The 71152-nt window shown below is 37.0% G+C and overlaps 7 protein-coding genes and 1 long non-coding RNA gene across 8 annotated transcripts; 3 read left to right on the top strand and 5 right to left on the bottom strand.

Annotated features, from left to right (window-relative positions):
- Positions 1-2090: 2090 nt before the first annotated feature.
- LOC130623182 (uncharacterized) lies at positions 2091-4683 on the top strand. Its single transcript, XM_057438667.1, has 3 exons — positions 2091-2130; positions 3243-3407; positions 3492-4683. The coding sequence occupies exons 1-3, from the start codon at positions 2091-2093 to the stop codon at positions 4055-4057; spliced, it is 771 nt and encodes a 256-aa protein (XP_057294650.1). The 3' UTR covers positions 4058-4683.
- LOC130623181 (uncharacterized) lies at positions 4634-5638 on the bottom strand. The gene is made up of 2 exons (XM_057438666.1): positions 5412-5638; positions 4634-5332 (listed from the first exon to the last, which is right to left on the bottom strand). Exon 2 carries the CDS (start codon positions 5234-5236, stop codon positions 4634-4636), a length of 603 nt encoding a protein of 200 aa, XP_057294649.1. The 5' UTR covers positions 5237-5332; positions 5412-5638.
- A 12596-nt stretch (positions 5639-18234) lies between these two features.
- LOC130623180 (serine/threonine-protein kinase MARK2-like) lies at positions 18235-42894 on the top strand. The gene is made up of 12 exons (XM_057438665.1): positions 18235-18502; positions 18872-18979; positions 19191-19387; positions 20391-20449; positions 20939-21074; positions 21522-21643; positions 39986-40095; positions 40760-40886; positions 41012-41287; positions 41560-41685; positions 42307-42537; positions 42638-42894. Exons 1-12 carry the CDS (start codon positions 18275-18277, stop codon positions 42892-42894), a joined length of 1977 nt encoding a protein of 658 aa, XP_057294648.1. The 5' UTR covers positions 18235-18274.
- A 503-nt stretch (positions 42895-43397) lies between these two features.
- On the bottom strand, positions 43398-43884 carry LOC130624318 (uncharacterized). The gene is made up of 2 exons (XR_008981199.1): positions 43754-43884; positions 43398-43666 (listed from the first exon to the last, which is right to left on the bottom strand). It is a non-coding gene; the product is annotated as an uncharacterized LOC130624318 (long non-coding RNA).
- Positions 43883-44412, bottom strand: LOC130623179 (uncharacterized). The gene is made up of 2 exons (XM_057438664.1): positions 43990-44412; positions 43883-43914 (listed from the first exon to the last, which is right to left on the bottom strand). The coding sequence occupies exons 1-2, from the start codon at positions 44360-44362 to the stop codon at positions 43883-43885; spliced, it is 405 nt and encodes a 134-aa protein (XP_057294647.1). The 5' UTR covers positions 44363-44412.
- Positions 44413-44464: 52 nt separating this feature from the next.
- LOC130624214 (uncharacterized) lies at positions 44465-46021 on the bottom strand. Its single transcript, XM_057439786.1, has 2 exons — positions 45504-46021; positions 44465-45310 (listed from the first exon to the last, which is right to left on the bottom strand). The coding sequence occupies exons 1-2, from the start codon at positions 45869-45871 to the stop codon at positions 44746-44748; spliced, it is 933 nt and encodes a 310-aa protein (XP_057295769.1). The 5' UTR covers positions 45872-46021; the 3' UTR covers positions 44465-44745.
- LOC130623178 (uncharacterized) lies at positions 45944-51273 on the bottom strand. Its single transcript, XM_057438663.1, has 10 exons — positions 51073-51273; positions 49337-49361; positions 48928-48985; positions 48497-48519; positions 48307-48455; positions 47967-48156; positions 47841-47885; positions 47684-47751; positions 47465-47576; positions 45944-47382 (listed from the first exon to the last, which is right to left on the bottom strand). Exons 1-10 carry the CDS (start codon positions 51271-51273, stop codon positions 46085-46087), a joined length of 2169 nt encoding a protein of 722 aa, XP_057294646.1. The 3' UTR covers positions 45944-46084.
- A 5986-nt stretch (positions 51274-57259) lies between these two features.
- On the top strand, positions 57260-60609 carry LOC130623177 (uncharacterized). Its single transcript, XM_057438662.1, has 6 exons — positions 57260-57632; positions 57704-59107; positions 59261-59353; positions 59524-59862; positions 59962-60284; positions 60508-60609. Exons 1-6 carry the CDS (start codon positions 57260-57262, stop codon positions 60607-60609), a joined length of 2634 nt encoding a protein of 877 aa, XP_057294645.1.
- The last annotated feature ends 10543 nt before the right edge of the window (positions 60610-71152 follow it).

Raw genomic sequence — 71152 nt, 5'->3', positions numbered from 1 at the left:
CAGCTGCTGTCATTCTCAGCAAATAATTGCTGAACATCCTCGACTGCGTCGTGGTGATCTTCCTCGGCTTCGATTTCATCGTGCAGCGTTGCCTTTCCAGCAATTTGCTCCCTCGCCCTGTTATAATAATGCCTAACAGTGTCTCGTACACTCTTCAGGCGATCGGCAAGAGCATCGCGAGTTGCTGCTACTGGCGCTGAGACAGCGCTGTATAATTTACTGATTGCATTCTTGAACCAACTCATTTCTCTTTATTATAAGTACATTCAAACTTCAACTAACACCAGTCGTAATTTGCGTAGGGAATTTCCCTTTTCTAATCAAACAGATTTACGCATGCGCGTTTGTTGATGTCAGCAGTTTTGTCGAGTGCCGTCATTTTTGATGATGTCAGCAAATTTGTTGAATATCACGTGACTTGTTTACTCATTTGGGGTATAATGAAATCTGTGACGTCACAGATTTTTTTAGGGGTCTAAAAGCAGCGTTTTTTAATGAGGGTTTGACCGTGGAAAACCTAAACGTACTTTAATTACCTCCCTACTCTAGCTGTAACAGTCTGCTTGAAACTGGCGTTAGTTCATTATAACTATGTTCACAAACAATGTTATTGTCTTTCAAGCACAGAACAGAAGCCCTACTATCAGATGCTGATACAAGTTCACTCCAATTAATAGTTGCGTGTTGCTCTTTAGGTGGACGAGGATCGAACATGTTTCGCCGACATTTTATTGGCAGGTCGTTGTGTTCGGGATGAGGTCTTTTAAAGTTTAATACGTTTAAGGGCACAGGCTGGTGTACAAGTTTTGTTCAGCCCTACTTATCTTTATTTTTAACAAAATATAATAGGGAGATAGTATGCTTGCACGACTCACTGTATCATGCAATACAGCTACACCCTACAGTCACAATTTCACAACTGTCGTAGTTTATACACACCCAGACTTTATAACACATTTCGCTAACTCTGGTTTGAGGCACTACATTACCTGAAATGATACAATACTTTAAACAACTTGAGATATTGTTAAAATTTAACATTCCTAACAAGATCTGCAAACATCAGATTATGGCCTTTTTTGTATACTTTTTCTGAAATACTCTTTTTGGCATAGTCCTTGGGACATTTGATGGTTTATGTCTGGGAAGTACACGAAGGACTTCATCCAGCCTAATTTTAACCCTGCAGAAAAAGGAATATTAATATAACCAACAGTTAGTTTCGCAGCTCTTCGATCGAGTATCTCCTTCCTCTTTTCCTCCAAAATCAGTATCTCTTTTTCACCGCGCAGGTAAGTACAGACAAATTGGGATCACATTGGTTAATTTTCCCAAGCCTGGGTCCCTGAATCCGTTCCGGAATGAACGGGATGACGTCATCAATTTCATCAATTTTGTGATTAAGTAGTTAATCACATAAGGCAAGCCAGCCGGGATGGCTCGCTTTGTTGAGATACTTTCTTTTAAAATCTCTATAATAATAGCCGTATTTTGTGTGTTCAAAAGGGTTACCGATATTCCTTTGATCTTTTCGCGAATTTTTAGAAGCCAGGGGGTTGTTTATTTGGAAATCTTATGATTTATCAAAATAAATCACAGAAATTAATTTATTTCCTTACATAATTTAATTAATTTAATTAATAAATCTCTAATTTAAAAAACAAATTATTTAAATGCACCATTTTTAATAATAATTTACCCCCGTGACGTTAACCGCCGATTCCGCTCAGGAGCAACAGAAAACAAATAGGATGGTTTTACTGACAGTTTAACTGACTTTGTTTTGACCGCTCGCACGTGTGTATACCAATCAAAACGCCTGATTCTTTGAAAAACCAATCAAGACTTTCGCGGCCTTGACATGCCCAACGAAGAAACATGATGGCCATTTTAGTTTTTAAAAAGTAATGGTGGTCAGTGTTGTTTCTAAGTCTGTTTCACCTTTTTGTCTTCTGTAAGCTTTTTATATTTGTAATACTTGTTTTTTTTATGTTCTAAAATGTGAAGATAAATATATTGTCACGTGTTTTAGCTACGTGCAGATCTTAAACGCCCCAGTTTTAGGATTTTTGGCTATTCTTGCGGTCGGCATGACGTCACACCCGTGTGATTTTAAAGCTACCATTATGGGTTAGGGAAAACAAACAACGCGGAACAGAGCAGATAAGGGAAAGACAAGTATGCCTCGAAGCTGTTGTGTGTATTCCTGTACAAACAATAATAATAATAATAATAAATATTTAAAGTGGCTAGCCCAGAGAATCACAAAAACCTATAGTTAGTGGATTGTTTCCACTGGGGGCCACTAGAACAAAAAAGAAACAAAAAATGATAAACCTTAGACTGCCTCAGCTCAATCAAACATAGTAACATTTATAATCTGTGAAAATTGAAAAGAAAAAGAATAAAAAACAAAATATAAAAAGTTAAAAAGTGATCTCCATTAGAATTTGCCGAATACATTAGAGATGGAAGTCTTAAACGAAAGCAGACTTCCATCACAGGTCACTTGGTCTGGAAGATTATTCCACACTTTTGCAGCTCTAAATGGGAAGGCTTTTTTGCCAAATTCCGTGTTGACCAAGGGAAGTGTGAACCTGTTTTTTGAAGCTCCTCTTGTTTGATGATTATGACAGTTTTTTGTCAAAAGGAATTTTGAGCGCATGTAATCAGGAGCAATGTGATTCATGGCTTTGAAAACTAATATGGCATCGTTTTTGATGAGTAAATTATTCATTGAATATTCCCCCTCTTTCCCAAGAAAGGTACGGACACATTTTAATCGTTTTTCTAGTTTTCCCAATCTATCTTGGGTGGCACAAGCCCATGCCGAGGAGCAGTAGTTGAAATATGGCATGACAAGTGCATTAATTAAAAGGTTTTTTGTGTGAGGTGTTAAACAGGATGCAATGGTTCTAATTTTAGAATATTTAATTAGTATTTTTCTATTTATGTCATTAATGTGCTTTTCCCATTGCATTTTTTGATTAACTGTCAGAATCACCCTGAATTGAAATTCTATATTATTCCACATGATAAACTTAGAAGAAAATCATGGCTGAGGGCAATAAATAGGAGCGATATCATAGATAAGAATAAGACGTGGTCACCCAAGTCCAGATATCATTATGTTTGTTCACAACATTATATATCAGGTAGCTACATAGTAACAAGATAACTATTTTACATCTGTCTTAACCCTTTCTTGTTTTTTATTTCAGTTTTCGTGGCAAAGTAAATAGTTCTAAGTATTTTTTTAGGGCAAAAAAGCAACAATGCAAACGACCCTGACTACATTCCATCGATTTTCCCTCACAAGCAGAGACCAGCTAGCTTATTTACTCCTAAACGAAAGTTATCAGGATTTGATCGACATCAAAGGAGGCAAAGAAAATTGGCCTTGAAAGGTTATTTTTTATTACCGCTTTCACTATTGTAGAAAATAAAGTTTGAAACAACTGTTTTTTATGTTTATACTTTTTTTCTTTCAGTGTCTACAGAAACAACGAAATTAAAATTAACAACACCTGAAAATGATACAAATTCTCCAGATGTTCAGGTGCCTACCCCAGCAAGCTCACCACCATTATCATTGATGTCTCCAATTAACTTGACTGAAAGGGAAAGTATTTACAAGGAAATGGACAACTTAAGGATGGAGAGAAATAGTCTTCAGATCAAATTGAATGCCTCTCTTTCATCAAATCAAAATCCATTTAGCATGCAACATCTCATGCAACACACCGAAAAAAGTGTCATGTTGACTGGTTTAACTTATCCAGTTTTACTCGTTCTGATCAAATATGTGACCCGTATTTGCACAAGTGACAAACTTAAACCTACGAAATTGTCGTTAGAAGATCAAATTTTGTTGACATTAGTTAAGTTGAAACATAATATGAGTTTTGACCTTCTTTCTCATGTGTCTGGTATTAGCAAAACAACTGCTATAGAGTACTTTTGGAAATGGTTGGACGTTATGTATATCTGGCTGAAGTTTTTTGTTAAAATGAGTGACAGAGATAACATATTTAAAATGATTCCTCCGGTTTTTTAAAAAAAATATCCTCGATTGACATCAATAATTGATTGTTTTGAAATTTTTATTGAGGCACCGACATCTCTACTTGCAAGAGCCCAATGTTACAGCACTTACAAGAAACATTGTACTATAAAAGTCATGATTTCATGTACACCTCTGGGAACTATTGCGTTGCTGGGGAGAAAGAGCATCAGACATCCAAATTGTCAGGGACTCACAATTTTTCTCTTCGAGGTACCACCTTCCTGGGGATCAGATATTGGCAGACAGAGGTTTTACCTTGGTAGACGACTTTGCTGCTGGCTCTGGATCTGAATTAATCATTCCTGCCTTTACAAGGGGTAAAAATCAGCTCTCTGCTCAAGAAGTTGAAAACACAAGGAAAATAGCATCTGTTAGAATTCATATTGAACGTGTCATAGGATTGCTAAAAAACAGATACACTATTTTAAAAGGTATAATGCCTATACAAACAGTTAAGAAGATCTCAGATGAAAACTTAAACGACACACTAGCCAGTTGTGATAAAATAGTAACTGTTTGTTCAGCACTAGTAAATATGAATAAAAGCATTGTACAAAAACCAGAGGTTTAATGTTGAAAAATGTATATTATAAAATATATACAAAAATAAAAATATACATTTAGTGGCGGAGTATTAATTACATTATAACCAGGATTGGTAATGCTAAGTATCAAGGATTTCGATGGGCAATCCAAACTGGTGCATCTAACTTTATGAATTATCGAGCCAGTAATTCGACCTGTTCTTTGTTCGTGCCAAATTATGCTGGCAGATTGATTTCTCGTAACCTGCTCGACATATTCCATTTCTTCAACTGTTATATTCAATGACAAAAATACCTTTTTACAGTGCTCATTCAATGCAATGTTGTCCATTAAGGCAAGTTTTGGGTCAAATAGCTCTCTAAATTGTCTTGGTAATTTAGAAGCATCGACAACATCACTATCCTGTTGAATGAAAGGCTCCTGAAAGTCACTGAATAAAGATAAACCTATAGCGTATTTATCAGCATCTTTTAATGCATTTAGGAAGTCTTTTTTTTCTAATTCAGTCGGATTTCGTGGCAATTCTTTTTGTCGATATGGTGCCTTGAATTTGGGTGAATACATTTGAATGGAAGCAACTGGAGAAGGATTAACATCTTTTGTAAAATTTGATTCCATTGGCATGGCACGTCAGTTGGGGTCTGGGTTGTTAGACCAAGACGCACAGCTGCTTCTATCTTATAAAGTGTTGCAGCTACATGTGAGCATGTTTCCCCAAGCCTAAAAGTTCAACGAAAAATAATTATTAAGAGACATCAGAATCTCCATTGACAAAACTTGTAGTATAAGTTTGACTCACCCTGCCATGCATGAACAATGGGCAGCTAACACAGATCCTGATTGATTCAGAGCAACCCAAGGTTAATTGGGTTTGTCATTCGTTCTATACGATGGCTTAACTTCACATTTAGCTAAGAAGTATCCAGGCTTCAACCACATATGAAACAATGTCTGTACCCATCCAGAGACAAAAAATTTATGAGTTTCCAAAGATTTGTAGTTTTCCATCGCCTCTGGACTGAGAACACCTAAAATTGACCAAAAAAATAACAAAAAGTTAGTTTAAGCTTTATAAAGTAAAAAATATATTGTCAGCAGGTAATAGCTCTTCTCTAGCTATAGTAAAAAATACATACGTGGAGATTTTATTAGGTAGTGATAAAGATCATGGTATTGGAGAGGTGGCCACTCTTTAATATTGTCTCTCCACTGATCAGCAGGTAATTTGTATGGGCACTGATTAAGTCCTAAATATGAAAAATAAAGACCACAAGTTTACAGTTGTGCTAAGCTAACAGCCATAATATCTTTGTAGTAATTCTTTAAAATCAACAAAAAAATTCCTAGAAACACACCGATTATATATAACCTCTTCTTATATCGTTCAGCAGCTTCTTTATCTAGCGATTCTGCATATAGACATTCTTTACAAAACAATCTTCCTCGCCAGCTTTTATAAGTAAAAGAGCGACTTTGTTTTCCCTCATCCATAATGGTAGCATTTTAGCTATCCCATATATTTACCTAAAAAGTGAGAGTATAAAAATTCAGTTTGGCTATCAATATCGCAATATTCTCAGCAATTAATCTTATGCTAAATGCAGTTTAGCTTAGGTAGCTACATCTTTAATTATTTTCCTTAAAATTCTTTTTGCAAATTAAATGGCTGAGTAATTGCTTTAGCTGGAGGGGTAACGACAGGCTGTTTCCTGTGTTGTCATTTAAACCAAAGTTGTGATAAAGTTTTTTTGGAGAAGGGTACTTTTCACATCTGTTTAACTGTACTAAGCGGTCAGCTCAGTGTTAACAATAGCCTGTTCTTTGGAAAAGGCTGTTACGCCTATGCGGGTCAGCCCACTGTGACAATTAATTTTTAAACATTCTTGGGAATCACGCCTGCACGCCTGCATGTTTACCTGGACTAACCGCTTATCCCTGTGCAAGAAGCGAAGGACTGTTTTTTGTGTTTTCATTTTAATTAGAGTCTGCAAGAAAGTTTTTTTCAAAAGGGTATTATCCTTATACACCTGTGTAACACCGGTTAACTGTACTAAGCGCTCAGTCCGGTGTCACGATTAATTTTTTAACTTTTACAAAAACTTATTCCGCAAAATAAAATAATATTGACTGATTGTTTTTGCTATAACAGAGTCACAACATTGGTAAACTGTGTTTTTATTTCAGCCTTTGTTGCGGGAAAGTTATTTTTTGAAAAATATGTTACAGTCGCAACACTATAATGGTGTGTGCGCTTCACTTGATTTACGACATACTGCATACCTGTACTAAAGCGCTCCACCTGCCTGTGTCGCACAGTTTGCAGTTCTTTTTAAATGCGATATTTTAAGGACGGGCGACCCTGTGAATTTATCCACGGTCTACTGGCTAGTTTCTAATAAAAATCTAATTCGCCTAATGTAACCAGCTCAAAGTATTTGTTAGAATTTAATTTTTTAAGTTTTTTAACGTACAGCACTTGAATTTCCAAGTCCTTAAACTTACTCTGTCAAGATTTTTGGAAATGATTGACGATGTCTGACCTAAAATACACGACAAATTAATGTAACTAAAACATTGAGAAGCAGAAATAAACTGAGCATATTACGTCATTGAATTAGTGCCAAGTCCTTATTTAATTACTGCTTTTTTGTGTACTTTGCTAATGGAGATCTAACACGCAATTTTTTATATTTTACTTAAAATATGGCAGGCATTAAAATGGAAGTAAAAAAACATCCATCATTCCAGAAAAATATTTGATGAAAAGATCATGTGACTTTAACCAAACACATTTTAACCAAACACATTATAACCAAACACATTTTAAGCAAACACATTTTAACCAAACACATTTTAACCAAACACACTTTAAGCAAACACACTTTAGGCATTTCTTAAATGGTATAAGTAAACCTGCAGATTATCTTCTCAAGGAAAGATAATTTGCATGTAATGTAAGGAGGTAGTATCCTCACCTAGCCTACTACATGTGCTAGCGAGATAGCATCGGATCGAAAGCGCGATCCATAGAGCAATCGCCGGCAAGCGGAGATCGTGGGTTCAAGTCCCACTTGATCCATCATATTTGCAACACTTGGGAAAATAATATAATAACAAAAGATATTCCTACTGTTAGAAATCATGTTTTTATGGTTTCTCAAAAAATGTCTTCTCACTCACATTACGTGTTTCGTTACCGACTTTCAGACAGCGCAGTCTGGGCACGAGTAAAGCGCTTGTAGGGACAAATTTGTCATAATGGTAGCGCAACAAGAAGAAAACAACATCAACATTAACAGAAAATTTAACTTGTGGCTTACCCATGGAGGTATAAAAGAACTTTTATACCTCCCTGTTTTACTATTATAACACTAAAATTAAAGAAGGGTATTCTTTAATGGTTTATGGACCGTATTCTATCCAAAAGACACAAAATTCAAGGTTATTAAATGACTATAAGGTTAGCCTAGCTAAAAGTAAGTGTCCAACGTGTTAAACCAGAAAGAAATGTTGTTGTTGGCATCACATTGCCAATTTTTATTGTTACCTTTAAAAAGAATTGTCCCCAATAATTTACCATTATATTTCAAAACAAAGCAAGTGCAGTTAGCTAACTAGCTAGGTAAATAGCTGATGAAAGGTGTGGTGAAAGGTGTAGTTTAAGCCAGTTAGCTTTAGTTAGCCTGGCCAGTGCGCAGAGCAAGGAAAACATCACTGTAAATACTTTTCTTATATTATCATTATGTTAGCTGTTAGTTACATCTACCTTAACCCTAAATTTACAAAAAAAAAATAAACTCCAACATCCACAAATTTCTACCACAAAGTTTTTCATTTTTTATCCACAATAAAGTTTTCATTATTTAACAATACTGACTTTTCTTTCACTAAAATTACTAAATCTTCAGCATCAGCAAAATTGTTTTTGCAAAAATCTTCAAACATATATAATTTTTTAGTTAATAATAAATACCCGATATAAAAAAATTAATTCTCGCAAAAAAACTCCAAAATTGCCAGATTAGCCAAAATTTAATATTGTATATATATAATTGGTTAGCAATCTAGTATTAAAAGGGGAATGATGGGTCAAACTTTTCTGACAAGGATAGGAAAATGTTGAAAAGATATCATAGCAAAATTACATGTAAGTAAGAAGATATTGTCTTTATACTTTAATTTATACTATAATTTATTTCAACGAATAAGTTGTAAACGCATGCAAACACATGACTGGCTCTTAAAATTTGTTGTGGACTTGTAAACTAAAGAAAAAACCGAAAAAACGGGACGGGAACGGGATTAACAATGAATCTGTTAGCGAAATTTGGCATAAGCATTCATCAATATATCTATATTCCAATATGTATATCAGTTCCTTATACATTGTCTGAAAGTATGTCTTGATCACGTCTTTGTCAGGATCCACGACTTTGTCTGCATCAAAACAACAAAATTATAGTAGCTAAATGGATGTTTGAATGTCTTTACTAATTCGCTTTTCACCTGATGACTTCCCATTCAATCACAATTTTTGTTTTTAGAGATGCTAAACCATAAAGTTTTGTAGTTGGCGGAGTTAAATATTCACTTTTAGATAATCACGTAATAAGGACAGTATAAGCTACATATACAGTTGTGGCATTTTTAATAACCTTTCATCCAAATTTAAAAATATTCTTAGATAATTATCCATATCTTGATTCTTTTAGCTTGATATTTGATTATCCATTTCTTCTACTTGTGCAACAATTAGCTCTAATTATTTTTGGTTGTCCTTGTTGTAGCCATAGCCAAACATACATTACATTGTTGTACATATGGTGGTTTTCAGCCATGTAGCTATATATATTTAATTCATACCATAAAGGTTGATTATAAGGAAAAGATGTGTAATATCTAGCAGTGCGTCATGTATTTTCAGTCCATGCTCATTGCTTATACAGGCACAGTGCTAAAAATACCCTTTTACCATCATCCAACTTTGAACTTTGTAAAAGTTAATAACTGTAAGTTGTTCTTGTTTTAATAAAGTTAATATACCAGACAGAGGACTAGTAGCACTATTTTAACACGTTATTTAAAAGAATTAGGAAAGAAACAACAAAAGGTTACACATTTCTCGGCCTTTCTCCGTATGACACAAAAAATTCTTTGTGAGAAAGTGACCGAGAAACTTGACTGGGCTATCGAGTCACACAAAAACAAGCTAAGAATTTGTCCCTAAAAGCGCTTTATTCCGTGCCCAGACTGCGCTGTATGAAAGTCGGTAGTTTGCAAAATTTGTTGTCCACGCAGGATGTACAACGGTGTGTAAATGTGCTGTTCTTATTAGGCCATATTTAATCCTTGTAATCATAAAACATAACGCTTATCGTCTGATGGAAACAGGCATAATCAAGCACAATAACCAACTTTGTTGTTAGTGAAAATTAGTAAGGCTAGCTAACCACATAAAATATCTTGCCTAAACAAACAAATAAACTAGCAAGCTAGCGTAAAAGATTCAGTTTTGATAAAATTATTCTCGAATTCCATACAACAAATCAAGAGAAGCGGTAACCGACTGTTCAGGGCTAGTAAGCAATAAATATGGGATTGGCTGATGATCTTCAACCTCGTCCCCAGATTCCTTTTCTTTTTTGACTACCAAGGCACAAGTAAAAGAGACAGAGTTCTGGAAGCGATATTGTGAATGGGACAACGAGACAATTTGCTTGCATTAAAACAACGGGTTACCGCACCGCGTGTTCTGTTGAATATGTCACTCCTTTGGGATATAAATTAAAACAAATGGGCTACTACCGTACTGTGTGCCTTGTTAATTACTCCTTGGGGCCTATAATAAGCACTTCTTTAACACTGCTATATAAACGACGCTATTGTATCATCGTTACTTACAAATGTAAATTTTGGTTTCTTCAAAATAATGTTATAAAAGTAATTTGGCAAAAACGTTTAATCGTATACCGTTTTAATAACGTCATACTAATAACGTTAAAAATACGTCATTTAAGCGGTATTTAAAGAACGTTTTAAAAGAAGCGTCATAAAAACGTTTTTTTTAATGTTCAAACCAAAAACGTTACAAAATAAACGTTTAAATAACGTGATTTTTTGGTTCCGAACGTTGCAACCAAAAAGAAACTTAAAAATAACGTTAAAATAACGTTTGTACCCACTGAGAGTAATGTTTATTTGTTAAAATCATATAAAATGCAAAGAAATAAAGAAATACAATTTATATTTTCTTATATGACTTTCGATTGAAGACACATCTACTAGTCGAGGACTATTCTGAAGGAGGCCACCATAGAGTTATAAACAATCAAACCCCAAATGACTACCAGTAAGAAACAAGTAAAAAATGTGATAAATTAGGCGATGTAAAAGCTCCCTCCCGTTTGGTCCCGATAATTCCAAAATTTTATCCAAGGTGTGATATAAACCAAGTTTGTTAGAATTCAGCTACTTTTTACGCCAGGATCGGCCATTCCTATGTACTACTGTTCTAATCCAGATGGGGGACATGGATATGATAATTTTATAATAATAATATTTCCAGAGGACGCAAACGTACTTGTATAATAACCGCACATGACACTTCCTCCCACCAACATTTCCTTCTGCACATTTCCATACTCCTGTAAAGTTTATTCGGACGACCCTGTCACACTCACCTTATTAATCTTAGGATTGTAAAACTTTTCACTATCTCTACCGTACCCATCTTCATCTTCAAACAAAATCAATACACCATTAACGATCTAGAGACTTATTAAAACCAATATTCCAAACAGTATCAGCAACCACTGTCCTACGCCTCAAAACCCTATCATACAATATTACAATATTGCATTATCGGCATAATTCATCTCACAATCTCCCCAATCCTTTGTTTCTCGCCCGGAACATAATAATCACACCACCTCGCCTCTTTAACTTCGGCAAACTAACCCCAGTAACCTGATAATACTCCCTCAAAGCACCTTCATACTCACTAAAATCATTCCTAGCCTCCTTTCCCCCCTTCAAAGTCTTATCATATCAATCCTCTCAGCCCTTTCCCGAGTAATTCTATTCCTGACCTCTGTAAGCTTTTTTAAAGCCTTATCAGGTCTAACTTTCTCCTCGTACCTAGCATTCTCGCAATCAGACTACCACCACTAAAAGCAACAGCATTAACCACAGCAAAACCAACAATCATCGCTATTCCACTCAGCATTTCCCTAAAAGCAAAAATAGCCCAATTCTAACACAGACCAACAAAACCTACGCTGTCTTCTCCTCTTCATGCTCTTCACCAACATTCGAAGTTCTGCTTACCTTGGAAACGTGATGACTACTAACAACATCAACATTATGACAGGAATATCATGACTCATCTTTAAAACGTGATTATCAGACACATGATTACTATTAACCTCAATATTAGTCTCCCCAATCCTCATAGTAATCCCCGCAAGTTTAATACTATAAATATAACCCTTAACAAATCAAGCAACCAACATATCCGACGGCAACATATTGACTCCATATGCCACAGGAAAATCAAATTTATTCCTGGCATATTTCAACAAACTCTCATATCTTCTAATATCACCATCAACATCAACGGCTCTCATAACAATGACCTCAAGTTTTTGAAGATATTCTTTCCTGGCATCAGAATGATAAACACTCCTCTTTGCGCCAACCTGACTAACGATCAACAAATAACAATATTCCCTTACACTTTCAGAAATCGAAGCTAAAGCATTCCTCATCAAACCCTACTTCTATTAATTATCAACCTCGAATACATATAATTCCACAACCAATCACCTTGGCCATTGTTATCCCAATACATAAACAACCTCTCAGGGCCCTATTTCCTGTCCTATTGGCACCATGTTCATCATAAACACTATTACAACCCTCAACCTCACCCGACTAAACAAAATAATATTGAAAAAAAAAACTTTCGCCAGGTAACTTTACCTGAAGATTGTGTAATATCCTCCTGACATAATAATAAATATGAAATGAAACATATGTAGAGATTTTAACATCCCAGTACCTTTCCCTAAATGTTCGACAGAAAAACCTAAACACGTAGAGGCACAATAAATAGCAAACCCAAGGTGAACAGACCAATAACCGAAGTACTTTTCACTACCCCACAACCTCAAATTCTCCTTATTTTTAATAAGTACGTATACTAGTGGAAATATAATGCGTAAACACATTGGGAACTCAATATCAAAGAAGTCCTTCGACGTCGCATACTTCCGATGTTTATGTAAGTCTCTCACCCTTAACAGATAACCACCAATTCTATAATCCCTTTCTTTTCAAATCAGACAACTCACACTGGGTACTTATAAAAATTCATTTCCTTGTAAAATATAATATAACTATTCCTCCTACATCAGCAACAAATTTCACAGTCTTCGTAGCACCAGTATTACCACCACTACCACCACCGCTACTACCACCCTCCACAGCGAATACAATAGTACTAATTGTCAAACCGATTGCTGTAAGTATAGAGGCCATGGTAATCAACTGCTCCTTAATCAACATCTTTACCCTTCATGTGAATCTATATAGAAATAGCCTACGCAAATACTTGTGGTGGCGAACTTCTAAATTGCCTGTCTTGTCTCAACATATTTTGACCAAGACTGCAGCTTTGCAGAGAGCTTTGCGTGTGTATTGTATTATAGCTTGGTTCCTATCTTGCACCTTTAAGTGTTGGTGTTATAACTAGAAAACATTATTTGAAAAATTTTGGAGTGATAAAAATTGAGAGGGACAAAGGACGAAAAGGGAAAAGAATGCGAAAAGGTTGGAACAGGGAAAGAAACTTGCTGAGTCTTATCAGAAGAAGGGAAGGAGTTATTAAGGAGTATGGAACATATTGAGACGCTAATAATAAACTTATTGAGGATATCGTAAAGAGATAAGCAAGTCCTAAGATTATTCGTATAACTGCGAAGAATTATGCGATAAGTAGAGAAGATGCTATGTTGTTGGTTAAATCCATCGTCTCGCAATATATCGTTAGCATTAGTTTGAGGATGCATTGTGGATGTAGTTCGAGTATAGTTACGAGGGACATTATTATTATTCTTTATTACCTACCCAGGATAGCTTCTTCAGTTCCTATTGGTAATGCTATCAACGAGGGTCCTGTGAAGGGGTTCCTAGCCCATTTAAGGCTCCCATTTGCGCAACGAAAGTTGTACAAGCACAGCAATCGCTCAACCAACCGCCTAATATATCAATCCTATTTTCATGGCATGACTCGGAGTTTAAACCCAAGACCTCTCGCACTGGAAGCGAATACTCTACCACGGGGGCACCAGTCGGACAATAGTAAGTCTATAAGGCATGTTGTGCGATATAAACAGAAGTATAGACTTTAAAGATAAGGGTGATTTGCCTAACTATATTGCGAGGGAGTATGACAAGGATATAGAAAAACAATTCATAAATTTTGATATTCTGAAGCCTACCTTTGCTAGTAATGGAAACCCGCGCTAAAGGATTTGCTTGTACATTGTTAGATCTCTTCGACGTGAATGCAATATCCGCATGGCTTTGTTGTGTATGAACCCTCCCAATCAACCTCTTGATTCGATTCAATTTTCTGTGTGATAGATTCAAAGTCAGATTATATCACATAAGGTACTCGCATCGACCTACTAAAGTTAGTTTAAATTAACTTTAAATATGGCTTTGGCATACAAATTTTGCAGTACCGTGGTTATTTATCTGTGATGATACAACAATAACGACTGGTTTGTTCATCGGATAGGAGTAGAAGGTTGAGTTTCGTCGTCTGTATGTTGTACGGGTTAGATTATTCCTTCATAACCGAACACGTTAGCCATTCTATTGTCCTTTTGCTTAAACTTAGTTTTGTCTTTGATGGCTATCGCAAATTCAATGTTGAAATCGTTGAGGTAGTTTTCGTAATTTGTTTGTCTTTGTGCATCATTTTGTGACTGACGTGTTGATAGTATTGCATACATAAAACCTTTGTTGTCATTATTTTTAACGTTTATTACGGCTTTTGTTGCTTTTAGTTTTTGTGTTCGGTATAAGTTGATCCTTTTAATGGTGTATATACATCGATTTCAACATCCATGCCTACATTCCTTAACATTATCCAACCAGATCAATTAAAACCACATAGTTTTTCCGTTCTGTCGAGAATATGGTGTACTAATTCCTCAAGAATATCATCAAATTGATCGTCACTCATGTAAATATTTTATCTTGGATGTACGAAGTAAATGGTTGTCATATTTGTACTCACTTGTGATCTGGTCAAGTATTTTACATTCCACTATCACAATGAGGGCGACTGCATGTTTTTAATTTCTAACCTCACGTAATCCTCATTTAGTTATCCTTACGTACCTACTGACATCAAGACCTGCAGTACCATCAAAACAGTAGGTTTTTAAACTACCAGTTGCATTTTCTAATAATTTAGTTTTTACCCAAAACTGAAATACCTAGACTGTTGACTACTACTTCGTGATTTTTTTCTCTATTATAAAGGGTTGGATTGAAGACCAAACAGGGTTTATTTTGTCAGGTACAGCGAATCTTTCTAGTGCTGATTTGCGGCATATTTCATTCCATCCATTTTTTTAACTTTAATTTTTTTCAACTATGACGCAAGTATTATTATTATTATAAAAACTTCATTATCCCTGTCCCCCGGGTCCGAGCGGATGGGGAGTAGAGAGCTTTAGTAAGACGCTTTTTTGCAATGCTGTTAGATTAGTTTTTTATGAAAGAAGGTCCAGTGCAGGAAAAACAGATTTCCTCTCGTTCCAATAAACAATTGGTTGATAAATAATTACATTGACTCTATATTTTAAAGTAATTTTTTGCTAATAAACCCCCGGATTTCCCCCTAGTAATGTAAGTGTATCTGAGATTAAAAGTATTATTAATAGAAGAAAGTTGTCGATTAAAAAATAGATAAATTGTTAAAACGTAACAAGGTCAAGGTCTACACAAATGTTCCCATAAAAGACACCTTAAACATCATTAAAGACCTTATCGAAAACGATGCTGCATTCGGTGAAAAGACAAAGATTCCAGTACCGGATTTTCTGCGTTTGGTCGAACTTGTTCTAACAAAAACATGGTATCTGTTTAATAAGAACTTCTACACTCAAACAGACGGAGTTGCCATGGGAGGCCCTGTATCATCAGTAGTCGCAGAAATATGCATGCAAGCACACGAGACAACAGCATTAGTCACATCAGACAGACGTCCAAAGGTTTGGAAAAGATTTGTTGACGACGTATTCGCCATAATCAAAAGATCTCATCTAGAAGAGTTCCATGAACACATCAACGGCCTACATCGACAAATCAAATTCACTGTTGAGCTTGAACACGATGGAAGTATCGCTTTCCTGGACACTTTGGTCAAACGCAAGAATGGTTCCATTTCAGTTTCAGTGTATCGTAAACCAACACACACTGACCAGTACCTTAACTTCCAATCAAACCATCAGAAATCTTGCAAAGAAAGTGTCATATCTTCATTACTGAATCGTGCCAACAGTGACAAACAGGAGAGGAAAATAGAAATTCGACGTGTAAGAAATGCATTAATCGCAAATGGATACAGTCATAAAGTCATCACGCAAGTAGAAAATAAAATGAAGAGAAGATGCAACGGAGACAACAAGGAAACATCAGAGGAATTTATCGCATCAGCATTCCTACCCTTCGTACCAGGTACCAGCGAGATCCTTCGTCGAGTTTTAAGGCAACACAAGATCAAATGCATTCTTACCTCTAAAGACACTATGAGAAGCACTTTGTCTAAACCAAAAGACAAAATAAACCTGGAAGAACAAAGCAATGTTGTTTACGAAATCCCCTGTAAAGATTGTGATGCAGTGTATATAGGCGAAACAAAAAAAAAGTTTAAGCAACGAGTACAAGAACATATGCGCGCAGTGAGAAACGGAGATGTGAAGAAAAACGAAATTGCGGACAACAGCTGGAGCAGAAGTCATCAGTTTAATTGGGATGAGAAGAAAATCATTGACAGAGAATCCAGAACAACTGCCAGGAAGATTAAAGAAACCATCAACAGTGTAGAACGTAACAAACACATAAACAGCATCTCGTATCAACTTCTTGAGATTTGGTTACCAGCCCTACAGAAAAAGTAGTTACCTACATCCAGGTCCGAAAATGTTAATTACCGTAATTAACTGTAATTATCAGCTTGTTTCTGATTGGTTAATTTTTATGAATTTCGATCCTCTGCAATTATATAAATATATGCGCAACAGCATTTTACTTTGCCCGATGATGGGAGAAGGATCTCCCGAAACGTCGCCTACTAAACTATCATGTTCAAGAAATGATAAACTTTCCACAGTAAGGTCAGTGAACTTCAGAATACGAAGTTCATGAATTAAAGGAGAAGTATGTTGGTTAAAATCAGAAAATGTCAAAAAGCCTTACACGTTATTTTTAAAGTGAAAAAGCTCTGTTAATATTAAGATTAACATTATGGCCCCAAACTTGACAAGCAAATCTTAAATGAGAATCAAAAAGAGCATCGCGCGCCTAGGCTCTTGGCTGTTTCTATCTGTCTTCCCAAGCGAGTTAAAGATTCCGCCTTTCGCCGGCGCAAACCAATAACTTGCGTTTTCTTTTTTGCTAGGTGACAAATAGTATTGATTGAATTATTCAAGAAAGAACAATATTCCTTATGCACAAAATTTTATGTGTAGTAAATAATGTCCGAACTCATTTTTTTGATTTTACATGATCATTGTTTGCGCATGCTCGATAGATAGAACTCGTTATCTAAAGTAATTCCGTAACCCAATGTACATTTAGCCTTTCATTATTTATTTTGTTATCTTCTATTTTGCGTGAAGATATTTATCCTAATGGCTGACTTCTTTCAAATTAGCGAAATAAAAATAAGGAAAGTGGATGAGTAAACTTGGCAAAATTTTGTGTTGTTTTTAAAGAAAGCGTGTACTTCTAAGGTTTCTCCGTAATATATTTTAGGCCCTGGTGAATCAAAGCACCTTCTGTTTAGTGCTGCTGCACTTATTTTTTTTATTGATCCAGAAGAATAGTATTTCTTGTAAAAAATCCACGAAAGGGAAATCTTTAACGCAATATTTAATTGCTCAAAAAACACTACTCAAAATATCCTCGTTTTCTTTAACAAGCAGTTTCTGCCTTGACAACGCCAGCTAATAAAGGGGAGTGAAACAACGGCTAAGGCGCATCATTTTACAATAGAAATGCTGAGTAGTTGAATTTTCATCACTGGGATTCCTCTGCGAGAAGGTGATACATTACAGTGTAACGAAATCATATCGTTTTTATACAATAACGTTAAAAACACTTCCCGATACATCGCCCCATATGTGTCCCGTTAAACGAAAAAAAAAAGTATAATATAAATCCCAATCAGACAAATAAGACCCTGCAAAATCGACAGATTATACAAGAAATTTATTAGCCTAAAACTCCGGCACCTATTCAACGTTTAATTAACGACGATAAATAGAAACCATTTAATATGACGTCAGAAATCTTATTTAACGTCATACATCAAACTGTTCGCAGAACAGCAGAGTAATCCTGTAAAAAAACAACGTCGACAACATGCCAGATAAGCGATCATCTAGTATTCCAAAATATACTGACGCATCGTCAGAAAAACCGTTAAAAACAACAGAAGAGTACGATTGCGAGCGAAGGGGGTACAAGTTAACAAAGAATTGCTTGGGTAGTGGTGCATATGCAAAAGTCAAACTTGCTTATGTTAACAACTCAAAACTTGAAAAGGATAAAAGGTTAGCAGATGAACTGAAGGAGAAAGGCACAAATAAGGTAGTTAGTTATATTTGCTATCGAGAAGTTTAAGCTAGTATTTGCAGATTTTGTGTTCTTTTGAGTTTACATCTAGATAATGATAAGGTAGTGTATAATACGAATAAACGAAGTTGGTTTGGTCATGTCTATTTGATTGGTTGAAATTTTGAGCCAAAATAGTGGTTGTGTTAATATGTTGAGATGGTTTTTACCTTCGAACGAAAAGAAAAATTCCATTGAACCAAACAAATAAAATTTTCCTAGCGTTAGGACAAAAAAATGTCTTGAAATGGTTGACTATATCCTATTCCCTTAGATCATAAGATGAGATTTAAATGCTTGGTATTGCAGACAGAGATGTAATTCATATTTGTAACATTTTTTCAGGTAGCTATCAAAATAATTTCGAGAAAGAGCGCACCAAACGAGTACATTAATAAGTTTATGCCAAGAGAAATTGAGACGTTACATGCTACATACCGCTTCCCGCATGTTGTAAGTACTTTGTGAAACCGAACCCCTCATCAGTATTTCTAATATAAGCTGTTTAGTAAGTGTAAATTTATTTGACATAAAAAATGCTCCTGAAAGCATTTAAAACTATAATCAGTACTTTCAATTACGTTATGAATAATTTAATTAAGAACAAGGCCGGACGTGTCCTCGTTTTTCCGACATTCCAAACCAACTTACCTGTTTCTTTTAGATCCAGTTGTACGAAACATTTCGAACAGAAAACCGTGTTTATTTAGTAATGGAATATGCGTCCAAAGGAGACTTACTTGAATACATTAACACAAGGTCAGGTAAATCACCAGGAATAGGGGAAACGAAAGCCAAGATATTTTTTAAGCAGCTCATAGCGGGAGTTCAACATTGTCATCGACGCAACGTCACACACAGGTAATTATATTCACTCCACTCACTCCACTCACTCCACTCACTCCACTCACTCCACTCACTCCACTCACTCCACTCACTCCACTCACTCCACTCACTCCACTCACTCCACTCACTCCACTCACTCCACTCACTCCACTCACTCCACTCACTCCACTCACTCCACTCACTCCACTCACTCCACTCACTCCACTCACTCCACTCACTCCACTCACTCCACTCACTCCACTCACTCCACTCACTCCACTCACTCCACTCACTCCACTCACTCCACTCACTCCACTCACTCCACTCACTCCACTCACTCCACTCACTCCACTCACTCCACTCACTCCACTCACTCCACTCACTCCACTCACTCCACTCACTCCACTCACTCCACTCACTCCACTCACTCCACTCACTCCACTCACTCCACTCACTCCACTCACTCCACTCACTCCACTCACTCCACTCACTCCACTCACTCCACTCACTCCACTCACTCCACTCACTCCACTCACTCCACTCACTCCACTCACTCCACTCACTCCACTCACTCCACTCACTCCACTCACTCCACTCACTCCACTCACTCCACTCACTCCACTCACTCCACTCACTCCACTCACTCCACTCACTCCACTCACTCCACTCACTCCACTCACTCCACTCACTCCACTCACTCCACTCACTCCACTCACTCCACTCACTCCACTCACTCCACTCACTCCACTCACTCAACTCACTCAACTCACTCCACTCACTCCACTCACTCCACTCACTCAACTCACTCCACTCACTCAACTCACTCAACTCACTCAACTCACTCAACTCACTCAACTCACTCCACTCACTCAACTCACTCAACTCACTCAACTCACTCAACTCACTCAACTCACTCAACTCACTCAACTCACTCAACTCACTCAACTCACTCAACTCACTCAACTCACTCAACTCACTCCACTCACTCACTTGGAATGCTACATTGCTTCACAACTCAAATTCTTTTTTCTCTTTTTAGGGATTTAAAATGTGAAAACATTCTTATTGATGATGATGAAGAAATTATTAAGCTATCAGGTAACATGGCCTTTTGTGTCTTTAGAAAGTTTCCAAAAAACGTCTCTCCATTGTCTTTTTTTTTAATAAATTTTTTCGACAAACGTGTATGGTCATACACAAATGTCAACTTCGTCAAACAACGTGTAGAGCTCAATAGCTCTTTCGTCTGACAAATTTATATTTATGTCAAAAGGACGGTGTTGCCTATCAATTTTGGAAACGCATATGTAAAAAAATATATATATAAAAATATTTAAAAAATCTAAGTACGAAAATGAGCGAGCTTTGAACAAGCTAAAAGCAGATCGGATACTGTGACATAGAAGGGGCAAAAGTGGGGCACGAGTAAAATAAACTGTGGCAAAAGGAATATTAAACCATGAACAAACTAACGGCTCTATGTACACCATTGAGCTACCATCTTTTTGGCACTGCGCACATAGTCGAAGATGATACTTGATACTTGGGGCAATTCAATAATCATTCATAATTTTTTTTTTCACGCAGATTTTGGATTCGCGACCAGATTTCCTACTAACAAAGTAAAAATGCTGGAAACCTTTTGCGGTAGTTATGCTTATGCAGCTCCTGAAATACTACAAGCCGAAAAATATGATGGAAAAATTGCTGACATATGGAGCATGTAAGTAACTGGTACAACTCATGGTTAATCATGGTTATTTCAATGAGTGTAAAAATGCTGACAGAACAACAACACAAAACATTTCCAAACAACTTCCACTTGGTTCTCCGGCATCCATTTTTACTTTCCGCTCACCACTTCACGATTCACCCAAAATGGAGGTGATTATTATCAGCTAGGACCAAGGGTATTTACGAAACCTTACTGTCAGAATATCTTAGAATATCTTAGAAGAGGACGAGGTTGACAACCTTGTACACGTACTTTTATTTAAAGCGTTACCTGTGTAACACTTCAAGTAAAAGTCTTAGCAGCCTCTAGGAATTATTCTTTTTTTTGAAGTTTAAAAATAGAAACTCAGTCACTTCTGCAAATCGACCACCTTACTTTTTGGTATTAAAAAACGGTTAACTTTTTTTAACTTTTAACTTTTGTTTAATTATCTAGAGGTATAATTCTCTTCGCTATGATCAACGGAAGGCTTCCTTATAACGACAGAGACATTAGAACTCTCATTAAACAAACAAAAACAAAACCAAGATTTTCAACTCGTGTCCAGGTAACCGCAGGTATGTACAAAATTCAACCTCATCCCTTGGCTTTGGTCAGATTCCGTCCCAGTATAAGAAAAATCTAACAAGCTCTGAAAGCGAGGTTGGACAATTTTAATTTTAATTTTAGTCATAACGGGGCTGCATTTGTAAGACTGCAGAATTAATCTAGTCGAATTTTCGCTTTCGTCTTGGCTGTCTGTACAATCTCATCCCCAGGGCTTATTTTTGGCTCTTTGATATGTGGCTGCGCGAAAGAAGTAGCTTTACTACTAAATTGTCAAAAAACCACAGTGGGTATTTTTGAAAGAGTTGTTTGTCTTGCTTGCCCAGTTTTTACCCAAGGGACATGGCGAGGGTAGAAACAAGCATATGGCGAGGGTTTAAAATATTGTGGATATGGTCATGAAAAATCCCTTCTGTAAAAATGAGATCAGTCCTCCAAGATCTAAATTATATGCTCAATATCATGCATCAAAACCACTTCATAAATGAAGGAGATATTTTGCATGAATTGAAATTCTCAAACTTCCGAAAAAGAGTAATGAGTAAAAGAGTAATATTTGTAACAACTGCTCTTGGTATGGGTGGTAATGTCCCTCGACTCACTAACCTCATTCATATTTCTCCATCATCAAAACTAGAAAATTATGTACAAGAAATTAGGCATGAAGGGAGAAATGGTGCACAATTTAAAGCCATGTTATACTACAACAAATTTGACATCAATGATGGACGAATCAGTTAAAAGTTATTGTCATGAGACTAGTTGTCTAGGAAAATCATTACTAAAATGCTTCAGTTTTAAATGCAACATGCAAACAAGAATATTGGTGTGAGAACTGTAATCCTACAAAAGCTGATGATTTTTCTTTTATTCAAAATATACAAATGTCAGATTTTGATATAGAAGCAACCCTGCACAAACAACAGGTACGGACTGCGAACTAGTTGTTTTATGGATCCGAAATTGAAACATTAGGCTTTCATGCGACTCGGCAGTAGCCAAGAAACGAAGAATAATAGCTAATTTTTTAAAAATTTCCAGAAGAGGGTGAAAATGTCTGTCACTTATAGCATAATAGAGTTATAGCATAGCGATTTTATCTCATTTTACCCCCTGCAGGGATGTACATCCTTGAAACCCACGATGTAACCTCGTTCCCACGGTCCTCCAAGAGCTATACAGCCCTGGGTTTGAGGTTGCCAACAACATGCATACCCATAATGGAACATAGAGGAATATGGATTCGAGGTTGCAAAGAAAAGTTTGAAATATGCTTATCTCAAAAACTGCTGTATTCATTCTTAAATAACGTCGAAAAATTTCAAAATCTTTGAGCAATTAAGCCATGATGAGCACCACTATCTTTTTTTAACCATTTTTTAACCCAAACTGTGCGCTTTTAACGAGGCTTTTTTCATTTACTATTTTTAATAACGCTATTGCAAGTAGCAATGATAGAAATAAGAAGAGTAGCTTCTTCCTCGAAGTTATCCATAGTTGCACTCTGACTGTAATAATCTTCCGTGTATATGTTTGAGAAATAACGAAAGAATATGAAATTAGTAGGCAGGTGTTACAATATTCTTTTAATATTTTTACGTGTATTTACCAAAAAAATATTAGAAGAATATTAAAAGAACTAGTCGTTAGCCCTTGGAAAATCCACGGGTTCGCCCGTCCTTTTTATACCGCATTGCGTGCTTCTCGCTAATGCGCAGCTAAGCTACCATTTTGCGTGACAGACAGACAGACAGACAGACTGACAGACAGACGTATACGGGTATTATAATGTAGATATTTAAAAAGTGAATATTTTTTGTGAATACTCTTTTGTGTGTATCGGCCTTTATATTCAGCTTGTTTTTTATTCAAAGAATATCGAAAAGATATTCAAGAATTTTTATTCTTCTACAAGATACACGGGGAAATAATGGAAAAATATTAATATACTCAAGTTATTCTTCTAATTATTCTTCTGTGTATATCGGCCTTTAAGCTTATTAATTTCTATTGGCTGGCATTTATTAGATATTTGTACATAATTTTTTTGTTAGAAATATATATGGAACGATAATTTTTTCTTGAATTTGGTGTTATTTTCCAACTTTCAACTTTTGGCTCACTGGGAGATTCTTTAACAGCTAGGTTTTTTTGACAGATAAATAGATATTTTCGCCTATATTAAAAAGTTACATTTGCGATAAATATTCACAATAAAATGGCAGGAGCAAGTAAAAAGCATTGAGCCTTATCACCAAGACCATAGTTGTTAAGTATTATATGCTAACAAATGTTATTGTACATTTAAATTATTATTTAAAATATATGTTTATATAAATAAGACGTCCTAAGTAATTACTATTTCCTACACACTCTCACATACAAACAACAATATTTTGATCCCTACTAAAAATATTTGCTTAAATTAATATTATTGTCACGAATTGGTGACTTAGTCACATGTTTAAACGTATTATATGTTCCTAACATTTTCATATCCTCGGTCAATAAATTCCACAGCTGGGGGTCCTCTATGTCGGATTGAAAAAGAACTAGACTTTAAAAAAGTTTTTGGAATAGTTACTCCTGACGTACCTGGTATTATATCTATGTTGAATAGATGAAAATCGTTTAGAAAATATATTTGGCAGTAGTCTAAGTTTACTTTTGATCATGAACAACAACACTTGATGGATGTGTAATTAGAATATATTTAGTACATCAATCTTGTGAAGCTGTGGTTTGGCAGAGCTGTATCTGTCTACACCAAAAAATATTCTACATGCATGTTTTTGTTTACTGTAAATTTTGTAATTTACTGCTATTTATACTTGCCCATGCGATATTACAATACGTTAGGTATGAAGGAAAAATATAAATTGCGTAAACAATGGAGGTTTAGATATGGTTTAGCTTTATAAAGTAACCCGATATTTCTTGCTACTTTATTCTCTATTACATGAATAAAAGACTTCCAGGACAACATTTCGTCTGAGTACTCCTAAAAATTTTATTGTGTTTTCTCTCCTAATGTTAATGCTGTTTATTTTTAAATCTGGGAGTTTGAGAGGTAGATTGTCAATTTTATATGGTTTAGAAAAAATAGTGTATTTTGTTTTTTTAACATTTAGGGAAAGTTTGTTAGCTTTAAACCACCCTTCTACCTTTCCTAGATCTAGGTTGAAAATAGTAAAAAGAATTTTTATGTCATTGTGGGGATAAAATAGGTTGCTATCATCAGCAAAAAAAATAAAATTAAGTATTTTGGAAGAATAGTGTAAATTGTTAATATAAAGCAGAGCGGGCCAAGAATGGAGCCTTGCGTTACACCACAAGTTTCAAATCAGTAAATTCATTGAAACTGTTTTCTGTTTGTTACGTAAACCCTGAACCAGTTTAGATTATTGTCTCGTATGCCGTATGATTCTAGTTTGTAAAGTAAGATGTCATGATTTACTGTATCAAATGTTTTTGAGAGATCAATAAAAACTCCTAGCGTAAACGTGTTTTTAATAAAGTTGTCGGATATTTCACTTGTCAATTGTAACACTGCGTGGTCTGTAGAGTTGTTTTTTTGGAAACCAAATTGTTTACTATAAAGAAGAATATTATATATATTATACGCTCTATAATCTTCGAAAAGCATGGTAGGACTTGTAGTTAGTAACATCACACTCATCACCTGCCTTAAAAATAGCTGTAACACGTGCAACTTTTAACTCATCAGGACAAATTTGATTTGGCTTTCTTGACATTTTTTCTGTCCATTGGGCTACTCCATGTTATCAATTAACCCCGTTTTTAGATGGGGGTTTAAAGAGTTGCACGGTAATGAGTTGGCTACCTAACGTCCTGACTTTAAAGGGGTTACGGAACGGCTGTTGATTTTCGACTTTAGTGGCTTACACGAAAGTTGAGCTGATGGCGGCGAAAAACAAAACTGGCTATTTTTCTGGCATGTATGTATTTTACAGACTGGAACATATAGATGTATCTAGAATTTTTTTCTTCTCCAGCCTGGGTCATGCCTGAAATATTTCTTTGTAATATACTTTTCGACAAAAAATATTGAACCAGTGAGCAAAGTGCGCTGGTATTTTCATTGCGCAAAACGCGTTTGCCGGATTTTTAATATGTGCGCGGGATATACGGGATGTGAGTATTTTAACAGGTTCGTAGCCCCTTTAAAAGTTCCCATTCTCCATGTGGCTCTAAATTTAGCAACTTGTGCAGAATTATCATGCTGAATAGTTTCACTTTTAAAAAGAAGGAGTGAGAATGAGTGAAGCTTTGATGCAACGAACTCAACAGATGAGGAATAATTTATTGAATAATTCATAGTGTATTTGAACGTAAATTAAATTTTTATAATAGAAATCTATATTATAATGCCCGTATACGTCTGTCCGTCCGTCCGTCCGTCTGTCTGTCACGCAAAATGGTAGCTTAGCTGTGCAATAGCGAGAAGCACGCAATATGCGGTATAAAAAGGACGGGCGAACCCGTGGATTTTCCACGGGCTAAAGACTATAAATAATAATTATTATAATTTTTTTCTGCTATCATATTTAGTAACTTTACGCGAATAATTTTTTGTCTAAAAGGGTTTTTTAGACAATAAATTAATCTTTTTTTTTTCTACATTATTTTAATGTTTTCATTTTTCAGAACCAGCTCGCCTAACCGAAGTAGTTTTTTTTTCATATAAGTCAAAGTCAAAAGCTAGCTTGGCAAGTGAGCCACCCCGTTTGCCTAGCCAGCCCGCCTCCATAAACAGCCCCTTAGGCGAAATCTCGAGACAAGTGGTTAGCCTAGCTAATAAAAGCCAAGTGTCCAACGTGTTGAACCAGAAAGAAATGTTATTGTTGGCACCGCATTGTTCATTTTTATTTTTATCTGTATAAAGTATTGTCTCCAATAATTACTACCACTATATTTCAAAACAAAGCAAGTGAAGTTGTGCAGTTAGCTACCTACTAGCTAGCTTAGCTGACGAAAGGTAGGTGTAGTTTAAACCAGTTAGCTTTAGTTGGTCTGGCCAGTGCACAAGGCAAGGAAAACAACACTGTAACTACTTTTGTTATATTTAGCTATACCAGACATATAAAAAAATAATTCTCGCAATAAACTCTAAAATTGCCAGATTAGCCAAAATTTAATATTGTTTATATAAATTGGTTAGAAATCTAGTATTAAAAGGGGGATGGTAGGTCAAACTTTTTTGACAGAGATGGAATAAGGTTGGAAAGAAATCATAGCAAAATTACATGAATATAAGAAAATGTTCTCTTTATACTTATTCACAAGAATTTATTTCAGCGAACAATTTGTAAATACATGTCTGACTCTTAAAATTTGTTGTGAACTTGTAAACTAAAGAAAAAAAATCATGAAAATTTCTTTCTGTAAAAATCACTTCTTTTAAAGATTACCTGCACCCACAAAAAATTTTTCCTCATAAAAAATAAAACAGTTAGCCAGAAAAAGTTAAATTAAAAATTTAAAAAACTTTTAAGATTTAAATTTTAAACCCAACGGAATTGACTATAAATCTGTCTCATTTCCTTATACATTATCTGAAATTGTGTCTTTATTCCATGTCTTTGTCTGCAACGAAACAACAAAATTATAGTAGCTAATGGATGTTTGAATGTTTCTACTAATTGCTTTTCATCCGATGACTTCCCATTCAATCACAACAAAGTTATTTTACGAGATGCTAAACCATAGAGTTATGTAGTCAATGGAGTTAAATATTCGCTTTTAGATAATCACGTAATTAGGCCAATATAAGCGACATGCAGCCGTGGCATTTTTAATAACCTTTCGTCCAAATTTGACAATGGTCTTTGATGATTATCCATATCTTGATTCTTTTAGTTGGATATTGGATTATCCTTTTCTTCTACTTGTGCAACAATTAGCTAGCTCTAATTCATGTTTTGTTGTCCTGGTTCTCTGTCCTGGTGGTTTCAGTCATCTAGCTATATTTAATTTATACCATGAAGTTTGATTATAAGGATAAGATGTGTCATGTATTTTTTAACAAGTGCTTTAGTCCATGCGCACTGCTTTGCAGCCACATAGATAAAAATACCCTTTGTACCATCATCCAACTTTAAACTTTGTAAAAGTGAATAACTGTAACTTGTTCTTACTTGAAGCGTTTTAATAAAGTTAATATATGCCACAGAGAGGACTAGCAGCACCGTATCAACACGTTATTCAAAAGTTAAACGTTAGTATAAAATGCAAGGAATTAGGAAAGAAACAACAGAACGTTACACATACTGCCTTTTTCCGTATGACACAAATAATTGACTGAGAAACTTGACTGGGCTATCGAGTCAAACAAAAAGCAGGCAAAAATTTGTCCCTACAAGCGCGTTACTCGTGCGCAGACTGCGCTGTATGAAAGTCGGTAATAGCTTTTTAGAATGAAAACGTAAAAAGTCAAACCGAGTAAAAAATCCCTGCATAAAATACAATGAAAAAGTTAAAACGTTTGTTTACAAGTCTTCAAATACGCAATCTGTGGACGAGAGTTTAGCAATTTGTTCATCGGACAGCAACTCTTTTGTCTTATTCTGTACCAAAATAGCGTTAAACTGGAACTTCTGGTCGTGTCCTTTCAAGCAGGTGTGGAGGTAATGTAAGTATACATTGCCACTACTTTTCTTCAATTTTCCTTCCTTGTTTGTGTACTGTCTGATTGCAGTTGTTTTAACAGCTATGACATCTGTCTGTGTAAATACCAGCTTGCATTCCTCACAACGCTTCACGCTGTCACTTTTATCTATTTTATGTACCAACGTATACATTTTTGATTGCACTCGCGTTGGATCAAATATATCAATGGTGGATAACTTTTTTTTACTTGCCACTGGGTGTCATTTTTCTTTAATTTCAGCGGACTTACAGTAGCATGGCTTTGACTTTGGAATATATCAGGTTCCGGATGACGAACTCTTCGTTTTTAACCAAGAGTCTTCTTTAAACCAGCGTCAAATGGCTTAGTATACTTGTCATACGAAGAAGGGATGAACGCCATAAATGCATCGAAATGCTGTTTTCGTCTATTTGGGCCCCAAGGGAGCCATGTTGTTGGTTCAACAAAAAAATGCTGGCATCCGGGTGCTAGTCTATAATTCCCTTGTCCATACAAGGCCTTTTCTACTTCTTCCAAGTAGTTTTTCTTAACCCATTTTGTCAGATTGTCACTCACACGTTTAATATCGGTGCTTGATAGGTCGCTAAGTTTTTTTTTCAGCAGCCTATGCTTTAGTTCTAAGCTGTTGCTGTAAAACCGTCCATCAATTTGAAGTTTTTCTCGTGCAGACATAACTAAACATTGCTTAAATATATCTGTTCTGTGTTTTTTGAAACCAGAAGTGAAAACCAGGCATAATGTCGTCCCAAATAAATTTCAAACTTGTCAACTTGATGTCAAAATCCTCTTCATCGTCGGCATCTGCAAGCCCTTTGCATTCTAGGGTGTTTATTTGCATACCATATATATCTGCCTAATTCTTCCAACGTTTTTTGATTGGTTCCCATACTTTTCAATTTTGTTGCATCTGCTTGTTGGAGGTGTTGCGTGCACCATAAATGGCCTGTATTATGCAAGATGTCATTTACACCGTTGGCGATTGCGTGGTCCAAATCATGTCCTACTTTCTTTATATTGATTCTTTATTGGTTCTGCAATCACAATCTCACCAACGAAACTTCGATAGGAATTTTGATTCTTCTCGAATTGCCACTGACTCGGGCCTAAAAACAATATTTTATTATCATCAATAAACTAAAATAAACATAAAGTACATAGTAGGAGTTGACAGTAAAATTTTTTTAACATAATAAATGTTGAAAAATGTATCTGGGAATGTTGGATGTTTGCCACTGCCATCAATCATTCGTGTATGATGAATCAGTGAGCCACAATTTGTCTGCCACTTTAAATGTATGACCAACGCAGAGTTACCCAGACAACAAAATCTGTACAGGTCATGAAACATGAAAGGTATATAATTGAATGACATATAGCATTCCCCAGTGAAACGTACATAACGAACAATAGATCCATTGTGAAGTAAGTCGATCAAACTCTCTGCTTCGGTTAACGCGTCGAGTCTTTTCCTTTCGTTGCATTTGATGTTTAGCATTGTGAACAACTTTGGGAGTATTCAGCATTTCACTTACAGATGATGCTGTACAGTTCTGTTGGCCTACCTTCACGTAAACCTCATCAGGTGCAACACCGTCAGCAAGCATACTTGGTACCTTGGCTAGGACGGTCTTGTAATAGGCATTTGCATGGGATTTGGTAGCGTTACCATGTCGTTCGATATTGAATATTTCATTCTGATCACAAATCCAACGATTCAAGTACAAGTAATATTTGTTAGGTGGGACACTATTCTTCACACATCTCACTGTAGCGATCATATTGGAAAAGTTGTTAGATTTGCTGTAACGGTAATGCCGAGTTAAACAATAAACATTTTCTTCATCGACATACTTCCTTATATAGACTGGCTTAGCAGTAGCTGGTGACGTGTCCCTCACATTAATGTAAACTTTCCTATTAAGATCATCTTTATGAGTTATTTTGCATATATCACCGTTTACATAATAACATCTGGATGCATTCCCTCGTTTGGTATAAGCCCCATTATCATCTGCTCTTGCTGAGGCTATAGATATCTTATCGGCGTTCAATGTGCACATGCAGTTATCTTGTCTTTCAGCTGAAGGTTTCTTCGTTAATTCAAATTTATGAGGCTTGTTTAACAGCATATTAAAGATGACATCAGCCTTATCAATCTCACCAATTCCATCGTAAGCATCTTTCCTAGAAATATAAGGGTTACTGTAAACTTAATTTAAATGTTTTAGTTGTGCACTGTTTTTTATAAGAACCAGGAAATTTGGCTTCGGCTTGAAGTGTTCTTATTCTGTTCTTAAATTTTGACCATTTTTATTCTAAGAAGTTAGTTTCGTAAAATCGAAACAATTGATTCTGTGAAAATTTATAACTTAAAAAATATTTCTCCATGTTTGTTGTGTTTTTAGAGAAAAAGAGCAAATCACAAAAAATTCAGCCTTGCTATTGTTCTTATCTTGTTTTTAACAATTTTCAGCCTCATTGTTCTAATAAAATTGTTGTTATAAAAAAGTGTACCTAGACCAGGAATATTCAGGCCTAATGTCAATTTAAAAATGTTTAATTTTAAGAACTTAAAATGAAATATTTTTCGTTCCAACCGTTTCAGTTATTTTATCATCTTTATCTGTGTCTTTTTGTCTTCACTAAACACAAAAATCAAAATATAACAATACGTACACTAACTTTTGAAGCATTAAAAAGTAAAAAAAGAAAAACAATATGTTAAAAAATAGAATTATCTACCGTTTAACTTCCTTCACAATGACTACTTCATCTTCAGATGATTGCTCAAAGTCTCGGTTGCTGCAAATACCATATATTTTGTGTTATACATGCACGGTTTTTTTATAAGCAAAACAGCTTCAAATGCTTGATTGTTGCTGATCTGTTGCTCATTGAACATTTATCTTTTAGAACAAGAAAAGTTTCCGAAAGTAATGATTTTGTTTTCGTTGTTGTTGCTTATACAAAAGCTTGTATGTGATATTATTTTATTCTTATTAAACTGTTTATTTATATAAATGATATAAATATAAATTTTCTATTAAATTCTTCATCATCGTTTTCTTAACCCTTGTTCCTTGTTTTGGTTTGTCACACCTCCATCAGAATTAAAATTACTAAAATTCTAATACGCATAGGCTAAAATTTATTTGCAGCAGGCCTGCCTTGGCAGTATAAAGTTTGAAAGAGACTAAATAAAAACGTCTTTAAGACGTTTTGGTACCTACGGGAACGTCTCAAAAACGTCTTTAAAACGCCTTTAACACGTCGCAAAAAAACGTCTTTTTTACGTTTCTTAAAGACGTTAATAGAGGTGAAATTAGAAATTGGGACAATAGAAAGTGCCCGTTTGGCCCTTGATTGGAGGTGACCGATGTATGGAGGGTTTTTTATAAGAGTTTGACCATGAATTCAGCAGGGAATTTCTTTTCTGGCCGCTTATCAGGAGGTAACCGATGACTGATGTATGGAGGTTTCACTGTACTTTGTTTTGTCCTCAGAACAAAAGATATTTACGCTGGGCTTACTTTGTTTTTTCTTTGTTTTTAAACTTGTTAAACTTTGGTGCAGATAACATGCATGGTGTTTTTGTTCTCTGAGGATAAACCGCTATCTACAAAACCAACGAAATATGAAGATTTTAGTGTATGGTGTGATAAATGCCCACTTTGTTATCACTTCACATGTGCAGAAATTCCTCGTGGGGTAGACCCTAGCAATTTCGATCAATGGATTTGTGAATGGTGCCGAAACATCACAAGTATATAACCTATACAATAATACACACACTTAAAAAACTATGTTTTATATATTGGAAGTTGTAAGTTTGTTAGGGCAGCACATATTATAATAAGGTCATCAATATGATGAGTAAGGTTGATAGTCATTTCTCTTCCAATGATATGAAATGTTTTAAAACGTTGTATTACTTGTTCGACTAATATGCGTAGTTTCGCTACTTCATTTGTTTTCTTTACGTCTTTTGTCAACATTTGAGAGCCTAATTTTTACTAGACACATTAAAAATTCTTCTCTTGCAGACAACTTTGACTGTGGTCCAATTTTTTTGGTGATTTTTTATATTTACGAACAATAGCTGTCTTGACAGAAGCCCCTCTCCACTTTCGCCGGACATTTAGTTTGATGTAATTAAATAGCTTGGAGCATTACACGTACAATCTTTTTCCAACTTTTTGGTTTTGTTGTTTAAGTATTTCACTTTATTGTTGATTACGAAGTTTTTATTATAATATCTTTGTGATTGTTATATTTTGCACAGTGATGATAAAACAAAATACTTAAACTAAATTTTGCAATGCTTACTAACATAACGAAAAATATAAAAATTGAATAGGAAGTAAATGCTGCAAGAGATGTATCATCGTATGCTGAAGATTGATATGCATTTTCCCCATCAAAATATCATTTACAGTGGCTGCATCATCATAATTATCAATGGGCAGTTCACTATCATTTACTAATGGTAATTCAGATGCTTGTATATCATTCGTAGCTACGATGTGTTGTGATGATGACGATGCAGCATCAATAGCTTTCTTTCCCTTTGATCTTTTGGGTGGAAGAGCCTGTTTCGTTAAAACACGTCTTTTACTGCCAACTAAGTTTTTAACTTTTCCTGCTGATAGGTATCCCAATCTTTCAGATGGAAAGGGGTTTTCTTTTGTTGGGTATCCATCAATGAAATGATCCGAACAAACTCTTGACTGTTTGCCTGGAACCCAGCGTTGTTAGTAGCACTGTCCAATCGATTAATTAGCTGTAACCATTTTCCCCTCGATTCCTTTTCCTTTTTCTCGGTTGGAAATGGAAACAACCTACATATGTAAAAACATAGTTTATGTTTACAGGAACAAGCGACACGACTATAATTCATAAACTTAGCTACCTAATAGTTATTACTTTCCCTGAAAGGGGATCACGTTCACATGATTGATTCATACAAGAGTGAGATTTTTCCATTTGTTAAGTTTGTAATCACCATTAGAGCAACCACTAACAGCACAATGTCTTCACATGTTAAGATAATGTAAAATACAATTTCAAATTCAAAGAGTAAAGGAAAGATTAGCATGCGACATGCACTAGCTCGCCCACGATTTCGTTTGTTTACCTACCAAAACTATCTAGGGCCCAGGCCGCGCAGTTCGCAAGTGTATATTTTACCGAACGCTTTGAAATCGGCATAAGGTGTATTCTTTTTTGTTCAAAAGTAAACGTCAAATGCAACATTTGTTGAAATAGAGCGATGTTCTTTACAAATTTATTCTATGCGGTCTTTCGAACGCTGTTTTCATTGTAAAATGTATCCTTTTTTGGACAAATGTAATTCGAATTTTTGGCTACCTCTGTATAAAAAATTCTGAAATATCAAAAACGTTTATTTCTACGCCAATTATTGCGAATGGGTAAAGAAATAACATAGTTATTTGTTTCTTGTGAAATTATCTTTAAAACGAAAAGAAATGATGACATTCATTTCGAACGAGATTATACTTGTCTTACAAAGACCAAATAAAGACGTCTTTGAGACGTTTATTTCCAACGAGATTTTACTGGTCTTACAGAGACCAAATGAAGACGTCTTTGAGACGTTTCTTTCTAACGAGATTTTACTGGTCTTACAGAGACCAAATAAAGACGTCTTTGAGACGTTTCTTTAGAACGAGATATAACTGGTCTAACGGAGACCAAATAAAGACGTCCTTAAGACGTTTCCTTTAAACGAGATTTGACTCGTCTTATAAAGACGCCTTTAAGACGTCTTTTTCTGGGCGAGAGACGTCCGAACGAGCTAGAGACGAGAAAACACGTCTTTAAGACGTCTTTGTGTTTACTGCGTCCTTGCTTGATGTTACGGGTATTTCAAGTCCTAAACCAGCCCCACGGTTTACTTTCTTTCTAGTAACAGTACATAATATGGTAGATCCAGGCAGTAAGAGGAAGTTTGAAAAAGCCTTGCTCAAACCCAGAGGAGCATGCCCTACAACATATGAATTACGCATGATGGAAACATCCTAAGTATCATGAGGATTATCAGTTTTTCGCGTACAAACCAATATTTCCCCAGCAAATGGATTCCAGATGTTCATATATGCGTGGTAACCCCTTGCATACGAATTGAAGGAAAATAATTTGCTTCGTCAATGACGCTCGGCAAAGGTTCGTCGATATTGTCAGTCATTTGTTTAAGCATCATTTCTTCTTTGCTCAAACAGTAGCAGCAGTGATATGAAGTAAACCAGTTCTTCAATATGTTTGTATCAAGAAAGTATTTTACAAGTATTTTACAACATGTTTCTTCGAACGTTCGAATCAGAATAGAAACACCACGAGAAGTTGAGGATGATTTTGATATTAAACGACCAGAGTTAAAAATAAAGCCAAGTCAGGCAGCCTTATCTATTGTAGATGATTTGAACAACTTTTTAATCATGAATCATTCTTTGACCCCCCCCCCCCCCCCCCCCACGACCAGACTTTTTGATAAAAAAAGGATATTCATATAAAACCTCCATACATCGGTCACCTCTAATACAATGGCCACTAAGCTGGGTCCCCCAAAGTGGCCGCTATTAGAGGTTCCACTATAAGAACATAAGTCTCAAAATTTAAGAAGATGTTAAGATTATTTTAAGGCTTTGCGAAGCTTGACTACAAATTTTTTTAATAAAAATATAAAAAATCCAAGTGCTACACTTTGTAGCAATTATCATCAAATTAGGTTAATACCATAAATTACAGAATAACCTCCCCCTGCTGAATAAGCACTACTACATATTTGTCCTCTCTGCCAATTAAGCGCTCCTTTTAATAGGTGAAATTAAATAAGCTCCCTGCCCAGGCGCTTATTCGTAATTTATAGTAAATTAAATTACATCCCAAGAATATTTATAGGCTGCATTTCAAAAACGTTAAAAACATTGCAAGGGCTTTTTACCATATTCATGTTCTTATAAAAAAGAATGTCTATAAATAAAAAAATAAAATATTTTACATAAGTATTCTCTAAAAAAATAAAAGCTTTAATTGATGTCTTTGAAATTGATCTAGAAAATTGTGGACATTTTTTGATACATACAAATTCTTTTATGTAACAATGAACTTCTGAATGTTTCAGTATTTAGGCGTTACTCTAACTCTCTCGCTCAATTTGAAAATGCCGACAGTGGATGTTTTGATAAGGGCTTATCTAAAAAAGAAAAAACATTTAGAAAAAGAGGAACAATGATACAATTGTCCATACACCACATATTTATCCCTCATTTATCCCTTCATCCAATTTTAAAACCATCAGGACAGAAAACGTATATACGAGACAGGTAAAGTATATATACATGATTTTATTTACAGTGTTCACAACACATGTAAGAAAGACTAATACAAAAATTATTATTAATTGTGAAAATATTTGATTATACTTCTTTAAAAATTTGTACAACTTTGGTGGAACACAATTTCAGTGTAATATCACCAGACAGACGACGAAAAAACCTATTTTCTTCCAAATTTAAACCTGCTTTAATTTTAATAGGGTCAGCTTTTTTATAATAACTTTTTACTTTTTATGCTTTTTTAGCGTTGTACACTCATAATTTTGTTCTTATATATAGTCTATGAAGGTGTTCAAACATCAGCCTTTCTAATTTCATTTATTTCTTGTTGGCAAAAAACTCCCAACATGAACTACCCTTTGCCTGAGCTCTAAGCTGGAAAACTCGGTTTCATGTGGCCAATTTATATTTTGTTTTTGATTGTATGCTCCCATACACAAATCGCAGTAACATATAAAGAGAAATTTATAAGAAAATGAGAACAAAACTTATGTATGTAAATTAAGTCACATCCACCTGCAATACAAACCATGTTGGCGAATACATGCCAGCGTAAATCGAGAAATTTTTGTTAACACCTGGGCATTTGCCTGAGCCAATTGCAGTGTCGACGACGTCGTGTACTAGAAAGGCTAAACGTATATAATGTGGTCTGGATTTTCAGCTTACGGAAAAACATATATGTTTAATTTATAATATAGATGTAAAAACTGTTAAAACATAGTATATATATATAAGTGAGCTATGCGCAAATCTTAGAAATAACGTTAAAAAAAATAGTCTATGGCTTTATTGCCTACATTTTTTAGCCTGTCAATTTGTGTTTGGGGTATGGAAATATAAACACCATTGTGTCACAATGAAACATGTCTAGGCAGCTAGCTACTATATAGTGGGGTCAACTGTAGCAGGGAAAGGTGATTTTACAAAATTCAAGTATAATTTTATCCAATCGAAGCGTGAAAAAATATTTTGTAAATGTTTCTGCTGGTTGGTTAGGAAATTTACAAAGCAAGTTCAACAAAGTGCCCAAGCTTTCAGATAAAAAATCTTAAAGTTACGGAAATAGTTAATAGTTAATTAAAAACCTTGTAAAAACTAATGTCCAGTTGGCTGACTATTAACCCAACTAAAAATTTGCTTTTCTGGTAGCTAGCTAGCTTTAACTATTCTAAAGTTAGCTGGCTTGGTGATTAGACAAAAGGCATGTGCAGATCAGCTAAAAGACACCAGCTAGCTAATCACAATACAATAATTCTTACCTTATATCAAGTATACTATAATATATACTACTCTGGAGTTCTCACCAGCAAGCCAACCCTAAAAAAAATTCCCCACAGGCACAGGCGAAGGACACGATGCGCACAACCAGAATTCAAAGTGCTTTTGGTCATAGTCCAAAGCTTTGACCAAAGAACGTAGATTACTAGAAAATCGTGAAGATCAGATTATTTACAATCTGTACTCTTATTAGTTGTAAACAAAACGAAGCTTTCCTATTGTCTTTTCAGGTAATAACAATGACAGGGTCCGCGCAAATATTTTAGCCTAATGCCTAAATATCACAACCTCGTGTATCCATCCTAGCTGCGCTGTCTCTCTCTGTATCCCTCAGAGCGATTTTAAAGATTCCGCCACGCGTAGCGGTCGGCAGAAATCAAAAACTGCAGTGTTAGAACTTATTATTTTCGTTATTTTCACATTTGACTAAGGCTCTATCTATAAAGTTAGATCTTGATTAAATATATGTACACTTTAAACGCCTCTAGCCTTCTTGTTGTGTAATTTCACGTAATCATTGCTTTTAAATTTTGGTTAAAATTCGTTCAAAAGACTTACGCATACATTTTTGACTTAATAAATCTCCGAAAATTCTTGTGCTGAAATAACAAATTGTGTCCGAAAGCTATTCTGCTGAAACAATTTCCGCCAAAAATTTTAGTTCTACGTGATAACGAATATGATAACAGAAATGCAGTACGGAATTGCATAGAGGCTTATAAGCATAGAGGAAATATTTTAAATAAAAAGACCTGCGACTTGAAGATTTCCGTCATTAGCCTGAAAGATTCTGAAATTTGAAATAGACTTTGAAAACGGAGAACAATGGGGTATATAAACACATCATAAGTATCCTAATTCTCAATTATTATTGCAATCAACGTAAAATACAACTTAATAAATAAAAAGTAAAAAATAATTTTTTTACATATATATAGTATACATTCTAAAACAATAGTTAAAACTTTAACTGGATATTTTTATAACTGATCTCGATCTGAAAAATTCTGAAAATTCCAGGATGCAGGATTGCTATGTATGAACTTCATGATTCGAATATATATAATAATTTCTGAACAAGTTCAATTTCAATGAATTATTACTCAGTTAAGTTACCAATAAAATCCTTTAAAATTTCTCTCGTTGAAGATTTTTCGAAAATGCTGATGGTGCATGGCTTGATAACAGGTGATCTGAAAAAGATAGTATATTTTAAAATTGAGAAAGAAGAATACAATTTTACCAGGAACTGAATTAATACTAGGTTGTTTAATTATTGTCTCCCTTTTTGATTTGAAGTGAGAATTTATTAAAAAGATACAAATCAATGCCATGTGATGCACAAAAGGTATACTATATAAATATGTATATAAATTTAGTCAAGCTGGTTTTGATATCATTGTTAAACAAGTAAAATATTAAGCAGGCGATACAAGATTTTCAAACCTGTGGACAACGCAGGACTTATTTTGTCAAAATCGATTTACTGAATTATACAAATTTGATTGTTTATTATCGAGGAAATTGATTGGTCATTGTTTTCGAATTGAATTCAACAAGTTGATACAAAAAAGGGTAGATACTCAATTAATAAATTTGTTAGATTTGATAAATCAACAACATCATATTATAATTTCAAGAAAAAAACATGAAAAAAAAAGAAATCTGTAACATACTGTGGGTAGTGTCTAGTTGTACTCCAACGACTAACTATGTTGTGTTATTGTTAATTTATCAGTTCAACTTGACTGTTCCGTGCAATGAAAAACAATATTTTTTTCATGATTCAGCAAATATCTTTTCATATATATACCTGATAGTAGCCTCACAAAGGTTCCTTTAGAAGTTATTTTACTCACCCAAAACGCTTGTACATTTTACGGTGTATGTGGCTTATCAGCACCCTCATTGATAAAATTACACAGGGCAGGTATAAATTTTTTTTGTTGCTGGCGACTTCTAAAAAAAAGAGACTCTAATGAAAGCACTATTTTGTGCAGTTCTAGCTTGATAGCTGTAGTACAAGTAAGAGTAGTTTTACGACTATTACCTAATAAAATGCAAAAATAATTATTTAGCTCCCTAGCTACATCAGTAAAGCTATTACGACAAGCCAGGCAATTCGGGAAGGGAAGACCAACTAAATGTAAGCAGTTTTAGTCATGGCTATACACGGAATGTTCTGTTCTTGATTGACTTTAAATTGTGATACATTTATAAATTGCGGCCTTTGGATCAACGTCATAAACCGTTCTGAGTTTAATTTCATATAAGATATAAGTAATCCTTCTACTTACTTACTGTTAACAAGTTTGGCAACAACGTGGACAAACAAAAACAAATCTTTTCTTTAAGATAAATTCACATTAAACGAGACCATATTACAAATCTTCAAGTTAACATAACAAAAGAATCTCGATTAACATTTTTTATGGCAGTCAAATCTTCAGAGACAACAAGGAAACCGAGACAAGATAAGTTTTGCTCGATCAGTGTTTTTTTGTCTTGATGGTACCAAACACACAGGTTGTGTTATATCAAACCTAGGTTGGATGTTTGAGCCGAAGTCCCCCACGAAGTTGAGAGTAAGAAAAAAACTTCTCCGTACACAAAACAAGCACTATATACCCGCGGTCCACTAAATGTGCGGCACTTCGGCGGGGCGCAATAATTTTTTTTTGCATTTGTGTAATAAACACTCAAAATTCAACTACACAGCAGCATAACAAATCTTCTGCCATTTTAAATTGGCTAATGGCTGTTACGTAACTCGCCCTAAAGCAACTCGCCCTTTAACTCGCGACATTGAGGAGCCAATCAAAATTCAAACTTTAACCGCCCAGCATGTATGTATTCAGAAAACGAAAAAGAAGCCCTAGGAAGGAGATTGCTTGCTGTCTGTGAACTGATAAGAAGCGATTAATCATGTATCCAAGGCAATTTTTGTCTAAGTTTTCCGATAAAGGGACGAAAAATCTTGAGAACAAAATTGACTGATTATGTGATAAAAGTGTGATAAAAATTGTGACACATTTTACAATTTTCAGCTTGTCAAGACTTGGTCTGTAAAATACTTACACCAGAGGCGACACGCAGAGCGACCTTGATGGACATCATTAGACACCCATGGATGAGTTCAGAGGATGCAGCATATAATGTATATACTTTCTATTACTGCTAACTTCGTCACCAAGATCTATTTCAACGTGTCTTAAAAACATAAGTATATTGACTACAGCCGACTATCTAATTAACGGTAGCCAGGGGGTATTTCATAATTTTTCTTACCACTGGTAAATAGTTAAGGTGAAAATTTTGATATCCTCGGAGAAAGCCTTGTTAACTAGGCTCACTTCGCTTCTCTAATCGACACTTCCCGTGGTGTCATGCTTTATAAAACTTTCGATTTACGCTATTTTTTTCTTATTTTTAAATTCATTAAATTAGCATTGGATGCGTGTAAAATTTTAACTCATTTGAGCTTCAGAAGTTCAGTTGATGCGTCATGTTATAGCACTTACTGATTTTCAGCATTTCTTTGAAAATTTCACACTTTTTTATTATTTTCAAAAAACCTGGGGACATTAAAGAACAGAAATAAAATAAAACAAAAGTGTCTATTAATGGCCAAAAATTGATTGCACTGCTGCGAAAACACTGTTAAAACCCGATGAAGAACTCTTTAACCAGGTGGCACCTCTAATTAGCGGATAATAAAAGTGTTTGTGGTACCGTTGTGTTGTTGAAACGAGTAAGAATTTACAATTAAAAATCTACAAAATAATTTCCAGAACGTTTTTCTTAATAAATGTATATTTTAGAAATCGCCTCGTGGAATTCCTGATGGCAAAAGTAACGAAGTAGTGGCTAATGAGCTGGCAAACGATGTTCCAAAATATAATTTATCCATCAACAAGAAAGTTATTTACCAACCATACACGCAAAGAGGTAACTAACAAAGCATTCAGATTGGTTGATAGCAATTTTCAACTCGTCCTCAAGACGTTTCTTTTTATAAACAACTTTGCAGTCTGAATAAGACGAGTAAATGAAATGCGTAATTCCGTTTATAGTTCTTCAACGTGAGAGATGGATGGCGAAAGTGCCGGAACCGCAAGCCATCCAGAAGTTACTGCACACTCGTAAGACAAAACTTCCTACTGATGATGAAGTTTGTGCAGAAGAGAAAGTTGCTGAATCAAATCAAGTTGGAGCTAACGCGGAAACTATTTTATCCAAGTATTGGGAAGAACGCAAAAAGTCAGAAAAACCTCGTAAACAACTTATAACCGGACTTTTACCAAATAAATATCAACCGGAACCAGTTGTTACAAAAATTGCTTTCGCCGGTAAGGTTTTAATGCAGGCGACTTTTCTTCTGGTGTGATGTGCATTTTCGCACACTATGAACTGCTTTATAAGAATCACATCTTTTCGTCTGAGAATCGTGATTCATAAAAATTGACATTTTGAGTAGTTAAAACAGTTTATAAAATGCGATGACATTTAAAACCTGGCCGTATCTAGTAGAAGAACCAACTTATCAGAAAAGAAAAAGTGAGTTATGGCTTGTGCCAAAACTAAATAATCAAAACAACTGTATTAATAATTTTCGTTACAGTTGCACGACCCAAAGCGTCACAGGAGGAGGGAGTGGACACTGGATACAGATTGACTTCAAATAGAACAAACAAAACAACTGTTGTGACAAGTTCTTCACTCATAAAGAGGAAATCAAAAGATCCAGGTAAGAGAAGGAGGAGGTTAACTATCCAGGATGGTGAGATGGAAAAAATGCAAAAATTTTTTGTTAATTTCGTTAACCTATTGAAAAATCAACGGGATCGCCCGTCCTTCTAAATCCCACAGGAATTCGCCCGTTGTGACAAAGTAGATAAAAATGTATCGCATTTGCTATTTTGTGTTTCCATAGCACTAGTTTTTCTTCAAGAATACATGTTAGGAGGATGGTAAATTTTTCCTATTTTTACGAATTTCGCGAATAACAAGATGTTTCACGAACGGTGGCTAATGTAATTTTGGCACAATTTCGCAATAATTCTCGCGAATGATTGTTCTCGTTGAGGTACCATTAGGCTTTTTCTTTTAAAATCACGAATCTTGCCTAATAGTTACATTGAAAATCGTCAATTCAGTACACCTTTTGTGAGTTTTTAACAACAAAAGTTACTAAAAGATTTTTTTGACAATTTTAATGGTCAATTCCTCGATTTTTCTTTTTACAAAATAAAGAACAATCCCGCGCCTGCGCAATACCTTGAATAAGGATGGTCTAATTATCGTTCTTACTTCGTCATATTTTAAAAATTAAAAATTTAAGTTATTTAGACGATGTTTTTGCTTTTAGCTCCCAAACAAGGCAAGAAAGACATCTGTTCTCTACCGCCAGTTTGTGCGACTCTTAGCAAGCCCGCTACTAACAAACTAAAGAGCAATTCTGCGCCTGCACAATACCAACAAAGATCACCGGACGACATGAGACAAATCGCAAATAAAGGAAAAACACGTCAAGCCTCCACACAATCAATAAAACAATTCAAAACAAAACCAATTCAAAACATTTCCTTTAATCAACCAGGTAAGAAATACGCTTAGTAACAAATGGCGGGTTTGAGTGTTGCTATTTTTGGAATGGCCTATATGCATATATATTAACGCTAGAATACAACAAAATAAAGATGAAATTGACAAAATCAATTTCACAATGCTTTCCTTCTCAGGAATCAATATCGAAGTGATCAACCTTCGTCGCAACTGGCAAAAATTAAAGCAAAGCGCAGGAGTGCCGAAAAAAGATAGCAAAACAAAACGATCCAATAACATCGAGCTGACGTATTATACTTTAAGCGGGAAAGAGGTGAACGTTCGAGACAAACATAGTGGCGTCGTACGTGTTAAAAATCACTACAAACGAGCGTTACAGAAATGTCGCTAGCAAAAAATGTTAACATTTATTTTTAGACGTTAAATATATTTACATGTTAAAAATAATTATTTTACTTTTTTATGTAGTTTTAAAATATAGTAGAGCAGCACCATCGTCCCCAGGGTTTATTGTGTTTTTGAAATAATTGGCCAATATATGGCCCAATTATGCGAACGTGTCATTCGTTAATTTATGCGACTAACAATGGCGGAACTTTAGCGGGCAGAATTAACGGAAAGGCAGTCATTGCCCCATTTTTTTTTAAATTTTTTTTTGGACGCACGCGCACCGTAGGCTTGGCCAGATGCGCTTTAGGGGCCTTAAACAAATGCGTGCGTAGCGCGTAGTAAGAAAAACAGAAAAAAAAGGAATTGGGACATTTTACAATAAAGTTAATTTTTTCTTCTTATAATAATAAGACGAATCTCTCTTTTCACCGCACTCCCATAGGTTTAGATATAAAAACAACAAAGCATTTTGTGTTATCTTGTGTTTTAAAAAGTTTAACTAGATAGTTGGTAGATCACTTTATTTTATTTTGATTTATTTCCAGTTAAGCAACAAAATGATGATGATCTAAAAAACATTTAAAAAAATTAAAAATAGTGTAAGGTCCCTAGAAATAACTAGAAATAACAGATAAATGTCATCAGCAACGGAAGTTGACTGCTAAATCGGCTTGTTCCGCCGTAAACGAAGCGCATTTGCAATGATACTATTGCGGACATCGTGTACATTGCACCCAGTCAATTTCGTTGTCTTTGGGTTTTTTTAGACATGCCTGAAATCCAGAAGAGGAATCATAAAAATTCGAACTCATTACGACAATTGATTGCTTGTGTACTCATAAATATGAATACAAATGCACCCGACACATTGAATGTTCTTTCTGAATATTCTTCCATGTACGTGCTGATGGAATACAATTTCCGACAATCGTCTTATATATATGTCTTCTAAAGCCCATTGGATCGCATTTGTCAGTTAGCTTGCCACCTTAACGAAAGTCATAAAATTTTATTAACAAAACTTTCGAAGGTATTTAAATTATACGTCTTCATTTCTTAATTTCGCTTAGACAAGTCCTATAAATGAAACACTTACCTGACATTATCTTTGACGCGTTAAAGCAGCAGTATAAACCACAGCTGCGTGCATCTTTCTGCATCACATGTTCTTCTGTTTTGATGGATATGTTGGTTACGTTTTTCCAAAATTTCTTTTGGAGAATTTTCATTGCCACTGATACCGCATCGCTATGGGATTTTAGATTAGGATTGTAGTCGGTTGTCATGGGGTCGAGTACAATGATCGATCCACTTTTCACATCCACAACTGTCAAAATCCAATGTGTGCCGCCGTCGTTGTATGGTATAAGCACGTACTTGATATTATCTAAGTCGATTTTTGAAAATAAGCCTCTGATGGACTTGAAGCGATCTATAGCAAGTACCTCTGCCGGATCAAGATATATCATGTCGGTGTTTTTACAGCGTAGGTGAAACAAATAAGCTGTAATGATCTCATCTTGTAGCCAACCAGGTCTAAAACCACGTTCGAGATTCTTGAGTTCGCGCAGATTCAGTGAATGTGACCTCCAAAGACAACAATGAAAAAAACGTAATTGTGACACAATCAAACTTCAGCAATGGTAATCGCATATCGTCAAACCCCGACACCCTGGGCGTCACATTAGGGTTAGGGGAATTATTTTTAACGACAATTGTTGACAAGCCGATGCTTTTGTTGGAGGTTGATTTTTTTTTCCGTTCCTTGATGTTTTTAGATGATTGAACGGTAGGTTTTTGTTTTTCCAATGGTGCTGGAACAACTGTAGATACATTCATGTAGGTGTTAGATTTAATGCCATCCACAATAATCTGTTTTTTTCTCGTAAGACGGATATGAATAATTACTTCTTCGCTTTAGTGGAACCTTTTTGGTCTTTTCAAAACGCCCAGGACGCAACTGTGTGTCGAGATTTTCATTATGACTAATTTCCCGTTCTGTTTCGCTGTAAATAGGTGTTAAAGCAGCCATATAGTCAACGGAATCAGCGGAAAGCATTGCTACAGCTTTACACTGCGTAATAATGTCTTGCAGTTGTTTGTTGATGTTGGGTAAGCGTAATGATGCAACAACAGGGTTGTGAACGAGTTCTCCTAATTTCACTATGCTCTCTTCATATTTCTCAATTTCAGATCTTCCTATTTTTTGTGGAGTTGTTGCGATAGGTTCCACAAAAGCGAATTCCTCGTCCTCCGTTGATAACGCAGTTGGAACTTTAGCGGTCTTGACGTCAGATGTATATATTGCTACCACTAGTGAATGGACTTTATGAATATGTTTGCATATCAGTTCTGTGTCCAGACAATTGCAGGAATATAAATGAGCGCACAATCCAAAGCATGGTAGCTCCAGGCATCTTGAGCGTGAAATAAAAGAATGTTATTACAAAATATATAAATGTTATATTTCGCATTAGGAAACAAACAAATGTATGAAATCATTTTACAGCGAGTTTTAAGTATTTAAATTTCTCCTCGATCTTCAAACTTCTAACCTTTAAATTTTGTTTTGTTTTTTTTGTATTTCGTATTATAACATTTTTTACTCACCTATCCAAGCAATCGTTGTCGGTGCATTTGTTTTCCAGCATCCTCACGTTGTACTGACATCCATCGCGACTTTGGGACTGTACTGTCCATTCACTTTCTGACAGCTTTTCCACTTTAGCGTCTGATATGTTTAATCCTTTGTTATGCCTTGAGTCCTCAATAGAAATATTTTTTAAATTTCCGTAATAAGTCAGGCTTCTCTTTTTACGCCAATAGTCCTCTTCTTCAATAGTTAGCAGCAAATTGATGAGGTCGTCAATTCTTTTATTCGGTCTTCTTTCCATAAAGAATGTTTTCAGTTTGTTATGAAACGATTCAACAAACATATTAGTATCTGTGTTGCAATGTTCAAACTGCCTGTAACACATCGCCCATTTTTCGGTCCTTCAAACATAGCGGTCCTGAAAGTACTTGGCAAAAGCAGGAGCAATTACAGAACATTTTTTGAGGAATCCCCTTTGCAGAATTTCAAATTGTGAAGCATCTTTTTCATTTAAAATAACCAGAAGGTGTTGCATTACTTCATCTTGCTGACTTTCTGGAACTAATTTCAGATTCCTGCGCCAAGCCTGGGTTATGTGCTACTTACACAGAAGGTGCTTAGTTTCTCCAAAAACAGCAGAAAATGCGTTCCATCCGGAATTATCATCGTCTGTCATCAAACAGTTAACTGTGAAGTCGTCAGGACATCTGCTTTTTATTTCTTCTAAGAATGGCCGGAGAGTTAATTCGTCATTTCGATTGGATATCAACCAACCCACTGGATAACCTTTATTAAATTCATCCGGCACGATCACAGTTGTCAATGGGAACTCATACTTGTTCGTGCTGTGGGTGCCATCTATACAATGTACTTTGTTTGCACCCTTAATGAACATTTCCAGCTGTTCCCTTGTTTGAATTCCGATTGCAAAGAGATCCTTTTTGATATCGATATCATCGTACATTTTTGGCCCAATAGCAACTGACTGTCCCTGTGGCTTATACACAATAATACAGTTGTAATTTTCCATTTCTAATTTTTTCACCAACAAGTGAGTTGATGTGCTGTCATCAGGGTGTAGCCTTCTACCGTATTTCATGTGTCTCTTTATGTCAGTAACATTGCTCTTACTGACCAGATGTGCCCGCGTTATTTTTGAGTCGTTTTCCCTGGTATTACAGTTACCCATCCCGTCAAGTAAGTCCTTGTATACTTCGTTGACTGGTATACCAATAGACAGTTTTGCCTTTATTTCCTGGCGGATGGTTGATGGTATGGGTTGAAAAACAGTATTTTCTAAATTGACTGCGTGGCTATGAGATGTGATATACTCTACTCTAATTTCTTTATTAACTTTGTCCATGTGACAGGTCAATCTAGCTGGGCAAAAGCGTCCTGTTTTAATCTGACCGGGTTTGAATTTTTTCTCTGTTTTTCGAGCTGGTTCACCTTCTTTTCTATGCGATCTTCCGTCCCCGTCATGCTGGCAAACGTAATAAGCGTATTTCGTTAATTTAGAGTCGCCATCCCCTCCTTGTTTTGAAAAATATATGTGTTTATCTAATTCTTCTTTTTCTTTCCATTCCATGAACATCTGTTCGTCCTCAAATACCAAGTTACGAACGTTTGTCTTCGTACCATGGAATGTGTTTAGGTGTGATATCATTCTACTTTTGTGGTAAAAAGTCTCTTCACAACCAGGGAATGTACATTTTGAACGCTTACCCTGATCAGTTAACGTAGTGTTATGTTTCTTCAACATATGCGCTTTTAACTTATTTTTGCGTGTATAGGTTGCGTCGCATTCATCACATTGAAAGGTGGTTACATTTTCTGTGATGACCTTTTCAGGGAATTCCGTATTAATTCCATCACTTTGCTTTTCGGCAGGTGAATCTGAAAACATGAGTAAAAAGGTTAGAAAAAAAGGAAAATATTTATCATTTAAAACATTTACATTATCGTATTTTTTACTTACCCGATCTTTCATCATGGGTAATTATAACTTCATCTTGAAGTGCTTGAAGCTTCTTTTCTCTTCTGCGCTTGTATCTTTTAGTTTGCTCTAAAATAATAAAAACGTGCCTTGCCTAAAAACTCAGAATTTTTTACTTATTTTCTCGCAAGGACGCTACTTTCTAGACGTATTACAAATACGAAAGGTAGTTGGGAAGTGCATACATAACTTACTAGAAACTTCTTTTTCAACATCTGAAAATATTTTATTTAGCTCTGTGTTGCATTCATCTCCTGAAGAACTGTCAACTAAAAAAAAGTGTATAATGCTGTATATTGGAAACAGTTTGGCGATTATTTTTAACATTGAGGATACTTTACTCATCTTACTCACTCACCGATTATTGAGTACTTTGCTTTGTTTATATTTTGCTTCAAGCAACCTTGTGAAAAATATTTTTAAAAGACTAAAACATTTTGTGACAGTGTCTATGAAGTAAAAAATTACATTTTAGAGACCTTACCTAATTCTTCCCTAGTTTCCCTTATAATGGCTTTGTATAAAAGCTTCTCCCCGATAACGTTCGAACTTGATTCTTCTACAAACAAGAAAACACTCATTGAAAAAAAGGTAAAACATTTGGCGAGACAACTTTCATAAAGAAAATACAGTTTTTCTGTTTTTTCTGTTTCCATAACTAATTCTTCCACAAACTATCTACAACAAATAGTTTAGCCGAGAACAAGCACCCAGCACAAAGTAAATAAAAGTTTTATATATAATTTTTAATATTTCAAAAAATGGACTAGCTTCAAATATGTACTAACTCAATTTCCTTGATGATATGATTTTCCCGCGCGCACGTGGGGTTTGTCTTGATGTTTAAGCCTATGACTTTGAACCCTTGATTCCATATTTGGTGTTCTGATATTAAACTTACAACGGAGTGTAACGATATCTTCATCTGAGAGGTTATTTAAAAAATGGGGCAATGACTGCCTTTCCGTTAATTCTAGCGGGCAGAATTTTATGTTCCAGTATCAGAAAACGTACTAACATATTGTATTGTCTCACGACTGAAATATAAGAGAAAAATTATCTTGGTAACTGCAATAAACGTCTTTCAACTTTAAAAAAATGGTTTGCTGTCTTCTTTGCGGAAATTGGATAGTTCATTGTTGGATTTTAAGTCCAGTTTATGGAAAAAGTTTTTATTTTTGGTGGCGTTTTAAATCCTATGAAAAAAGAAAGAAGTGAAAAAAAAGGCAGACTCATTTCTGGATATATGTAGACAGCTTTAGATATAATAAAAGCTTGCCTTACACATGATGCTGTTATATAAAACAGCAGAACCATTAAGGGATATTTCGAAGATTATTTTTTGCACTAACTTTTAAATTTTTACGGCAACTAATTTTTTGCAAAGTTAGCAAGTTCTACTCTTGTTTGAAATACCTCCCTAATCGGAATACAAGTATGAGTACATGTCCTGAAAGGGATATAAACTAAAGGCTAATTTCACTTCGAGAACTTCACTTTGTGCTATGGAACAGAAAGAGACAAAAAAATTTCCCAGTATGCATACTTAACATGTTTACATCACATGAACAGAAAATGTTCTTTTCTATTCTGTTCTGAGCAAAGTGGAATCGAGCTCAACTTTTTCTTTGCGTTGTGTACGAAAAAGACAAGTAGAGAATTATTTAGCCAATCAGGTTATTTCATTTTGCGCCACAGTGTGTTTACTTTCTGTGTAAAAATGTGCAATATTATGAAATAGAAATTACAAGTATAATTTTTTTGTTCTGTTCCTGTCCGTTTCGTTTCATGGAAAATTTTCTTCAAGTGAAAAATAGCTGTTAGGTGCCCAGTGTGGTGGACTATGAAAAATACTTCTTTTTCGGAAGCATACTCTTTGCTAAAAGTAATATTAAATAAAGACGTGAATCTTGCTTTGAAATGTTTTTAGGTTGGTTTGATAAATTTGAGTCAAAAAATATTTCCACTATTATCATAGTGCCCAGTCTTAGGCATGTCCCAGTCAGCACGCCTTGGCACACGCCTAAATCGTTTTAGGCGTGTGATTAATCGCACTCCTGAAAAATAAATATAGATTTTTCAAAATCAACCTATAAAATCCATTGTGTAGCGTGCGATGGCAGCCCTCGAAATAATTTTTGGAGACGCGTCAGACAAAACGTCCGATAGATTCCCGTCTTGGTCGGACACTTTTAGATCTCAGAAATTATTGAATACTCCTGGTCCTTTTAATCCACGAGCAAGCCTATTCATAGCCAACCTGACCATCCTAGCTAAATCACCGACTCCTGACTTAGTTAAAAGAACTACGTAGACATAAATCTGTTTTGCCTGGCCCCTTCGTCGTTGGTAACCAGGTCTTACCAAGAAATCCATCCATGCGGCTCTTAACTAATGCGGAGGTGAACGCCGACGGAAGACGGATGAAGCAAGTCTACAAAACTGCACTTACAGGCGGAATAGACATTTTATCATGTATTTAATTGTAGATAATTTCTTTATCTTACAAACAATTGGAAACCATAGCAGGTCCGAATTTAATGGATTTTTTCTTTATGCCTGTAAAACGAAACCCACGTGCAGTAAAATTTTTTTTCTGTAAAAATTTTGTTATGGTGTAGCTGAACTTTCTGAATGAATTTTGAAGTGGATAATGATTTTTTTTTAATTTGAAAACAAAGCATATTTTTGCCTATTTGCTTGTGATGACCTGAAAAAATAAACAGTAAATATAAAAATGACAGTGTAGTCATGCATACTATTTTGGACATGTAGAAAAGTAAGTTAAGATTGATAGAGTCGCTATACCAGAATACGGTCGATCATCGTGTTTGGGGTTCACGATTTAAAATTTAAAACTTTTCTACCGCAAAATGATTGTGCAACAAAAATAACCTCGGAGCCCGTAACGCATTCGTAACATTCTTTGCACGTGCGTTTTGCATCGCACGCGTTACTTGATTTACACCTGCGAATCATCGCACACCTACTCAAATATTCCTAAAAAAGACTGAGCGCCCGAGTTTCTGAATTTATCTGTGTTTAGGGACACCGATAAACGATTTTTGACAGTATATCAATTTTGACAAAGATACATGTGTAAAAAACATTGTCACATAGGGCCTAAATAGAATTATGTGCCATGCTTGATTGGTGCAGCCAAGTTTCCTATTTTCTTATATCACAGTCGTTTCTTGTTTTTTTTTTTTTACTTTTTATTGAAGCATAACATACTATGGAACTAGGTAGATGACCATTGGAATATCGATATCGAAGAAAAGTACAGAAATTTAAGCAAATCAGATCTCTACCGTATAATTAGCCGTACAAGCAGCTCATTTTACTGCATGTATCGTTTAATTATCCTGTAATGGCTAACTAAATTTAAAGGTTAATTATCAGTTCACCCTGACAGGTCAAGTTATGGTTAAAAAGTATCTAGTAGCATTTTTTCACTGATGTATAATATAAATTATAATCTGCATGCAAAAACTAGATTTTAATTTTAAGATCAAATTAAGATGCCTTCACTGAAAATTAAAGTTTGTAATAGGCTGGTTGGTCTACGGCTTATCGCATGCTTCTTTTACCTGTCGATTTGCGCAAAAGATCTTGGGAATATATACAACACCACATAACAATGGAACTAGTCTGAAATTGCTCAGATTTGTAGAAATTTTCTGCAGACCATGTCTCAAAGGGTGTTCTATTGGACTAGCCTTCAACCTATAAAACAACGGTTGACTATCGCAGATATCTTTAGATTTTCGCCCATGGTATATTCCTGTCATCCTTTTTCAGGCGTCCTTGGCACAAAATAACAATTCGGCTACCAGTTTAAATAAAATATGCATATTATTATTAAGCTCACTGCTCAGTGACTAAACAGGAGGGTTCTACAATTTAGCCACCCTGTTTAATTTTTCCTCTGTAAAACAAGCACCAAGCATTAGTTATGCTACCTAAATTGCAAAGTCAACCTTTTGTTGCCTTAATGAATTTCTTATCTTCAATGCTTTAAAGTGTTTTCTTGATGCTGTATATATTTTATTGACATAAACTAGCTCTTATGCAGGGATATTGTGTTATTAAAACATGCTTGTACTGGTACAACTTTTAACTTTTATTAGAAACATTATTTACTTAAAAAAATGATGTAACTTTTCTAATTCATTATATTTCAGTCGTGCGTTTCTGAAAAGTAATAAAAGCAATTTTTAGTAATTAGTCTAGCATTACCTGTTGCAAATGCTAGGCAAGCGAGGTTCGAATTTTTATTTGTTTGCAATACGTTGATGATTAGAAATGGGCTTTGTGTATCCTCAGTAACAAAAACACCCAGCTCCGTTTAAACATTGGTTCCACAGCTTTATAGCTGTGCAGCTATCTTGTTATACCTAAACACTTGTTTGCTGCTTATCGCCAGTTCACCTTATGGGTACATGTTCGCATAGGGAGAAAAACACGGTGTGTTATCCCATCTTGCGTTCTTTCAAGAATTAGACCAGAGTTCCCCTCTCTTTATGATAGTTACGTTGGTTTTAAGGAAGCTATTTAAGGAGGCATATTTAAGTTGTCGTGGACTTTGGATCACGTACGATAAACATGAATATAAGGGAAAACTGGAAAAGTGAGTAAATTTGAGGGCTGGTGACTGAAGTGGCTCGACTAATAATTTTTCCGGACTAAGCTAAACCCCGGTTGTAGCTAGTATATGGGGTTATGGTGTACACACTTTCTCAAAAATCACGATCAAATTCTCATAAAAAGTATCCTACACAATTTTATTTGTGACGTCACAACTTTTCGTCACGCTCCATTGCACAAAATTCCGCTGACATCACAAAAAAATCAACGCATGCGTAGTAAAGCTCAGTGTTATCATGCGCAAGTGGACTAAATCAACGCATGCGGTGCTTAGTCATGGAATCAAGGGTAAGTCCCTAACAAATGAGCAAGTGAAGTAGAGGGAAATTCCCAATTTGCTCACCAAAAAATTGAGCAAATACCAGAGCACCATTTTTAGAAAAACCGTGTATATAATAAAGATGAGTTGGTTTAAGAATGCCATCGGCAAACTATATAGCACCTTGTCGGCACCAGTGGCAGCAACTCGCGGCGCCCTTGCCGATCGACTACAGAGTGTGCGGGATACCGTTGCCTTCTACTACAACAAGACAAGGGAACAAATTTTTGGGGGGACAACGCTTCACGACGAGATTGAACAGGAGGCAAGAGAGGACTACGCAGAGTATATTGAGTATCAAGGCCCTGAGGACGATATCCAGATGTTGGAGGATGGAAATAGGATCAAAACATGGCGTTTTAACAAGCATCTAAACCAACCTCTAAAGGACGCTATTATGCAAAAAATTACACTACACGTGGACATGCGCGTTAAGGTTGTGTACAGCTTCGGCTGTGATATTTACAAGGGTGGATATGCAAACAACTGTTTATCAAAAGCAACCACCTCACGCGGCATAAGAGGAGCGAATGCGAGGGCGTCGGGACGACGATTATCTGCAAAGGGGGGAAGGTCAAGCGTATGCCGAGCAAGGCCGAAAAGGTCTTTTTCGATAAGGGGTATAGCTATGATGCATCAATATGGATAGAATACATATCAAAACAAACCGGAAGACATATTCACCATGCCCTATGTGGTCATGGTGGTGAACGTGTTATACGTAATGGTAAGAAGGAGAATGCGAGGGCGTCGGGACGACGATTATCTGCAAAGGGGGGAAGGTCAAGCGTATGCCGAGCAAGGCCGAAAAGGTCTTTTTCGATAAGGGGTATAGCTATGATGCATCAATATGGATAGAATAATCAAAACAAACCGGAAGACATATTCATCATGCCCTATGTGGTCATGGTGGTGAACGTGTTATACGTAATGGTAAGAAGGAGAATGCGAGGGAGTCGGAACGACGTTTATCTGCTAAGGGGGGGGAGGTCAAGCGTATGCCGAGCAAGGCAGAAAAGGTCTTTTTCGATAAGGGGTATAGCTATGATGCATCAATATGGATAGAATACATGTCAAAACAAACCGGAAGACATATTCATCATGCCCTATGTGGTCATGGTGGTGAACGTGTGATACGTAATGGTAAGAAGGAGTGGGAAGTGGATGGGTATGAGCCTATTTCAAAAACCGTTTACGAGTACAACGGCTGCAGGTGGCACGCATGCCCCAGTCCAAGGAAAGGATGATACGGGAACGGGGGTACAACCTCGTCACAGCTTGGGAATGCGACAACCACCCAAAATCAAGAGGTACTTCCAGAAGGAGTTCAGAGCATATCCTCAATACATTGTATTTGATTTTGAGACCCTCTTACAACCGTTAAATTACCGGCAAACCTCCGATCTGACGTATCTTTCAAAACATGCTCCGATAAGCGCCGGCATTGCCAATAGCTTAAATGGCGGCCCGACGTTCATCGAGCACGATAATCCTAAGGTCTAGGTTAAACAGTTTGCGGAGGAGCCAAAAAAGAGGCATGCCCTGATTGTGAAAGAGGTCGAGAGAATGTACCCGAAGCCCGAAGACTTTGACATGCTCTCCAAAAAGAGTTGTGGAACGAGTGGATAAATCAAGTAGCTGTAATAGGGTTTAATTCTGGCAAGTACGACATCAACCTGATCAAGCGGTATTTTGTCGAAAAGATCGCGCAAGGCGATAAGATCAAGGTGGCAAAAAAAGATAATGACTACATGTTCCTCACTACCTCAAGATTTATATTTCTCGATATCAAGTATTTCCTTGTCCCTGGTCTGAGCTATGACGGTTGGTGCGGATTGTTGGAATGTAGGCTCGAAAAGCATACGAGTGGTTGACGAGCCACGAGAAGTTGAACCATGCAGGACCTGTTGCTCAAGAGGACTTTTATAACCGATCAAGTGGGAAAAACATACTATCTCGCGAAGAGTACGAGACATTCTGTGCCGAGGTTTACAGGTGAGGCTGCGTCACCATAATGGACTGATTGCGTGAGTACAACCTAGCCGATGTAGAACCGTTCATTGAAGCCGTGGACAAGATCAGATCTCACGAGTACAGCGAACCCCACAAGTGTAGGACCATTCGAGGGTACGATGCAGATATGCTCTACCCGAGAACGTTGATGCAAGACTTTCCATGAACAGCTGATCAAGGTGGCTACGCCGACATCGGAACACAATATCGAGATACTAACGTGAGGTGTGGTGGATGGGTAGTTGTTTGTGTTTGCCCAAGTTGATATTGAGGTACCTGAGAATCTGCGCGAAAGGTTTAGTGGAATGGTTCCCCTGTTTGTCGTCAGGGAGATATCTGATGATCAAATCCCCGAGCACATGCACGAATACTTAAATAATACGGGTCGCAAGCGTGTTCCTGGAACACGCAAGCTTTTGGAGTTGATGAGAGCTGTAAAAATCCTACTATATACCCCTGTGCTAAAATGGTACCTTGACCATGGACTGAAAGTGACTGTCTTTTACCAGTTTCTCAAGTATGCTAGAGGTAGGCCCTTTGAATAGTTCCCGGAAGAGATTGCTGATGCACGACGACAGGCTGATAAAGACCCCGACAAGCGTATTGCGGGGGATACGGCAAAGGTAAAAGGCAACTCGTTCTACTGCAAGATGACTGAAGATTTGGCGAGGCACGCAGATACTACGTTTACGAGGGATGAAAAGGAGGTTGATGCATCCCTGTGAAGATCGTACCTCGAGGACCTTGAAGAGATTGGGGATGCGTATGAGCTGAGAAGGGGCAAAAACGATTAGAAGTGTGCTATCGATAGAGCCTACCAGTGCGTTATCGCGGTATATCAATTGGCCAAACTTCGCATGCTCGAATTTTACTACGATTTTCTGGACAAGTACGTGGATCGTCGGGACTTTGAGTACATTTACATGGACACAGACAGTGCGTATTTTGCCATCTCTGGAGAAGAGTTGAGGGATATCGTTCGCTCCAAACTGGTTGACGAGTATGATTAGGATGTAAAAAACTAGCTTGTCACTGATAAACACTCGAGTCGAACATGAGGACTATTCAAAGCGGAATTCATAGGGTTTCGGATGATTGCCCTGACAGCCAAGTGTTATTTCATCGAGGGCAAGGAAGGTACTAAATTTTCATGTAACGGCATGTCAAAGAGGCAAAATGCTGTGACCTGGAGTAGATACCTGAGTGCGCTGAGGGGTGGTTTGGACATGGCCAAAAACGTAGGTTTTCGGGTACATGAGCAGGGGATGGTTACGTATGAACAAAACAAGCTCGGGCTCTCGGCGTTTTACGATAAGAGAGTTGTACGTGACGATGGTGTACATACGGCGCCTTTATATTTGCATGTTTGACCCATGCTATTAACCATCAAGGTTGATAAAATAAAAGAATGCCTTGGGAAAAAGATTGCGAGCGATTTTTTTGGGTTGGCGACTGTGGTCGCATGTCGAGTTGGATTGAACCAATGGAAGTGAAAATTGTTCCATATCTGTCTGGGATAGAATCCAAGATTCAAAAGATCCCTAAACTCAAAAAACTCTCCGAGTTTCAAGCAACAACAACAACAAAAAAGACGAAAAGACTGCAGAAGCATTGTCTACTCACGTGATTAGCCTGTATGCTAGCATGATCGGGAACTTTGTAGATATTGACAGTGTATATTAATTGCGCAAGGATATCGAAGAAGACCCTATTATCATGGAAAGTATGGCAAACCTTGATATTCTTGTGTACTGCACTATCGGGAGGTGTTTAGCCCCACTACTGGTAGTGGGCCATACAGCGAGGCATATGGATAAAAAGAAACAGGAGGAGGTGGAGGAGGCGCAGACGGTGCTATAATAAATGACCGAAGATCAGAAACAAGAGGAGAGAGTCATAACCAAGATTAAGAACGAGGGTTGTGTCGCAGCCTGACTATTCACAATAACTTAGTAATATCGGAGAGCGGTCACGTTTTGACGTGTTGAAAAAATCATTCTAAACAAACTTTTGTTTTTGAAATATGGCTGAAGATCATACAGTAGAAGAATTGAAGGTTATACAAGCTATAAAGGAAATACATGGGAAAAAGAAAAGAGCAAGTAAGGATGGTATAAATACAACGATAACAGAGTTTGATGTAGAAGTTGTAAACAAAGTTTTAGATGATTTATGTGACAAAAATGTTATTAAATTAACTGAAAGATCTGGATTACCGAGCTACCGTTTTGTCGTCGATGTAGAAAATGTTTTACACGAAGAAGAATTACAAGAACCAGAAGAAAACTTGGATAGGGAAGAAATTTACGATAATGGTATTTTAGATCACGAGGTAAATGAGTCCAGAAATTTTGATTTGTTAAGTAATTTTGTTAGAGTTACGAACGACTTAAAGGAGTATATTGGATACGAGGTAAATAAATTGAGAGCAAAGGAATCGAGTTTTCTCGTTGATCGTTTGAAAGAGGAAAATAGTTTTCTGAAAGACGAACTCAAAGATCTACGATGTCTTGTTAGAGATATATTTAACAATATTAATAAAAAGCATTCAAGTGAACCAAAACCGTCAAACACCTCTGATGAATGGAAAAGTATTAGAAAAGGTCCTTCGGGGGTTTTGCATACAAGAAGCGAAATTAATGTTGATAATCGTTTTAAAAGTCTTTACAACGAAGACCCGAATCCTCAAGTCAACGATTATGACAAAGAAAATTGTCGTCAGAATAATATCCGATAGTATTCCAAAGGGGATAAGATTGAAAGAATTCAACCGTGTACTCAATAATGGCTATGCGCGAATGAAATGTTTTCCGGGTGCCAGCATACAACATATAAACTATTATTCAACCCCAACACTAGAGGAGGAACAACCAGACATTGTTATCATTCATGGCGGTATCAATAATTTGCTGTCGAAAAATCTAAGTGCAGCATCTAATGTCGAAATAGTGAACGGATTAATTAAAATTGCAGAAAAATGTACAAACTCTGGTGTGGAAAAGGTTTTTATATCCAGCTTGATAACGTGTTCACGAGTTGACGAAAGTCGAATCGATGAAATTAACCGATTGTTAAAGGAAAGATGCGAGGCTTTAGATGTTACTTTTATTAATAATGACAACATAAAAAGCTCTTCATTATGGAAAGATGGAATCCACCTTACAGACGATGGTAAGACTATGTTAGCGAAAAATTATTTATATTATCTTAATCATTTTTTATACCACAACTTGTACTTCCAGTCTTGGGTATAGGTCCTTGCACTCAGACACCACAAGAGGCACAAGTTTTTTCAGATTCAAGTGAAACACAAAATAGCCCTTTGTTATTACAAAATGAAATTGATGATCTTAACCAAACACATAATTCAAATTCCGAACCTGATAGCCCGCTCGATAGTATCTGTAAACTTAGAGTTGCTAATCCCGATAATCCTCTTTTAGGTTACTTAAATATAAACAGTCTGAGAAATAAAATTGTCGACGTCAGAGAGATCATGTCTAAATTTTCTCCTGACTATTTCGTACTTGCAGAAACTAAACTGGATGAATCTTTTCCAACTGCTCAATTTAATATTGACGGATATGAAATTAGAACCCGAAAGGACAGAAACATACATGGAGGAGGTTTAATTGAGTATGTTGGGAAAGGGGTCATTTGTAAACAGTTACACAATATTGGAATTGTAGAGAATGAAATTATCTGTTCTGAAATTACTATTAGAAATAAAAAATGGATTATAATTAGTAGTTATCGGCCACCTTCATATTTGAACCTAACACAATTTTTCTATGAATTGGAAAAAATTCTAAACAATGCTCTTTCTAAATGTGACAATATTATTGTTCTGGGTGATATTAATATAGATTTTTATAATCCAAGTGATAGTGGCTATGGGCAGATGCAGTCACTTTGTTATATTTTCAATCTCAAAAACCTCATTAAAGATAAAACATGCTTTGCAGGAACAGAAGGCTCTTCAATTGATGTCTTATTGACAAACAGATATAGGTCTTTTCAAAATAGTTCAGCGTTTGAAACAGGGTTAAGTGACCATCACCTAATGATAACTACATTTTTAAAAATGCATCTAGCCCGTTTACAGCCTAAGAAAATATTCTATAGAAACTATAAAAATTTCGATGAAAAGACGTTTTTGGCTGATGTAAAAGCTGCTAACTTTTGTTGTGACACTGCCGATCCTGATTTGAACTATGAAAATCTTCAAGTAATTTTTAGAAATATAGTAGATAAACATGCTCCTTTGAAACAGAAAACATTGCGTGGAAACGATGCTCCCTTCATGAATAAAGAATTAAGAAAGGCTATATACTCTAGGTCAAGGTTTAAAAATAAATATAACAATGATAAAACTGAGGAAAACAATGCCAATTATAAAAGACAAAGAAACAAATGCGTAAAATTACGAAATATAGCTGTTAAGGAATATTTTAAAAAAATAACCCAGGCCGGAGCAGTCGAAAATAAAAATTTTTGGAAAGTTATGAAACCTTTTGTAACCAATAAAAATTGCTTAAGTAATGCAAATATTACGATAATCCAAAACGATAATTTGATTACAGATGAAAATGAAGTGGCAACAACATTGAATAGCCACTTCATAAATATTGTTGAAAATAGCAGTGGTATTAAACCTACCTCTATTGATTTTAAATCATTTACAGATAAGAAAAAGTTGATTGAGAAAATTTTAAAAACCTATAAAAATCATCCAAGTATCCTAAAGATAAAAGAAAATATTGAAAATGTGTCTGAAAATTTTCAATTTAAGGAAATAGGTGATGAAGAAATCAAAAAAGTATTTAAAGAAATAAACACTAAAGCGTCTGCAGGCGAAGATAAGATACCGCCAAAACTTGCAAAACTAGCTAGTGAGCACTTAATATTGCCCCTCAAAAATGCCTTAAATAGTAGCATCCGTGCCAGTTTTTTCCCAACTAAAGCTAAGCGTGCGGTTGTTTCACCAATTGACAAGGGAAGCAAGGAAAAGTACAGTCTCAATAATTTTAGACCTATTAGTGTATTAAATTTTTTCTCTAAGTTTTACGAAATAATAATCAAAGAGCAAATAATGTCTTTCATGGAAAAAAACTTTCTGTGTACTTATCTGCTTACAGGAAAAACTATAGCACCAATCACGTATTGATACGCCTATTAGAGGATTGGAAAAAAAAACTGGATCTGAATTATGTGGTTGGTTCAATATTAATGGACTTATCAAAAGCTTTTGACTGTGTCCCCCACGATCTACTTATAGCCAAACTTCATGCTTACGGTTTTGATGTAAAATCACTTGAGTATATTCTATCGTATCTTACAAACAGAGAACAATCCACACGAGTAAATGCGGAGTATAGTATATTTGAATTAATTTTGTCAGGTGTGCCTCAGGGTTCTGCGTTGGGCCCAATTATTTTTAATATATTTATGAATGATTTATTTTATTTTATTGTAAATAGTGACCTACATAATTACGCAGACGACAATACGATATCAGCTTATTCAAACACTATTAAAAATCTCATTAAGACTTTAGAAAGGGAATCCGAAATTGCCCTTTCTTGGTTAAATAATAACAAAATGATAGCAAATCCAAACAAATTTCATTCGATCCTTCTATCAAGAGCCAAAATTGATAACTCGAAGCTTGAAATAAACATTGGCGATAGAGTCATACAATCAGAAAGGTCCGTAAAACTTTTAGGAGTAACAATTGATGATAAATTAAATTTCAACTTGCACATTAGTAATCTTTGTCGAAAAGCCTCAGCCCAGCTGAATGCATTATTTAGATTTAAAAATGTACTATCTTTGCAAACAAGATCTATTTTAGCACAAAGCTTCGTGTATGCAAATTTTAATTATTGTCCCTTAGTTTGGCATTTCTCTTCTTCGAAATCTCTATTGAAAATTGAAAAACTCCACAACAGGGCTTTAAGTTTTATTCATGATGACCCAAGACCAGTTGATTGCCTCCCAAATAAACATTATATGGAATTACTAAGGCACAGATATTTATGCATAGAAATATTTAGAAATATCTGCCTGTCAGGGATCTTTGGTGAATAACCATGGCGGTGTATGGATTTGCTCCGCATGTGCTGCAATATACCCCAAAATTTCATGACAGGAAGTTGTCGATTTATTGAAATAAAATGTTGGATGTCGTAAAAGATCTGCATACAGCAATCTTTACGGGACCCACAAGCTGTGGCAAAGCGCAACGCGTCTTGAACCTCTTCGAAAATGAGTATAAGAAGCACTTCCACAATATTGTAATATTATGCCCTTCCCTGAAATGGAATAAGACATATCTTAAGAGGGCATCGCTCTGGAAAGACCCCTATATCTTTTTAATGGATCCTAAGGATCAATTGTTTGAATAGACAGCAAAATTGTCGTCGTTATTGGCGGCCAAGGACACGTTGTTTGTGCTTGACGATGTCATAGCTGATGAAAGTGTCGAAAAGCGTCGGCAATCACTACTTGGGCTTGCTATCAGTGGTAGGCATCGCAAACATAGTCTCTGGCTATTAACCCAATCGTATACAACCCTCCCCAAGAACCTTAGACGGCAGAAGAAGGCCCTGTTTCTGTGGTATCCTAATGAACGCAGCGACATGAGGCTAATCGATGATGAGACGAACTTGATTCCCGACTGGTCGGATATCAAGGCTGAGCTTAAAAAATCCAAGCACGCATGCCTGTATGTGAGATTGGAACACCCTAGGACTTGGAAGATTCTCGAATGACCACGTTGAAAACCTCTGGCCAGGCATTGGTATATAGAAAATGTCTTCACAACTCGCCTTATTCAACGCAATACCGGTAGGATCGATTGAGACCTTGCTTGATAAACAAAATCAGCCTCTGTTCAAACGTGCTGATCTCGGGAGATTCTTGTGTATTCCAAATGCCAGGAAGTACGGTCTTGATCGTCATATGACGATATCAAGGGAAGAAATAGAGGCTATACAGGAAACTGTACCCGGCGGGTACACTCGGTCGGGTATGCTAGGGAAGGGAAGAACAGGCATGATGTATTTGTCACACTTGAGGGCGCGTTGGAAGTTACGCACCGTTCACGAAAACTTAAGGCAGTGAAACTAATCAAATGGTTAGCTCAAAAAGGTGTTGAGAAATTACAGGATGAACTCAAGGAGCAGCGTCAAGCCCTGGAGGATAAGGATAATGCTCTGGCCTTTCTCAATGATGAAATTGAGGATAGGGATAGTCAGCTCATGACGTTGGGGGATGAAATTGATGAGCTACAGCAACGTGCCGCGCCCCACCTGGAGGATCCCGGAAAAGATAATAGTATGGTGATTATCCCGAAGAACAACGATGATCCCTTCCAATACCTTGCCATTTGTGGTCAACAGGGGTACGTAACGCAAAAGATTCGGAATAAGCTTGTTGACTACCCCAAGGGTGAGATTGTCGTACTAGCAGAGACTCCAAATCCTATCGTCCATTACAATTGGCTTCGAGAACGTGGATGCATCGAGGTAAACCCGGAGAGGGTCAGACATTTTAGGCTCGGTGAACACTACACGCATGAACGTCTCTTGGAGCTTGCGGAATGACTTAAACGGGCACTAATTTTAATACTCACAAGGGTATTAAAATTATCACATAAAAGGCAGGGGTTTCAAGCCCCTCCTCGAGTGACCACGGTGAAAACCTCTGGCCTACGTTAAAATATTAAAAAATTTCCCTTGCAACGGTTGATTATTTCCAAGGAAAACAAGTCCGATCATTTTATGTTGAGGATAAAGGCCATTGTATTGTAGCCTCCGATGTTTGGAGAGTTGTAGGATATAAAGGAAGGGCCGGGGTAAAAGCCATTCAGCAATATGTTGCTAGGAAGTATAAAATGCGATTAGGTGACGCTGGTCTCCAAGAGGTGTACAGCCCTGTCCACCTTCAACCAACCACGGTTTTGCTGACAGAACAAGGTTTTCGATGCTTTTTAGCACGATGTGGTAAGCCAGAAGCTGTGGAAATAGCAAAACAGCTTGGGATAACTGTTGAATGCAGCATATGTCCCTCCAAGAAACAGGATACGCTACGTTGCATTTTCCAAGTGTTTAAGTGTGAAGATATGGAACATCAATTCATTGTTGATCGATATAGGATTGACCTATACTTCCCAACGTATAGGTTAGTTATCAAATGTGATAAATTTGGGCATGCCGATAGAGATATAGGCTACGAGGTAAAGAGACAAAAACATATCTAACAAGCCTCTATACGATAAAACCTTGATACCACCGAATTCTCCATTTTTCACATCATTAACAAAATTTATCGCTATATTAGGCCACGCGATACCATTGTGGGGGAGGGGCTATAAACCCCTCACTTATCGACGTTAATTTTACTACTCTTGCGGGTAGTGAAAATTATATGCAAAAGTGAGGCATCTCCCATAGATCCCCTTGGTAAAGCTTGATCCCTATCACCACTCTTTAACACCTTCCGGAGGTAATTCAACGTCCTCGGGAATAAGCATAAGCTTCTCCAAAACGAAGCTGCGATCAAGACCGCCCTTTAGGTAGTATAAAGCGCGATTACCTGCTACTATACGATCCAACCTATACATTTTACTACTCCAGAAAGCGTCGGTTGCACGTCTTTTCGAGTCACCGTGCTCCTCTCCTGGTTGTAGCAGATAGAGATAGAGACCATCCTCATGTAGGGGTTTCTCTTCGGGATATTATTCGCTTTTCGCGAGCGGTATCTCATCCAGCTTGATCGCCTTGTTGGGTTTCATGTTGATCATAGTAGTTTTGCTATTATTAAGGCTTTTAACGATAGTGTATAGGTGTTTAACCCAAGTGCTGCTAGTCTCATCAGAAGCCAGCTCTTGCGCATCTTGGGTCTTGAATAGTCTTTCGGCAAGTACCTTGTTGCACGACTCTACAGAGGCTGTAAACGTACGGTGATATTTTGTGGTGGCCCGTTTAATCTCCACACCTTGTCACACTAGAAGGTTTTTGGGTAGTGTAAAGGTCCTGCTTTGTATATATCTTGGATCATACCCGCGACTTCGCTGGCCTTCTTGGTGCGCAGGGGTCTGGCTCTTTGTGACGGGAGGCAACTTCGATGCCCGTGAGAATGTGTTTATAGGTGCTACCATACAGCTTGTCGTGGGCATGTACAGTAAATCAAAACTGGTGCATCTCATTCGGTGTTGTAATGATAAAATGGGGGTAGTCTATATGCTTCGGACATTTGATGTGTCATATCCACAGCAGCTGCCTGAATAGCCAGTGGGTTACCAGCTTTTTTGAGAGACCACTCTCCTTCGCAAGCAACTTGATAACTTTGCACCCGATCCACAGATGTTCTGGCATATAGTAAATTTGGCCTACCTTTTTTCAACAATATGTAATGCTTTTGACTGTCATTATTATAATTGTTTAAAACACATTCTTACAGATACTTGTAGGCAACAAAGCCTAGCAGGTACAATGAGCCAAGGATGAATGTGAGTTCCCCCATCTTGTTGTTGCTTTGAAGGGGTGTAAAAATCCTTCAATTGTGGGACCCTTTTGTCCGAAGCTATATAATACTGGTACATGTCGTCGTCCAGCTCTTTGAGACTTTTGCCTGCCTTGAGCTGCATCTCCCTTTGTTCATTGAACCAATCGAGCCTGGCTTGTCTTTTTCGTATCCACTCCGCCTGGGCTTCATTAAGCTTTTCCATAGCCTCGTCATGTCTTTTCTGCTCCGTTTCACCGTCCCGAGAGCTTGCTAAATAGATAATTTGTTCCGGAGAATGCTAGGGCGTTGATTAGCGCGCCCAGCCATGATCATAAGAGTAGCCATTTTATTTCTCAACATTGTAAAACCTACCATCTAGGATATTTAGCTGGGCGTCCTGCAGGAGGTACACGTAGCACATGAAATCCCCGATTCCATCAGCCTTTTTAGTCATATGGAGTGTTATCCCATCACTAAGCCTTTGCAGGGGCCTCCCACTTTCATGCAACGATTCGTCCAGGCTTGCTTTGAAGTTGACGAACAGCGCATATCTCTCGTTGAAAAATTGGCCAATGGTGACATTGCTATCGTGGGCACCAAAAATGTTGACGATCTGCTCCAAATGGTCTTTGGGAAGCATGGCATGACTATACAGTTCATTGGGTTTCCTTTCTACCGTGACACTAATCTTCTCAATCTTGGGGTTATATAACACCTCATTTACACCGGAATAAGCCTTCACCTTCCCTGGGTCTATGAACAGTAGCAACACACCTTTCAAGCTTTTTGCAGGAGTGTCGATTTGGATGTTGTAGCTGGTATCTGCTTTTTTCATGGTCACCACCTGGCTTCTTAGGATCCGTTCATAGGGTAGTGCAAGGCGGCTATGCCTTGACATCATAGCGCTCGCGAGACCTTTTCAAACTCGAGCTTGAAGTTGGTGATCTTATAGGCAGCGTCGGCCGCTTTGGCTTCCGTGCTGCCCGAGGCTGCCGTATCTCCATCTTTAATCACGTCGGCATGAGCTGCAAAATGTATGGCAAACTGCAGCCTGTCATATAAACACGTCGGATACAAGGGTGAATCCCTTGTCAGCTCAAAAGGGTATGCAAAAGGTGTTGCCATACGCGGCAAAAATCGCCTTATCCTCATCCGTACCAACGTTGTCGCTAGCCTTGACTTGCAGGGCCCTGATGGTCCCGTCATTGGGGTTGATGCCGTCCAGAATGAGGTTGTTATCACGATCGAACTCGGGTAACCACAAGTTCCGGTACACTGCTAGGATGTTGTAGTCGCTAATATTCTATTTTGCCAATGTTGCTGACAATGGTACGTTTTGTATTGGTCCCTGTTAACGTTGTCGAATAAGAGCTTTAGGCTGCCCGGAAAAATGACATCATTATGGCGCATGTTGGGGATATCAACATAGAGGTCCTCATTCTGGTTGATGGTTGAGGGTATATGGCTTATCTGAACCCTTTGCTTCCTGCCCTTGATACCGAAAAGCTGCTTCGTTTCTGCGTATGGACCCAGGGTCGTTCTGAACGTACTCATGTGTATTATATAGGGGATTTTTAAAATAAAGGATGCCGATGAATCCAGTGTTTACGCATGAAGATGATATTGGGGAGGAGGATAAGGGTGGGTGGGAGGTGCGCGTAGGCGATTGGATGTGGGGTTGGAGGAACAGAATTTGGAGGACGTTGTCGACGACCTCTACGATTACCTTAGCGATCATTTGGATTTGACGTCAACCGGTAAAGAGTATAATTATTTTAGGGTTGGTGAGGGCAAAGAGCTTATTTTTAGGGAGATAACTATGGGAAAGAAGAACTATAGAGAGATAGTGCTCACGACTATGAATGGTAGATTATAATCCCTTAACACCATAGAGGCGGAATTAGGACCTACGCGTCTGAAGGCCTTAGGTTTTGACAAATATCAAACACCAAACAAAGGGGGTAAAGCAAGGGCCCAGAAGGTCATAGATGATATGGAGCATGAGTATATTCAATTGTAATCGCTGGTTAAGTCCGACGGGCCTGACAAGTATGCAAAACATATGGATAATACTGAAAGCCTTATAAATGAAACGGAAGACATCATTCAGGATCCATCGAAAAGCTTAATGAAAGAAGAGATCTTGAAATTGAATCCCTTGCTTGCTATCCAATATATATATATAGCAGGAGGTGATGGAAAAGGGTTTGTAGAGAAGCAGCTGGAACGATTGGGGAAATTTTTAAAGTACTTGGCAGCCAAGGCACGCGCTGCGCTACCCGGGATTATTGGCACCGTGGTCTCTTTATTTCTCAGGGTAGCGTCAACTATCGTCGAATATGCGGCCAAGCATTTGTATATGGCCATTGCGGCTGCTGCCGGGTTTGTCGTGCTATACGTTGGAAAGGTGTAAAATGAACTATTTTTTAAGCCATATATAGGCAATAATGATACCTACCCCCGTCATGATTAATGCGGCCTTGGTATCCTCATGCTGATTTTGTGGGGGTTGTTCGGGAGGATGCGTATGAGGCGTGGCATGTTTGGGAGGTACAGATAGTATGGCCTGTATAGTATGATCGGGAGTATGTATGGAAGGTGTAATAGGTGTAACATGTTTAGGAGGTATAGGAGGTGTAGCATGCATAGGTGGTTTTATAGCATGCTTCGGTATAGGTGTGGTATGCTTATGAGGTAAAGGAGGCATAGGATGCTTGTGAGGTATACTATGCTTTGGAGTGTGGTTTGATAGTCCTTTCTGTATGAATAGGCTTGTTATTCACATCCACCTGTATCCCCACGTTTACGTTGGCAGGTGCTATGAGGATATTGTTTTTATACCCCACAATTTTGCCTATGCGCAGGTTCATGTCTGGGGGGCAGCTTGTACACGCTGAGCATGACGGCAAAATTCACCGACATCCTCGTATACTGCAAAACCTTTTGGAATTCGGTGATATCATGGCCTACACTCTCTTGACGCTGTACCATGGCCTCAAATTTCTGCAGTAGAATCTGCCTTGCCGTATTGTTGTCGGAACCAGATCCAATCAGGGATGCTTTAGCCCCTGTCTGCGATCCCAACAATAGGACCACGTAAACCCGTACACTTTCGCTTAGCTTGGTTAGACCCTCTGACGTCGGACCCTGACTTGTGGGGATGATAAATTTGGCCCAATTCCCATTAACTTGCGGCCACCATCTACCATTCGTCAACGACGAAATGACAGCCTTGAACTTGTACAAGGCATTAGCATCTGCAACGTATTCCCTACATACCTGTGCATATTCCGATGTGAAGTAGAGGTTTTTGTGCTGGGAAAACACATCGCCATACGGCATGGGGACTTTCATTCTTGCCAGGATACGACGCATGTGGTAATAGGCATGAAATTTCAAGATCGGATTGACAAGGGGTACCGAACCCGTCATGTGCTTGGCAGATATGCCTAATGCCGTCGTTGCACAATGGGTAGCAAAATTACCCTGGATATTCCAATAGTCCAACGCCTGCTCTGTGCAGCCTACTCTAACAGGGTCATTTAGCAGATTGGTGGGAATGGAGATGGCATATTTGGTAAACTCCGGGAATGACACCTCAATGTGCAAGTCTGTAGACACGTACAAGCCCTGATGCTCCAAGTTAATTACACTAAGTGCCCATTCTCCCCTGTTACTTTTGTACTTTGCCTTGGGGTTATATGAGTATATGTTCATCCTTTTCTTCTAACAAGAAAGGGATGAAACAACTTTATATTACTGATATCGAAAAGCCTACTATATTTGAAGACTACCTGGTCCAGGATAGTAGGATAGCCCTGAAATCGATAAGTATTCGACCTGCATGGTTAAACATGTATAGTAACAATGATTTTACCATCCGTAAAGTGGGGCCTGATCAGAGGGTAACTCGGATCGAGATCATGAACGGTTTATATAGGATAGAGGATATCGCGACTATTATCAACAGCCAGGCGGAAGACAAGATTAATCTGTTTGTCTTGAAAAATGGACTCTACAGGCACCGTGTCAGCAATGGCAACACGGTGGTTATTCATCGACCGTTGCAAGAGTTCTTGGGCCTGCCATATGACCCTAGTAATAAGTACTACACGAGCGGTGACCACGATTCATACTATAGGACTGATGTTTACCATAGATTGAGACTCGTTTATCCATAGTTGGATGAAGACGACTGCCTACTCGATGGTAAAAGGTCTAAAATCTTGGCCTTGCTCCCCACCAAAGAAGTGAACGCTTGGGGAGATATGTTGATCTGGAGTTTTGACACTCCTGTTTACTTTTCACTGAAGGGCTCGTCTCGAATTCATGTTAACAGACGTATATCACCACGACAAAAATGTATCCTTTATTAGCCTTGCGATGCATTTGCTAATTGATAAAAGATGAGTGTTATAGATAAGCTGTATCTAAATTTACCGAGTGCTCCTGCACAAGGCGCTGATATGCAGGAGGAAAGCCAGATCTACAGACTCAAAAAAATGATGATATTGAAAAGTACCTGCAAAATGAGATCAAGAAGCGGGACAAGCTTGCAAAGAAGTTTAAGATGCATGGTACGTGGGTACGATTCAGTGACCACGATCTGCTTGGCGTGAGTGTGATTACGTCCGGGCTTGGCATTGGAGCTATAGCCTCAGGTCTATGGGTCCCCCTTGCTATAGCGATGGGGGGGCTCACGATTGCAGCCGGGATAGGTCAAGCCGGTCTCCAGAACGCTTCAAAAAGGCTTGGGGTTAAGAGCAAGAAACATAAGGGTATCAGGCTACTCGCGGAAAGTAAATTGAACTATATTGTTGATCTCATATCAAAGGCAATGGAAAACAGTGTGATTAGTGATTATGAGTACAGCCTGATTAGCCGTGAAAACGAAAGGTATATGCTGCTAAAGGAACAGATGCGACAACGTTTTAATCGTATTGTGAACGCCATTAATGAACAAGAGCGTGCACAACTAGTTGCGAAAGATAAGGAGGAAGGTAGGTAAGAGATGCAGGATGAGATTTCAAAAAACGTTCGACCTGCGCAGTATTTAATCGGTACCTAGAGTCTCCACCTGAGTATAGGCTTTAATTTGTATATATTTATAGGTCCCACATGCCTATAAAATATATGGTTTTTAATCCTCGCTCAGCAACCACTCTTGCTTAAAGTCCTTATATCGACATTCCGTGATATGTACCTGAGATGTTAGGATGTTACCGGCTTGGCAGGGTTCATCGTAGGGTACTTGCATACCATAGAATTTAGATCGCGTCCTTGTAGTATTTGAGCTTAGCGTTCACATAGCGGTCCTTTTTCACAGGCTCTGTCGTCAATTGCTCAGATATCAGCTCTTCGATCTTGGCCCAGATTTCACGATACTTCGCAACCCAGTCGGGGTACTCTTCGAAATCTAGGCCCATTGCCGGTACTGCATTGGGCATTATACCTGGTGACCCCATATGGGTACCAGATTTTTGGTGCTTTTACCCTGAGGGCTACCACGAGGTCTCGCGTATGATACCCTACTATGTACCTTTGATCCGTACCTCCATTAGCAGGAATGGGATCTGATACTGTTAGATAATCCACGTTGATATCGTTTATGTCCGTAAAGGTAGCACCAAATGAGTAGAAAATTAGGGTTGACAAGCTCTTCCTCAAATCGTAGCATCTTGTTTATTGTATTTCAAACGACTTCAGAGAATTGCATGTCATTGTACATACGCAGTCACCACCATTATATGTGATATATTCATGGTAGCAGTACCAGCACAACAATTTACCATTTACCACGAACCGACGCCCGCAGGTACATCTATCATGCTCGTTAAGTACCCCTTCACAGTCTTTACAGTGCTCCATTTATCTTATGATTCTAAGGCGTTAAGGCGGTCCCATAGGTCTTGGATCCTCTGTTTATTATACTACTCCTCCTCCGATTCTTGTACCAGGGCCATAAGGGGCATGGAAATGCCGATACCGGGCATAAAGGTCATAAATGCTGCAGTTCCAAAGATATCGAATTTTGATTGCTGACAGTTGATGCACATTTATTTTAGTAGTTTTTTTTTTATCTTACAACCTTGTTGTAAGATAACATTGGCCTCAAGCCAATCCCCACAACTTTTTAAGATCTGCCTTTTCATCCTCCGGAAAGCACTAATCGATGACCCTATCTGGATGTCAGGCTACTGGGGCTAGCTCCTCCTTAATTATAGCCTTTTCGGATTTCCTTTGGCGATATTTTTTGCGCCGCCTGGATCCAATTTTTCTATTTTTCAACATTGTCGATGTGACAAACCAGTCCGGCACATACTCGAACATGCTGGGATAATTTTCAACGTCCTCATCGCACATGTCTTGCGTCTTGAACTGGTCCGGCACATACATGAGCAAAAGGGGATCAATCCCAACGACCTTGTTGCACATGTCTTGCGTCTTGAATTGATCGCGAATTTTCCGGGCAATTCATCGACAACTTTGTTGCACATGTCCTGCGTCTCAAATATATCAGGCACATACTTGAATAGGTAGGGATTTTGTTCTACGACCTTGCTGCACATATGTTTTGCGTCTTGAACCGATCCGGTAAACACTCTAAGATCCTAGGATCCTCTTCAACCGCCTTGTTGCACATGTCTCGCGTTTTGAACTGATCTGGTACGTACCTGAGCGCAAGGATATCCCTTTCAACAGCTTTGTTGCACATATCCTGCGTAATGATATGATCCGGTACGCACTCGAGCGCCCGGGGATACTTTTTGGCGACCCTACTGCATATATCATATGTTTTGAACCGGTCCGGCATATCATCTAGCGTCCAGGGAGGTGTTGCAACTGATTTGTTATACATGTCTTGAAGGGCAATATCATCTTGGATATGCTTAATTATATTCTGTTTGCACATCTTTGAAAGCCCCTACATAGTCCACGGGCCCTTGCAATTGCGCGCAATTCTTTTAAAGTTCCCTGCATTTTTATTATATACACGGTTTTTCTAAAAAATGGTGCTCTGGTATTTGCTCAATTTTTTGGTGAGCAAGTTGGGAATTTCCCTCTACTCCACTTGCTCATTTGTTAGGTACTTACCCTTGAATTCCATGACTAAGCACCGCATGCGTTGATTTACTCCACTTGCGCATGATAACACTGAGCTTTACTGCGCATGCGTTGAT

This window comes from Hydractinia symbiolongicarpus, chromosome 13 (assembly GCF_029227915.1).
Source record: "Hydractinia symbiolongicarpus strain clone_291-10 chromosome 13, HSymV2.1, whole genome shotgun sequence".
Classification (NCBI taxonomy): domain Eukaryota; kingdom Metazoa; phylum Cnidaria; class Hydrozoa; order Anthoathecata; family Hydractiniidae; genus Hydractinia; species Hydractinia symbiolongicarpus.
Note: the sequence above shows the minus strand (reverse complement) of the source record. Positions and strands in the feature narration are given on the sequence as shown.

Excerpts from the sequence above, each read along its gene's own strand:
- LOC130623178 (XM_057438663.1), bottom strand. The coding sequence starts at position 51,273 with ATGACAGGAATATACCATGGGCGAAAATCTAAAGATATCTGCGATAGT. Across the intron at positions 48,520-48,927 it reads TTATATCCCTTTCAGGACAT|TCGTGAGACAATACAATATG; the intron begins GTACTCATACTT and ends CTTATATTTCAG. Across the intron at positions 48,157-48,306 it reads AACATCAAGACAAACCCCAC|TTTGTGGAAGAATTAGTTAT; the intron begins GTGCGCGCGGGA and ends TGTTGTAGATAG.
- LOC130623182 (XM_057438667.1), top strand. The coding sequence starts at position 2,091 with ATGACGTCACACCCGTGTGATTTTAAAGCTACCATTATGG. Across the intron at positions 2,131-3,242 it reads TTTTAAAGCTACCATTATGG|TTCTAAGTATTTTTTTAGGG; the intron begins GTTAGGGAAAAC and ends CAAAGTAAATAG. Across the intron at positions 3,408-3,491 it reads AAGAAAATTGGCCTTGAAAG|TGTCTACAGAAACAACGAAA; the intron begins GTTATTTTTTAT and ends TTTTTCTTTCAG.
- LOC130624214 (XM_057439786.1), bottom strand. The coding sequence starts at position 45,871 with ATGTGTTACAGGCAGTTTGAACATTGCAACACAGATACTAATATGTTT. Across the intron at positions 45,311-45,503 it reads GACAACGATTGCTTGGATAG|ATGCCTGGAGCTACCATGCT; the intron begins GTGAGTAAAAAA and ends TTCACGCTCAAG.
- LOC130623181 (XM_057438666.1), bottom strand. The coding sequence starts at position 5,236 with ATGCCAATGGAATCAAATTTTACAAAAGATGTTAATCCTTCTCCAGTT.
- LOC130623177 (XM_057438662.1), top strand. The coding sequence starts at position 57,260 with ATGAAATGTTTTCCGGGTGCCAGCATACAACATATAAACTATTATTCA. Across the intron at positions 57,633-57,703 it reads AATCCACCTTACAGACGATG|TCTTGGGTATAGGTCCTTGC; the intron begins GTAAGACTATGT and ends TTGTACTTCCAG. Across the intron at positions 60,285-60,507 it reads CATTATTTAGATTTAAAAAT|AAATATTTAGAAATATCTGC; the intron begins GTACTATCTTTG and ends ATTTATGCATAG.
- LOC130623180 (XM_057438665.1), top strand. The coding sequence starts at position 18,275 with ATGCCAGATAAGCGATCATCTAGTATTCCAAAATATACTGACGCATCG. Across the intron at positions 18,980-19,190 it reads CATACCGCTTCCCGCATGTT|ATCCAGTTGTACGAAACATT; the intron begins GTAAGTACTTTG and ends TGTTTCTTTTAG. Across the intron at positions 19,388-20,390 it reads CGACGCAACGTCACACACAG|GGATTTAAAATGTGAAAACA; the intron begins GTAATTATATTC and ends TTCTCTTTTTAG.
- LOC130623179 (XM_057438664.1), bottom strand. The coding sequence starts at position 44,362 with ATGATATATCTTGATCCGGCAGAGGTACTTGCTATAGATCGCTTCAAG. Across the intron at positions 43,915-43,989 it reads CGCGTCAAAGATAATGTCAG|TTTTGTTAATAAAATTTTAT; the intron begins GTAAGTGTTTCA and ends TACCTTCGAAAG.